At 41.8% G+C, this 72089-nt stretch overlaps 3 protein-coding genes across 5 annotated transcripts; 1 reads left to right on the forward strand and 2 right to left on the reverse strand.

Moving 5' to 3' along the window:
• Positions 1-27629: 27629 nt before the first annotated feature.
• Positions 27630-29578, reverse strand: LOC110692601. Its single transcript, XM_021869631.1, has 3 exons — positions 29029-29578; positions 28318-28938; positions 27630-28243 (listed from the first exon to the last, which is right to left on the reverse strand). Exons 1-3 carry the CDS (start codon positions 29576-29578, stop codon positions 27630-27632), a joined length of 1785 nt encoding a protein of 594 aa, XP_021725323.1.
• A 3-nt stretch (positions 29579-29581) lies between these two features.
• On the reverse strand, positions 29582-31121 carry LOC110692602. The gene is made up of 2 exons (XM_021869632.1): positions 31074-31121; positions 29582-30319 (listed from the first exon to the last, which is right to left on the reverse strand). Exons 1-2 carry the CDS (start codon positions 31119-31121, stop codon positions 29582-29584), a joined length of 786 nt encoding a protein of 261 aa, XP_021725324.1.
• A 399-nt stretch (positions 31122-31520) lies between these two features.
• Positions 31521-39159, forward strand: LOC110692622. Of its 3 annotated transcripts, XM_021869651.1 has the most exons (7): positions 31521-31739; positions 32576-32640; positions 32756-33549; positions 34974-35164; positions 35810-36033; positions 37857-38184; positions 38309-39159. In XM_021869651.1, exons 3-7 carry the CDS (start codon positions 32790-32792, stop codon positions 38738-38740), a joined length of 1935 nt encoding a protein of 644 aa, XP_021725343.1. In that variant the 5' UTR covers positions 31521-31739; positions 32576-32640; positions 32756-32789; the 3' UTR covers positions 38741-39159. The 3 variants fall into 3 exon arrangements, with proteins under 3 accessions (XP_021725343.1, XP_021725341.1, XP_021725342.1); XM_021869649.1 differs by having other exon boundaries at positions 32576-33549; XM_021869650.1 differs by lacking the exon at positions 32576-32640 and having other exon boundaries at positions 31522-31739.
• The last annotated feature ends 32930 nt before the right edge of the window (positions 39160-72089 follow it).

Consider the following 72089-nt stretch of genomic DNA (forward strand, 5'->3'; position numbering starts at 1 on the left):
GCGAATTTGTATAGATTATAGAAAATTAAATAAGGCTACCTTGAAGGATCATTTCCCCTACCCTTTATTGATCAAATGCTTGAAAGGTTTGTAAAGCATTCCTTTTTCTGTTACTAGGATGGATATTCTGGTTTCTTTCAAATTCCCATCCGTCCCTGTGACCATGAAAAGACTACTTTCACATGTCCATATGGCACCTTTGCATATTGCAGGATGCAATTTGGACTATGTAATGCCCCTGCCACTTTTCAAAGATGTATCATGGCAATTTTCTCAGGACTCATAGAAAATTCTATGGAAGTATTTATGGATGATTTCTCTGTCTATAGAACAACCTTTGATGTATGTCTTGAAAATCTGAAAAAGGTGCTCCAAAGATGTAAAGAAGTTAATCTGATTCTAAACTGGGAAAAATGCCATTTTATGGTACAACAAGGTAATGTTTTAGGCCATGTTGTATCCAATAAGGGTATTAAAGTAGTCAGAGCTAAAATAGAGGTCATTGAGCGCCTGCCACCACCAAACTCTGTAAAAGGAGTTCGAAGTTTCCTTGGACATGCAGGTTTCTATCGTCGTTTTATCAAGGATTTTTCGAAAATTGCTCGACCTCTAACTGAGCTCTTTGCTAAGGATGTACCTTTTGTCTTTTCTGATGCTTGTCTTGAGGCTTTTAACAGGTTAAAGGAAGCCTTGATATCTGCTCCTGTCATGCAACCCCCAGATTGGAGTCTTCCGTTCGAAATCATGTGCGATGCTAGTGATTATGCGGTACGGGCCGTGTTGGGGCAAAGGAAGGAGAAGAAGCTTCATGCAATATACTATGCTAGCAAAACTTTGAGTTCTGCTCAAATGAACTACCCCACGACAGAAAAAGAGATCCTAGCTGTTATATATGCAATTGACAAGTTTCACTCTTATTTGGTAGGTTCTAAGGTCATTATTCATACAGATCATGCAGCACTGAGGTACTTGATGACCAAAACCCATGCCAAGCCTAGGTTAATTCGATGGATTCTTCAGCTACAGGACTATGACATCGAGATCAAGGACACAAAAGGGACAGAGAATGTTGTTGCAGACCATCTTTCCCGTCTTCTCCTTGACCCTGAGGATGGAGATGATATTCCTTTTGATGATTCTTTTCCTGCAGAACACTTACTAGCTTTATTACAGACTGAATCACCTTAGTTTGCTGACTTGGCTAATTTCCTATCTACAGGTACAATGCCTCATGGCTACTCTTCTCAACAAAGGAAGAAATTCCTTTCTGAGGTAAAGAGATATTTTTGGGACGATCCATTCCTATACAAGCAATGCGCGGATGCCATGATCCGACGATGTGTTCCATAAACTGAGGTAAGCAACATTATTTCACATTGCTATGACTTACCCTGTGGTGGACATGCAGGCCCCTCGAAGCCAATTGCAAAGATCTTGCAATGCGGATTTTATTGGCCTACTATGTTCAAGGATGCTTATGCCTATGTCAAGGCTTGTGATAGGTGTCAACGGACGGGCACAATTTCTAAGAAGAACGAGTTGCCACTTAACAACATACTCGAGGTCGAGTTATTTGATGTGTGGGGGATAGATTTCATGGGTCCGTTTCCCTCTTCCTATGGCAACCGTTATATCTTTCTAGCCGTTGATTATGTCTCAAAGTGGGTGGAAGCAATTGCTACCCCAACCAATGATGCCCGTGTGGTAAGTAAGTTTTTCAAGAAAGATATTTTCCCTCGTTTTGGTTTACCACGTGTGTTGATTAGTGACAAGGGAACACACTTTCTGGAGCATCGATTTGAGGCGATGTTGAAGAAATATGGAGTGCAACGTAAGCTTGGAATTGGCTACCACCCACAGACTAGTGGCCAAGTTGAAGTGTCAAATCGAGAGATCAAGTCCATTATAGAGAAAACAGTTGCCAGAACAAGGAAAGATTGGTCTGCGAAGTTAGATGATGCATTATGGGCGTACCAAACGGCTTTCAAAACGCCAATTGGAACAACCCCATATAGACTTGTCTAAGGGAAAGCATGCCACCTGCCCGTTGAGCTAGAACATCGAGCATTTTGGGCCATCAAAAGCTTAAATTTCGATGCCAAAGCAGCGGGAGAAAATAGACTGTTACAACTCAATGAACTAGATGAGCTTCGTCTCGAAGCTTATGAAAGTTCAAAGCTATATAAAGAGAAAACAAAAAGGTGGCATGACAGAAACCTTGTGAGGAGAGAGTTCAAGGAAGGAGATCAAGTCCTTCTTTAGAATTCTAGGTTGAGATTATTTCCAGGAAAGCTTCGGTCTAGGTGGTCAGGTCCATTCAAGATCAAGAAGGTGTATCCCTATGGCACTGTCGAGTTAGAAAATGCAAGAGGAGAGCCCTTCAAGGTCAACGGGCAAAGAGAAAAGCATTACCGAGTTGGTGATCCCATCGACGAAGGAGTGGACATCACACTCTCTTCCCCATCACCGAGCCAATGAGTATCATCATGGTCAAGCTAAAGACCTTATAAACAAGCGCTTTCGGGAGGCAACCCGCTGTTTTGTACTTTCTTTTCTTTTTCTTAATAGTCTTATTTCCTTTGTGTTTTTATGTCGTTTTTGTGTTGGTTTTGTTGTTTTTACAGAGAACGTCGATGCTTCGGAGAGCAAGGTATCAAGGAAATTCATCAAAAGTGGAAAACTAAGCGTTATGCTTGCTGCCCGGTATGACCGGGCAAATCTAGACCGATAGGGCGCGAGCAGCAACGTTTGAGGAAGCAAGTGAAGATTGGGAAATTCTCGCTGCCCGGTCAGACCGGGCAAATCCAACCCGATCGGGCGCGAGAGCAACCTGGAGGAAAAGCTGCGTTTTTTTTTTTTTGCCATGTATTTTCGCCCTTTATGCCCGATCAGACCGAGCAGTTGTCGCCCAATCGGGCACATGGGGTTAATCTACTGCATTGGTAAAAAAAAAAAAAAAAGGAACAATACGCTGCCCGATCAGACCGGGCGTTACCAGCCTGATCGGGCACGAATAGCAGGAGGTACGCAGCACAAGGAACAACAACAGGCCAGCTTTAGCTTCCTCCGCCCGATCTCACCGGGCTGAACCCGCCCGATCGGGCGCGATGAAGTTTCCTGCGAATTTCAGTTTTTAAAAAACCGATTTTCCCTTTTCCTTCCTCATTTTCTCATTCATCCTCATACATCTTCCACTCTTTCTCTCTCTAAAAACCCCCAAATTCTCTAACCCTAACTCTTTCAATCTCCATAAATCCATCAAATCTCCATCAAAACCTAAAATTTTTTCATCCTCCACCCTCCTTATTCAATTCTTAACATCCACAACCATTTTTCTTATCCCAATTTCCCTTCTTACAAACTTAGAGATAGAAACCTTCAACCAACATCAATGGCTTCAATTTCCACAAGGAAGAGGAATAGAGAGGCACATTAACAACCACAATTGGACTTGGAGAGCATCCCGACATACCCGAACATCCGGTTCGTTCCCGAATTCCTGAACCAAAAGGAAAGGTTGCTTGAGCTTCAATATCGTAAAGGTAATTCCCACTCGGTTCATAGACCGAGCCCTTCTTGCTAGGCTAGGAATTGATATTGAATGTCGAAACTTATTTTCTAGACTTGGCATGACTCAACTATTTAATATGATACATTATACATTTGAGGACATTACTCTTGAATTCCTAAATTCATTTGATGTTGTGAAAGGTAGAGACGGTTTGGTTACGCATGTTGTGTATAGATTAATGAATAAATCTCACCTTCTCACCTTGGATGGCTTTGGTAGGAAATTTGGCCTCCCCTCTACGGGTCTAACTGTACAACCCGACAGTTTCACATCAGGGGAATTATGGTTAGCTATGACAGGGGAAAACATTGACTCAATGCAACATGCCCGAGCCAACAAAATACACCAACCAGCTCTTAGGTTATGGACTAGGTCTTCAGGATGGACCATTTTTTGTAGGATAGAGCCGAACAACATTAGGGCAGATAAGGTGGCTATTCTAGGTAGTTACCTTAGGCTAGGGGACGAGGGACAGGGATTTAAGATGAACAGTGCCCACCTTTTTGCCCTTCACCTTAGAAAACAGGGGGAAACTTTCACCACCCTCAAACCCAATGGCGATTGGACTAACATTCCGATTGTCTTAGGAGGCCTAGTCACCCATCTAGCGGTTAAGGAGGGCTTTATAGAAGCCCAAAACCGCCCAATACCAGGACCTATCACCCTAGACCAGCAATACCTCACCACCACAGGCTGGTTGTCGGTGGAATACGGTAGCTACAGTTAGCTTTTAGATAGGAGTACTAGGCGGTCCATATCCTTGCCTGCCCCTGAGCTTACCAGGATTCAGCCTTTTCAGCCCTCCTACCTACTCCACGCCCCTAGCGATGGCCCTCCTCCCGCTGCACCCACTAGGACATACCATAGGAGAGAGCCATCCAGCCAGCCTTCTACCTCCACCGATGCACCACCTCCCCCTACTGGCCATGAGGCTATCATGGCCGGAATACAGGACCTTTTACTAGGTCAGGAGCAGATTAGGCTAGAGCAGCAGTCCTTAGCCGGCCGAGTCCAGACTTTAGAGATCGACATACGTCAGTCTATACGTCCTGTGTATGATTTTTTCTGCAGGCAAGGTCATATCCCGAGGGATGCTACCCATCCCTCATGGTATACCTACCCTAATACTACTAACATTGTAGGTAGCAGTGGAGCAGCCGGAGGAGGTGGAGATGATGATAGTGGAGATGATGGTGATGACGATGGAGATGATGATAATGGAACTAAGATCGAGTTCGAGTGAGGACTCCGACATCTCCTACTTCCCACTTGCTGCAATGAGGACATTGCCAAGTGCAGCTTTGGGAAAGTTTGTACATAGTAGCCCTGGTATGTTCTCTGAGTTTTTCTTATTGCTTTTGGTGTGTTTTATTTGCTTTCATAGGTTAGTTTAATTGCTTTGATTTATTATATTCAATTTTCTAAAAAAAAAAATTTCGAAAAATTGAAAAATTTGAAAACAAATACGAGAGAATCATGATAATTAATAGCCATTGAACTACTTCCCAATGCCCCTATCCTAAATTATAAAAAGGTTTTGATTTAATGTTGATTAACGACTTGCATTGTAGTCCGAAAGATCATGATTTGACCTCGAATTTGTTCATCCCTAGTAGGAGTCAAGGTTATTTAACCATGTATGATTCAGGAGCTTGATTGTGTTAACCGTGAGGCTTGAGCCTTATATATTCATTCTTGTGTGTGTTTAGTTCCTGGTGTAGCATTGATCTTAGTTTTGACTTTAGACTCTTAGTAGTGTGTCGTAATGCATTGCACGTGCACATTGAAATGACGAAGGCCATGTTCATTAGGTAACCTCCAGACAAAATTAGATCATCAGTTCCCTTCTTGCTTACCCATGTTGTAGCTTAACTATATTTTTTCATAAACTCCACAAAAATTACCCCTTGGCCCCAATTTGATTACTTTTCCCAAGTCTAGCTTGGGGGAGCTATTTTATGCGGTATTTTTGCGTGATTCTGTTTCAAGTTGCAATTGATGCGAAAATATTGAAAAGAAAAGGAAGAAGAAGAGAAAAAGTGAGAAAAGGAGGTTTGATTGAATTACTTGAAAAAAGAAACATTTCTTGAAAAAAAATAAGAGAGAGAAATAAAGAAAAGAAATAAAATATTTGGAAAAAGTTTCAAATGAAAAATTTGTTGGATTAAAATAAAAAAAAATGAAGCAAACAAGTAAAAGAAGGTTGAAGAGTTGAGAATGTAGGTGGATGAGATGATGGTTGTGTTTTCATTGTAATTGGGTTTGTGTTTCATTGATCGAAGTTGATAAATCGAGGTGTGACTCATCGCATTTGATAGTTCCCCCCCCCCGGTTAGACCATTATAGCTCTCATTCCCCAAATTATTTTTCCTACCCATTCTTATTCCCGGCCTACGTTACAAGCTTCACAAAGTCCTTCCGATCTTCGTGCATAGCATTGCGTTCATTTGAATTGAGTCTTTTGTCAAAATCCTGGAGTATATGTTGCATTTCGAGTCGACATTGACTAGGTTGAGCGTTATTATAACCCTCTAAACACGCGAGTGTTGTGAGATGGGGGGATTGCATTGTTGGTGGGGATGGTGAGAGAACGAGCTCATTTTTAGCTCGCCACATAAAAAGTGTGTTGAGTGACCACCAATGTGAGATACTCTAGTCTCTGATTCTTAAATTATAAATGGTTGGTCTCATTTGACGATTAATTAGGTGGATCGACGGTTTGAGTGATTTGATTGGTTGATTAGGATGCATGCTCGTTTGATTTCAATTTTGAATCCTTGTTTGATTTTGCATTACGGGGTGAAGCATGTTGTTTAGTTGTCGATTGTTATTGATTGATGTTGATTGTCTTGCTCGAGGACAAGCAAGAGTTTAGCTTGGGGGAATTTGATATACACGTTTTATACATATATTTTCCCAACTTTTCACAACGTTTTTGCATGGTTTTAGGCTCTTTTGAGCCATTTACCGCTAACATTCTCTTCTCTAGTGTGTTCGGTGGACTTTTATGAGTTTTACAGGAATTTGGAGTTTTCCGGACAATTCGGACATGTTTAGAGCGATTTGGAGATGCTAGTGGACGAGAACGTATAAGCAAGCTAAACAACGAACCAAGACCGAGAAGAAAGAGCAAGAAAAGCAAAGTTTATAGCTGTGCCCGATCGGGCTCCACATGCCCGGTCAGATCGGGCGCAGCAGTGAACTTAGGTTGATGGAAGCTAAGAAGAAAGAAGTTGATTTATGGCATCTATGCCAAGCGCCCGATCGGGCAGCCCATGCCCGGTCAGACTGGGCGCGTGGTAGAAGAAGCTTGGCATTGCTAAGAAGCTCAAGAAAAGGCAGCAGGATGATTTTGGTCTCGCGCCCGATCGGGCATAACCTGCCCGGTTGGACCGGGCGAAGAAGAACTCCAGCTGAAGCAATTTGTGCGACTTTAATCCCAAGTGCCCGATCGGGCAGGCACAGCCCGGGAAGACCGGGCACAGTTATGGCGCTGCTCCGATTTAATTTTTTATCTTTTTTAGGTCTTAAGGGGTATAAATACCTCTTTTAATTATCTTTAGAAACGTTTTTCAGTTTTCCATTATTCCTCTTTCTCTCTCTCGAATTCTAGTTTATTATTTTGAAGCAATTTTAATTCCTTGCACAAGATTTGAGCCTTGTTCTTCAACAATTTAATTCCCTTCAATTGAAGAATCCTTGGTATCCACTTCTACTTCATTTTCTTTCAATTATATTTGCTTTTCAATTATGCTTTCCATATTTATGATTGTTATTGTTTCTTTCAATATGTGTGAGTAGATTTTCTATTCCAAGATCTAGAGTAGCCCAATTATGATTGATGCATGAATTAAATCTTTAAATTCTCTAATGACTTTTGCAATTGTTATGCTAAATTGATTGTGATTATGCCAATACTAGGTTAGACGTAATCTTAGTATTGTGATTATTCCATTGTTTCTATCACAACGAGAGTTGGGTTTAAACGGATTTGAGTAGGTCAATTTAGGGTTTGATATTCAACACGAGAGTAGTTGGGTTTGATAATTGGGAAGTGAGAGTAATGTGTTTAATGTCTCTAATATGCATGATACCATGAGAATAGGCTTGATTGTATGTTAGGGAAGCCATTGATACTCGAGAGAGGTCCTTGGTATTTATTAGGGTTTACTTTTCCCCGTTCAATTGTAATCGTATGTTAGGGGTAGAAATATAATTGCATCAAGCGTAATTGTGGTGATACAAGATCTTGGATGTCTTAATTACTTGATTTCTTCATATTCTTTAGTTTATTTTCGAATTTTCCATACATTAGTTCCTTAGTTATTCGATTATTATTGATTTCTGCTTAGTAAGAATTTGAGTCTATTTAATTATTTTTGAACCTTAGTCTCTTGGGATTCGACCCTTGCTTGCCTGTCGACATAGTAGTGGTTAGTTAGGTTATATTTTGTTAGGTACGCGACACGCCTATCAGATGTCTCGCTTTGGCGTAGCCCATCACATACGCGCATTAGTTCGGTAAGTGTTGTTCTTGTAACGACAAATTTTTTTAGCTCAATATTTTAAGGGACCTAGGGTTTCTATGTCGGTTGATTTAAGTGAACTTAACTAATCACCGCAACATTTGAAATCCTAGACAGGCATCTAACATTCAAATATATATAATCACAATATATATAAAGCATAAAATAGATGCATTTGACAACTAGCATGACCCCTTGAAATCTTCAATTTCCATGGGTCTTCATCTTGACTCTTCTTCATCGAAACGCCGTCTTGAGACATCTTGGCCAAAATAAAATAACTATCTACTACGACTAAGATTAATCTAAAGTACAAAAATACTTAACGGTTCACAGACCGTATTTAGATTTACAAACATACATAACGGAACGCAGTCCGTATTTTCTATCCTAGTCGGGCCCTACTAGTTGCCTTTTTCAATAATCTATTTTGAAAACAATCTTTCATTCACCCATTCACTATTTGTGAATGGCCCATGCATTTTACGAAATACACAATTAAACACGCAAAACTAGTAACTAACTTAGGTGGTTAATCCGATTAACGCGCCTAATTAAAACTAGTCAAAGCTGTTTAATCCATTATTTCTAAAAGCAAATTGCTCAAGTAATCAACTAAGCACCCACTAAATTCCGCATCCATACTTAATCAATCCAATTAATTAAGTCGGCATAACCCATATTTTGTCAAAATATAAAATTTTGCAAAAGCCAGAAAAATGGAGGTCTAACCTCGTTAAAATAATTACATAAATATTTTAAAACGGAAATTTTTTTGCAAAATTACATAGCTCAAAAATTAAGCAAACTAGCCTACACAATTGCTTGGTGGGTGCGCACCATGGCTGCTAGGCAGCCCATGCCTTGTGCTATGGTGCGTGGTGCTAGCATGCTGCGCCCAGCACAGCAAGCCACGTTGCTAGCACCAGCAGCCTCGCATGCTGGCTAGCAAGATGGCACCTACCAGCAAGTGGTGCGCTGGGCTGGTGCTTGCTGCCATGCTGCCCAGCAGCATCCCCTCGCAAGCAAGCTCCCAGCTACTGCCCCACGCACATCAGCCCCAAGCCTCCCCGCCACATAGCATTGCACAGCAGCACCATGGCTTACCCCTTGTGCGCACCATAGGCAGCCTAAATGCGGGCTGCTGGGTAGCCCGGCTGACCTTGGTGACGCTTGGGGTTTTTGCCACGATTTGCGTGCATTTTCTCGGGATTTTGATCTCGATTTATGTGTGACATAAAATTAATTCCAAATTTATTTTAGAATTAATTTAGGGCAAAAATGAAAATAAAATAAGTCTAGCTTAATTAAATTCAATATTAACGGTGCACAAGCCTAAATCATCCAAAATTTTATTTTGAAATAATTTAGGTCTTCCTTTATGCTTAAAATTGAAATAGCTATCTCCATAATTAATTTAGCCAATTTGCAAATTAATAATGGATTTGACAAATGGGAGTTGGAAAAATAAATTAACCATCTAATGATAAAAAATTTCCAACTTTCATACTTGTGTAAAATACCAAGATTAAATCTTCCAATATGAAGATTAATCAAAGTTTTACTCACAAGTATTTGAACTTCATGGATTTTAATCAACCAAAACGAAAAATCCAAACTTTGTTCAATATAGAATTTAGGGTTAGAGTTCCAATCATTTAAACTTTTAAAGATTAGATCTTTGACATACTTGAGAACTTAAAATTACACATTCACATCAAACATTCACACATTAATGCAATTTATTTGCATAATTGTGAAAAATCAAGTTTGTGTGACAAATAGCATATCAACTCAAGCACTAATTAAAACTCCATAATTATGCTTAAGGATATTTAAAATAGCAGTAGATTAGGGATGCAATAATGCATTTAATCTAACCTTGTAATGCTTGCATTAATCAAGGCTTAAAAGGATTTAAAATTTTCGTTGAAAAACGAAAAAGCCCCAAAAACTTGGGTTTCTGGTTCGAATTTGGCATCTGGACAACCCTATAACAGAGTTGAATCTGTTTCAGAATGTTGATTCCACCCAAAAATCACTATTTTTGAGCCAAAATCTAGGTTCGACAGCCAAATCGAGAAAAATACGAGTTTTAAAATTAATTAAAACGAGCTTCTAATATAATTAGAAAAGTAAAACCAGAAATTAAATCCACTTTAAAACACCTTAATTAATGAATAATTGCAAAAATTAAAAGGAGCGTGTCTCCGATACCGCTGTAGGGTTTCGTAGTGACCCACACTACGCGGAATGAAACCCGCCAAGACCCGCCCCCGTAATAAATGCAATTAACAAGCAAAACATAATTAAAAGGATAATAAAAGGAAAAAAGATTAAACCTTTGACGCGTGCTTCGCTCAACTATGAGCTCTTACTTGAACCCTGAAAATACGAGGTCTCCAACGAGATCGTACCCTTGAACCCGACCCGATCGTCCTAAGCCTCGAAGGTTAGTCGAGGCCCGGACAAAATATAAGCTTGGAGTTTTACGAATTTCAAGGTATGCTCAACAATTGAGTTTCCTTTACTTTTCAACTCAAGTGTTCTTCTCAAAATCCCAATCAAATTGGTATTTATAGAGAATGAGAACTTGAATCCCATTTCATGATCAATGTGGGATCATGTGCAAAAGCATTAATTTATTTAATTATAAATTAAATAATTAATTAATTGCAATCACAATGCAACAAGTGTCAAGGGAAGAAAGAGAGTTAGGTGAGGACCATGAACCTTGGGGGGGACCATTGCCTTACTCCCCAAGGCATGCTCCAAGCCTTTGGTCCCCACTCACCTCAAACCGCCTCAAGCAATGGCTGTGCTGGCAGCTTGCTTTGCTGGCCAGCTAGCACAGTCAGCCCAGCATGCACAACTAACACTGCCAGCTAGCCTAACCAGCCAGCATCCCCGCATCACCCCAGCCAGCATATGCGTGCTGTGCTGGGCGATGCTTGTGCTGCTTCTGCGTGCTATCGCTGGGCGTTGCTAGGTGCTGACGTTGGCCTAGCAATCACCCTCCCACGCACTCGCACTCCCACGCCCTTGCACTCCTAGCATGCGTGCTTCTAGCAAGCCACGCATGCTGGGCATCGCCTCGCAGCCACACGCACAAGCATGCGAAGCTTGGTGTTGTGATGCTGAGATGGCTTGCACGCACACGCACTGAGCGAGGCTAGTGCTGATGCTGTGATGCCCTACACGCACACACACATACGCACTGGCCTAGCCATGCGATAGTGCGTATGCTTATGCTAGAGCTTGCGATGTTACGAGGCACACACACACACGCACATACGCAAGTGCTCAGCACTGTGATGGGCTGTGCTTGGTGCGTGTGGCCTGCGATGGTGCCTAGGAACCCAAGCACGCATGCTGCGGTGTTGTGCCATGCGAAGGAACGCACATACGCACAAGGTGCTGCGATGGGCAGCCTAGTGCGCCTAGCACTCATGGCTCACCTAGCACACCATGGTGCGCCTAGCACACACATGGTGCACCTAGGCTTGCGATGGGCTAGCCTAGCCTAGCACTTCACATGGCTAAGCCAATGTGGTGCTACGGCTATGCTCGTACTTGTTGATTGTGATTTTGCGACGCTCGGTCTCGACGCCCTAGGCTCGATATCCGACGTCTGTGCTCGTAAAACTCCGACGACTCATTAAATCCTTCGGATTAATTCGTCGTCTCGGATCGGTTGTTCGATTAGGTTTGACCCGAAGGGTTCAGTTAAGATTAAGCTGTAATATTAAGTATACCTTAATATTACTGATTGGAAGCGACCTCCACCTAGGCATTCCGATCACTTGACCTTACTGAAGAATTAGCTCTGTAATAATTATGAACCCTCTATCAGAATAATACACTTGTTGGAAGGACACCATTCCTTTCAGAGCTTTCTTGGACATACGGGTTTTTACCGCCGGTTCATACAGGATTTTTCAAAAATCGCAAAGCTGCTCACTCAATTGTTGGTAAGGATGCCCCTTTTGTGTTTACTAATGATTGTTTGCTAGCATTTGATAGGTTGAAGGAGGCCTTGATTTCGGCCCCTATCATTCAACCCCCTAATTGGGAGCTTCTTTTTAAGTTCATGTGTGATGCTTTGGATTTTGCCGTTGGGTCCGTTCTTGGACAAAGGAAGGACAAGAAGCTCCATGCTATCTATTATATTATAAAAACATCGGATGAGGCACAAAGAAATTACACAACCACGGAAAAGGAGTTTCTAGCCATTGTTCATGCAATTGAGAAGTTTAGGTTCTAATTGTTGGGCTCTAAGGTCATAGTCTTCACCGACCATTCGGCCTTGAAGTACCTCTTTTCCAAGAAGGAACCAAAGCCAAGATTGATACAGTGGGTCTTGCTCTTGCAAGATTACGATATTGAGATTAGAGACAAAAAGGGTGTCGAAAATGTTGTGGCTGATCATCTTTCACGGTTGCCTATCTTCGTAGGTGATCTTGATAACTTGCCAATTGATGATTCATTTCCGAATGATCAACTATTTGCTATCCTTCAAGCACCGGCACCATGGTTTGCGGACATTGCAAACTATTTGTCTTGCTCTATTCTTCCTCCTGACCTCACCTATCAACAAAAAAGGAAGTTTATTCATGACGTTCGCCAATACTTTTGGGACGACCCCTTTCTCTTTAAACAAGATGTTGATGGCCTTGTTAGAAGGTGTGTCCCGGATGATGAGATTGAAGGTGTTATCACAATGTATCACTCCTCACATTGCGGAGGGCATATGAGTGCTAACAAAACTTTGGTAAAAACCTTACAATGAGGTTTCTATTGGCCTATAATGTTCAAGGATGTGTGGGGTGTAGTGAAAGCTTGTGACCAGTGTCAAAGAACCGGTAATATTTCAAGAAGAAGTGAAATGCCCTTGAACAACATTCTTGAGTTTGATATTGTTGATGTATGGGACATAGGTTTTATGGGGCCTTTCCCGACCTCTTTTGGGATAAATCCATTCTTATGGTCGTCGATTACATGTCAAAGTGGGTAGAAGCGGTTGCATCTCCTACTAACGATGCTAAGGTGGTGGTCAAGCTCATCAAAAAGATAATTTTCCCAAGGTTCGGGGTGCCATGTGTCGTCATTAGTGATGGAGGTTTGCATTTTGCAAAGCGGTCCTTCCAAGCTCTCCTTGAGAAGTACGGTGTGAGGCACAAGGTGTCATTGGCTTACCACCGACAAACAAGTGGTCAAGCCGAGATTTCAAACCGGGAGATAAAGATGATCTTAGAAAAGACGGTGGATAGGTCTAGAAAAGATTGGTCTACGAAACTAGATGATGCTCTATGGGCCTACCACACCGCATTCAAGACTCCAATTGGCACCACACCTTACAAGCTTGTATATGGGAAATCATGCCATTTGCCGGTAGAACTTGAGTATCGTGCTCATTGGGCTATTAAAACGTTGAACTTTGACCTTCAAAGTGCCGGTGAAAAGAGGTTGCTTGACCTCCATGCTTTGGAAGAGCTAAGATTGGATGCATATGAGAGTGTACGGATCTACAAGGAAAAGACCAAGGCTTGGCATGACAAGCATATCAACACAAGGGAGTTCAAGGAAGGTGACAAGGTCTTACTATTCAATTCCCGGTTGAAGTTATTTCTGGGTAAGTTAAAATCAAGATGGAGTGGACCTTTTACCGTCAAGAAGGTGTTCCCATATGGTGCAATTGAAATCTCCATTGACAAGGGTGAACCGTTCAAAGTGAATGGCCAAAGGCTAAAGGCATACTTTGACGGTTTTGTGAATGAAGAGGCCAAGGTTGTTCACCTTGATAAGTTTGATGTTCCTCACTAACGTTGATCCCGCAATGTCGTCAAGCTAGTGACGTTAAAGAAGCGCTTCCGGGAGGCAAACCGAGTTCCTCACTCTCTCTCATAATCTATTATTTCAATTGTTTTATTTTTACTATTACTAACCTCTTTTTTAAAATATCTTTTGTAGGTATTTGTTGAAAAGTGGAGTAATACAAAAAAAAATAAAAAAAAAATAAAAAAAAAACTTAGAACCGTTCATCATCAGGTCTGCACGTCCGTGCAGAACATCGCACGTCCATGCAGATGAGAGTAGAAGCAGCCAGAAGTTCAAGGAACGAAATTTGAGATTTAGCACGTCCGTGCAAAAATCAGCACGTCCGTGCACGCGAGGATAGAACCAAACTACTATTCTGCCTGAAGCTGCACGTCTGTGCCAACCCTTGCACGTCCGTGCAGCCTCAATTTAAACAGCAGTCAGCACGACATAACAACATAAAAAAAATAAAAAATAAAAAATTCTCTTACTCAAGCACTCTCACTCACGATTCTTTATCCTCTCGCTCTCTAAACTCCTTCTTCTCCTCCACTCAAATCCCTCAAAGACTCAATTCCTCACTTAAATTCAACATTTTTCATCAAAATCTTCACTACTTTTCAACAAATTCACAAGCTACTACTCCATTCTCCATCTTTAAACCCAAAAATCACCCAAATTTCCCAAACCCTAACCAAAAAATCAAATTGGGGGTTTTCTTGTGGGTTGATAATCAAAGCAATTGGTTGAAGGAGAAGACTCAAGCAAGCATAAGGAAGGTTAGAAAGGTTCATTTGCGGGTTTTACACCCACATTAGACTTGGTATAATTGTTCCTTCTATTCACTACTTCCATACTTAAACTCTTGATAATTTGTGTTTAATTTTGCTTGAAAAGTTGTTTGAATTGGTAGTGTGTGAATGATTGTTGATAAATGTTAAGCATTGTTGAATTTCATAGTGTTTCATGAATTTTGTGAGAATTGGATGTTTGTAAGTGAGTAGGATTTGGAGGAATTGATTTTGTGAATGAAGAGCATGCTAGCTTAGATGCGTTGTTGGGATGAATTGTTGACACGAATGCATGAGTTTTGCAAAGCTTGGTGTTGAATTGTTGTGACTTGAAATAGTGAAGCAAATCTTGGTTGTTTTTGTGATTTGCTTGAATTTGATCCTAGGTGGTGGACTTAGAGCCCCAACGTGATTCGTGTGGTGTTTGTTGGTGTTGTTTGAGCTTTGAAATGTTATCTAGGTGGACCTAAAGCTTTTTTGTGTTTGGTGTGGTGATTTGAATTGTTGTGGCGTGTTTAATTGCTTTGCACAAGACCCAACCATGTCAAGAAGAAACCGCCCAAGAAACACCTCCTCCGCTAGACTTAGGAACCCATCGCCTCCTCCTCCCATTGCTCCACCACAAGTGGATACAATGGGAACAATCTTCAATGACCCGGCCTTTTTGGTCAACTTCCTTAGGAATAGTAGGAGGCAAATTAAGCCCACTAAGTTTTACAATGACGAGGTAGTTGATGCCTTTGGGGTAGGAGACAATGTTAGGATGTTGTTTGAGGGTGCCGACCTAGGTTCTTGGTTACAATTGCATGCCCAAACCAATAGGAGACTAACCCTTGAATTCCTCTCTACCCTCTATGTGCATCGGGACACCACAAGGACCCCCCGCTACATAACTTTCCAACTCATGAACGCCTAACATAAAATGACTATAGCAAGAGTAAACCAAGCTTTTGGGTGGCCCATCACCGGGACTATCGGACCTAAGGATAGACACCCCCGTGGTTATATTACGGGAGATTTTTGGAGAAGAATCTCGGGGACTTTTGAGTACAACCCTAAATCCAATAAGGCCACCGCCATTATCCACCCCGCATTTAGACTCTCTCAACACACTATAGAAAACATGACGTTTGCTAGGGAGGATATCTTGGGGGTGGTGTCCACAAGGGATCTCTACTTCCTTTGGCACTTGAGTGAAGGGAGCACTAGCTTAGATGTTGGGGCTTGGCTTGTAGACCACCTTGAGGATGTTGCCATGAAATCCGGAAACATCACCATAGGTAGCATGACTACTATTATTGTTGTTGTTCTTAACCTTGATTTTTTAGATGAAGAGATTGTTCTAGGCCGACACAATTGGACATGTAGTCATTGAGGGCCATGAAGTAGCTCATGGATGTAGAGGGGAACCACCCCTACTTGTGGTTGGTGAGTAAGCGGCCCTATGTCAATCTCCCTGACCCGGAGGCCACCGCCATCTATGACCAAAGTAACTGGATTTTTGAGAGGGACTTTCCTTGGGCTCCCGGTGAAGAGGGAGAAGAGCAAGAGCAAGAGCAAGAAGAACAACATCAACAATTTCGGCAACAATAATTTGATCAACAACACGAGTTCCAACAAGGGTACCAAGAGGGGTACCAAGGTCAAGGGATGGGTGAAAACAACCCATACATCGCATTTGAGCAGAAAATCGCCAATATGAATGCGAACTTCGGCCGCATGACCACCGAATTTGAGACCATGAGGAAGTCAAACGAGGACATAAGGACCTCATACGACAATATGAGGTCAAATTTCGAGGGTCTCAAATCGGAATTGGGCGATTTCTGCAATGTATACCGACATCTCTACCCCGGTGGCTCAAGCTCCCAAGGGGGCCCTAACCAATGAAATAGTTTCTTCCTCCCCTTCTCTTTGTGCTTGCAACAACATTAACATTGGGGATAATGTTTATGATAACTTGGGGGGGAGTGTTTTCTCATGTGTCATTGGTTCATGTTGTGTTCTCGTGTTTGCATGTTGAATTTGTATGTTGATTGTTCCCTTTCCCTAAACATCCAAATCCCTTGAATCCAAATTTGCTCCCTTTAAAATCTAATACCCTAAATCCAAATCTCTTATCTTGTGAATACCTCTCTTATCTCCTTATTTAGATGTATAGTTATTTTTATTTTTATGCTTAGCTTAGCTAAATGCTGTAAATATTCTTACTGTTTATAAAAAAAAATTAAAAAAAATAAAATAAAAAAATAATGAAAAATGAAAAAATTTCCCAAGGATGAGACTCAAACGATGATGCTTATATGACTTGCTTGTTTGACTTTTGAGTGATGAGTAAAAGTTCTTTTAGAAGGGTGTGTGCAAGAGTTGGGGTCATTTAGAGGTCTATTAATCTTGATTGCATTAGTGTATATGAAATGAAAGCCAATGAATGCTCAATTGCACGTCTAGCATAGGATATTGTCAAATTTGCCCAAAGTAGGATATGTTTGAATCGAATTGTGGTCCCTTGTGCCCTTAATGTGCCTCCTCTCCTCCCCGAAATGAAACTCTATTAGGGAATTATCTCTATTTGTATCATGTGCAATAAGTGGCATAATAAGCCACACATTTCGAATAAAGAAAGACCAGCTCACAGTTAAAAAAGGCGAGGGCAATGAATGTTGAAAAAAAAGAAATAAAAAAGAAGAAAAAAAAACATAGAAAAGAAGGGAGGACAAAAACTTCCCTAAAATTTTGATTTTCTCTTCTTTAGAGGTCAACTTGTGGATGCCTCCCACGCATTGTCTACTATGTTGTTTCTTATGAAATTCTCGAGTTAGAGTGTAGTTAAGGGGCTTTGGGTATGCATTTTGGGAGGTGGGCTAGCATTTTGAGATTTTATAACCAAAAGAGGGCTTGTTACAACTTTGGAATATCTAGATGTGCTCTAATGAACTAGTAAAAGGTCTAAAGAAGTATCCTAGTGCAACCTTGCTTAGTTCTCTTTACCCCCAACTCATGTGTACATTTGTATGATTGGTAATTCTTGAAAATCGCTCACTTGTCTTGCTTGTGATTTATATCCCGATGAGTTGACTTGGGTGATTAAAACATTAGAATTTGTGTAGTTTGATAGTTGTGTTGCGGTTTGTGTGAGTTGTGGGTTAAGCTCAATGGAAACCCTCACGAGATAAAAACTTGTCCTCTAGGGCGACTTAGAGGTTTAAATTGCTTCTCACTTGCGCTAAAAGTGATTGTGGTTGTCACCATGCGGATTTGTGTATTTGTGCTACCTCCTTGTTGCCTCTCCTTGATTTGATGTTAGCAAGTTGTTTTCCTTCTTTTGTTTAACATGTTTGTTTTGCTCAAGGACGAGCAAAAGCTTAGCTTGGGGGGATTTGATAACTTGCTATTTGTTATGATTTTAGGGTGTTTTAACCTAGTTTACTTGATAAATTTGTGTTTTGGTTCACTTTTACTCTATTATTATGCAATTTTTGTGTATCCTATGCTTCACGGGTCATTAGTGTTTTTGTTAAGATTTTAGGTCCAAAGACGACCAAATGAAGCCTATGGATATTAAACCGAGGCTAGAAGCAAGAAGATGATGGAAAGAAGCCAAGGAATGGAGTAAAACCAAAGAAAATGTGAAGAAAAGGGCTTAGAAGAACCTGCACGCCCGTGCCAGACCTAGCACGTCCGTGCAGGAGTGCTCCAACAAGTCAAGACCTTCTGCCTGAGCATGCACGTTCGTGCAGATTTATGCACGTTTGTGCAAGTTACCCAGCACGTCCGTGCAGATGTCTGCACGACCGTGCAGGAGTGCTCCAGCAAGTCAGAACCTTCTTCCAAGGCCTGCACGGATGTCTACCTTATGTCGAATAAATCTGAATCTGTTGAGAAATTCAAAGAATTTCATATTGAAGTGGAAAATCAACTTGGCAAGAAAATAAAAGCACTTCGATCGGATTGAGGTGACGAGTATTTTAGCCATGAATTCGATGATCACTTGAAAGAAAATGGTATTCTTTCAGAGTTGACACCTCCCGGAACTCCACAATGGAACGGAGTATCCGAATGGAGGAATCGAACCTTGTTAGACATGGTTCGATCAATGATGGGTCTTAGTGAACTTCCTATCTCTTTCTGGGGACACGCACTTCTAACTGCGGCACTAACACTGAACCGTGCTCCGTCAAAAGCTGTCGAAAAGACTCCATACGAATTATGGACGAAGAAACCTCCGAGGTTGTCATTTCTTAAGATTTGGGGTTGCGAAGCATATGTCAAGAGATTAATTTCTGACAAACTTCACCCAAAATCAGACAAGTATTTCTTTGTGGGCTACCCAAAAGAAATCAAGGGGTATTACTTAGATTCTACAAAAAATACGAGAACAAAGCGCTTGTTGCTCGTGATGGTGTCTTTTTGGAGAAGGAACACCTTTCTAAAATGACAAGTGGGAGGAAAATCGAACTCGACGAAGTTCGAGAGGTAGAGCAACAAAGTCAACATGACAAAACTGACAATTAAAGTGCTTTAGAAGCAGTTGTTGACATTGGTTAGAGTCAAACCGACAATGCAAATGCTCAACCTATTACCTTGCGTAGGTCGCAACGGCCAAGATCTTAACCAGACAGATACCTTGGTATTGTCTTAACCAAAGATCAAGACATCCTAGTTATGGATGGAGATGAGCCAGCAACATACAAACAAGCTATGACGAGCCCCGACTCTGCTAAATGGCAAGAGGCCATGAAATCCGAGATGGACTCCATGTCTTAAAATTAAGCCTAGGACTTGGTTAATTTGCCCGAAGGTTACACACCTATCGGTTGCAAATGGATTTTCAAATTGAAAACAGAAAAAGATGGAAATGTATCTATTACAAAGCTAGACTAGTGGCAAAAGGTTACAGGCAAATTCACGAAGTTGATTATGATGAAACCTTTTCACCAGTTGTAATGCTTAAGTCCGTCCGGATCATTGTAGCGATTGCTGCATATTACGATTATGAAATATGGCAAATGGATGTCAAAACCGCCTTCCTTAATGGGATTTTGGAAGAAACTGTGTATATGACACAGCTGGAAGCTTTTGTTCATCCAAGCAATGTCGGGAAGGTATGCAAGCTTAAGAAGTCCAATTATGGACTAAAGCAGGCAAGTAGAAGTTGGAATCTGCGATTCGATGAAGCCATTAGTAATTTTGGTTTTATCAAGAATCCAGATGATTCTTGTGTCTACAAGAAGGTCAGTGGGAGTGACATCGCATTCCTATTCTTATATGTCGATGACATATTACTCATTGGAAACAACACTAAATTGTTAGAGTCCGTAAAGGGCTGGTTGGGAAAGTGTTTTTCAATGAAGGACTTGGGAGAGGCACAGTACATATTGGGCATCAAGATCTATAGGGATAGATATAAGAGGATGATTGGATTGAGCCAAAGTGCTTATATAGATAAGGTACTAGCACGATTCAACATGGAAGGAGCTTAGAGAGGGCACCGGCCTATGTCCCATGGCATAACTCTCAGTAAGAAACAGTGTCCACAGACACCTGATGAGCGAGAGAGAATGAGTCATATTCCATATGCTTCGCTTATTGGATCGATCATGTATGTCATGATATGTACTAGGCCGGATGTATCGTATGCCTTGAGTGCTACGAGTCGATACCAATCAGACCCAGGAGAGGCGCATTGGACTGCGGCCAAGAATATCCTAAAGTACCTGAAAAGGAACAAGGATAAATTCCTGGTCTATGGTGGCTGTAATGAGTTGGTTGTTGAAGGTTATACTGACGTGAGCTTCCAGACTGACAGAGACGACTCCAAGTCGCAGTTGAGGTACATATTCTGCCTTAATGGAGGAGCGTTTAGTTGGAAGAGTGCTAAGTAGAGCACCACTGCATATTCTACAACTGAAGTCGAATACTTGGCAGCTTCGGAAGCAGTTAAGGAGGCAGTTTGGATTCGTAAGTTCATTGGTGAAGTTGGTGTTGTACCCTCAATTAAGGGTCTAATAGACCTCTATTATGACAACAATGGAGCTATTTCTCAAGCCAGGGAGCCAAGGGAACACCAGAAGGTCAAACATGTCAAGCGGCGATTTCACATGATAAGGGAATGGAAATCCGAGGTTGAAATCAGAATTTGTAAGATTGGAACGGACGACAATGTAGCCGATCCTCAGACTAAACCTTTGTCTCAAGTGAAGCACAACAAGCACGTTGAGGTAATGGGAATCAAGCACATTGGAGATTGGCTTTGATTTCCCAGTGTAGATGTTTTAATTAAACTCGATGTCTTAATGTAAAACACTATGTTGAAACATTCAATTTTGGAGTAATTAAATTTTCTGCAAATTTATGATTACTCCATATTTATTTAATTGTGGTTTAGAATTAAATAATGAGTCCATTCGATTTTTGAGAATATTCAAAACAGGGTATCAAGACCATGTCTTGGATAAAGAAACACCTGTTAAGTGAACATTCAATATTTTTATCGAAAATTATCCCTAATCGAGGTCATTTAAACGATGGACGATTAATGACCACTTGAGATTAGTGTGTAGTATGATTTATAGCACCGTTTCTTGTGCTACAAGGACATGATAGTCATAAATCATTTGCATAGGTGCTAGTTTGGAACTATACCGGATATACCTATGAGAATACTTTAAGAGATATCAAATCGTCATAAGTATATTTCTCATTATAGCTATCTGAACCTTTATCCTCGACCATGAGTATTGCAAGTTCTCTTGTTTGAGTAATAGTCGTTTTGATGTTGTCAAACGTCTTACGTAAATGGGGATTATAACGGCAACACTCAGGCGACTAGGTCCTCTTAGTAAGAGAAGCTTACAGTATAAGACTGGGAATGTCCCCCTATTAACAATAGGGGACGTGAAAATGCATGGTCGTGCTCAGATGGATTTTAGAAATCATCTGTTTATTGACAGTCAAACTCGAGAATCGAGAAATACTTCTGGACGTAATAAGGATGACGAAAAATCTTACCTTATAGTTCATGAAGAGACATTAAGTGACATAAGAAAAGGGCTATACACTAATTGCACACTTGTCCGGAAGGACAAGTGGGAGATTGAAAGGAATGGTGTCCTTCCAACAAGTGTATTACTCCGATAGAGGGTTTAGAATTATTAGAAAGTTGATTCTTCAATAAGGTTAAGTGATCGGAATGCCTAGGTGGAGGCCACGTCCGATCAGTAATATTAATGTACAATTAATGTTACAGCTTAATCTTGACTGAACCCTTCGGGTCGAACCCAATCGAACAACCGATCCGAGACGATGAATCAATCCGAAGGACTTGATGAGTCGTTAGAGTTTTACGAACAAAGACGTCGGATATTGAGCTTACAGCGTCGGGACCGAGCGTCGCAAATCGAGTCAAATTTATAATTCAACGAGACGTGAAATCAATCAAGTTACAAGTTCTAGTTAGGCTGTAGCCTCGCATTGGCCTAGCCATGCGAGGGCTAAGTTATCTCGAGCTAGCATGTGCATTGCAATGCTAATCGAAAGCCTAGCATGCTAGGCGTGCTAGGCCCATGCATGCTAGCTAGCCACCCCAAGCATCGCAGCCTTGCGTGTGTGCTAGCATGCCATGCGCCCAGCCATTGCAAGGCTAGGCCTTGCTAGCATGCTAGGCGCTGGAAGCAGCAACATGGCACAGCACCACGCACCAAGCAGCAGCGAGGCATTGCGTGTTGGATGGCCTTGTGCTTGTTGGGTGCGCATGCATGCTGGCTGTATTCGTGTGCCTCGCATAGCAGCGGCCAACACCACGCACCAAGCAGCAGCGAAGCAGTGCGTGCTGGCTGGCTGTGCATGCATGCGGGCTGTGTGCGTGTGTGCTAGCTGGCTGGCCAGGCTGCCCAGCCTTGGTGCTAGGCGCCAGCTGGCAGCCTTGGCAGCCAAAGCAGGCTGCCAGCCAGCCACTTAGATGGGGAGAGCCGGTTTGCTTGTGGGGACCAAGGGTGTGAGCTTTGCCTTGGGGAGCAAGGCTATGGTCCCCCCCTTGGAAATGGTACTCACCTAATCTTTCATCCTCCTTGTTCCACTTGTAACTTATTGATTGAATTGCAATTTTATTTTTGTTTTAATTAAAATAAAATGGGAAAATTGCAAATCTACCACATTGATTGAGAATAGGAATTCAAGGTTCATTTCTCTATAAATACCAAGGTTTTGGGATTTAGGAAGAACACTTGAGTGGAACTAAAAAGGCATCTCCTTAGAAAAGTGAGAAAACCTTAAGTTCGTAAAACTCTAGTTTTTATTGGTCGGGTCCCGACTAACCTTCAGGACTTGGACCGTTTGGGTCGGGTTCGTGGGTACGAGCCGTCGTAGACCTTCGCATTTGCGGGGTTCGAGATTTGAAGTAAGAGCTCGGGATTCGAGCGAAGCACGCGCCAAGGGTAAGAATGTATTTTCTTTCTCTCTCTTAATTGATGTTTAATTTGTGATTGCATGCTTAGTCGCTTTAATTAATGTGCGGGTATTGGGTGGGTTTCTTCTTCCGCGTAGAGCCGGACTCTAGAAACCCAACATTTGTAACAACGAGAGTAGGTTGTATTCATGATTCAAATAATTCCTCTAGCTTGAGAGAGTAATTAGGTGCCTTAGATGACTTCCCCTAATTTATCCCCTTAATTTACCTTGATTGTTGCATGCTAATTGTGATTTGTGATGAAGTTGAGTGGTATAACCCGAGCTTTAGATTCCTCTAATATTGCTAATCTTCTCTTAGTTTTAATTGAATTGAACTAGTAGAAGTTACACAAGACCAAACCAATTTCGACTTCATTTAGCTTATTTAAACGGTAGTATCTCGGTGGTTGATTCAACGCCTCTCTTGGGTTCGACCCTTTCTTACCCTTGCTATTAGTTAGTGAGACCAAGATATGATTTATATTTTGGTAGGCTCGACGACGGCATATCAATGGCCAATTTACAACGTTTTTCATTACATAAATTTGCAAATAATCACCAAGATTAAGGAGAGAGGAAAAAAAATTCTCATTCAAAGTTCAAAAGAGGCAAGAATTATATCCATTACAAGGGATTCTCTTCTCCTTTTATATGGAGAGAAATAAAACCTATCAATTTAAGCTTAAAATAAGATAAAGTTGTCCAAACAAGCAAGAATGCAAAGAAAGTAACCCGGAATGTCTTGAAAGTTTGGGGGAACATACCAAAAGTGCAGGAAAACCACCATGATTCCATGAAGCTTAAATTCTCCAAACAAGCTGATTTAAGGAAGTTCGGGCGAACCTTAAAGAGGTTCAGACAAACTTCAAATGGGCATAACTTCTTCATTTCTTGTTCAAATTGGACTTATGATTTATCGTTGGAAAGCTCTTGGATTCTACTTTCATCTCCAACTTGAATCAGTTGAACATTTTTTTTGAAACAAAAAGGATATAATTGTTTGAAGTTACGTGTTGTTAAACGTCGTTCGCATTTTACTAGGTGACGTTCACATTTTTTACATGAATTTCCTAAATTGCCCTCCGTATATAAATACTCGATAAAGTAAGTAAGGGCTTTACGAGACATTTCCCATCTCACAAAATCACTCTTTGACACTTTCTCTCTCTAAAACCTTCCAAAAATTCTGAAATTTTGAAAAAAAAAATATCAGAAATTTTTTTTTTTAAAAAAAACCAAAATAGTTGAAGGCTACTCAAACACAAGCAAATCTTACAATCAAACGTTGAATCTGACAATGGCAGACCGACGGAGAATTAGGCTGATGTTTGGTGGTCGTGGTGGCGGCGTTAGCGGCGGCGAGCCGGTGAGTTTTTTTTTTGTTTTAAATTTTTGAATTTTGAAAAAAAAATAATTCTGGACAAGGGGACTTCCGCCCAGAAATTCCGGAAGTTCAGGGGAACTTCCGGAAATATCAGGCGGAAGTGGAGTTTCCGCATGAAATTTCCGGAAGTTCCCCTGGACTTCCGGAATTTCTGGGCGAAAGTCCCCTTGTCCAGAATTTTTATTTTTTTTATTTTTCTGTTATTCCCCTTTTTTTTATTTTTTCTGTTTTACCCTTTTTTTTTTGGTTTTTGTGTTTTTCTGTTTTTCCACCTTTTTTTTGTTTTCTGTTTTTCCTTTGTTTTTTAATTTATGTTTTTCTTATTTTTTTTTTGTCCTCGATTTTGTTGATTTGGTGCATGTTTTAATTTGAAAATATTTGTGTCCTTCATTTTTTTTTTTTTGAAGTAATTTGTGTCCTTCATTTGTGGCATTAAAATATTTTTTTTCTTGATTTAGTTTTGCAATAGTTATTGATATGTAATTTTTGTTGATTTAGTTTTACAATAATTATAGTTTTACAATAATATAGTTTAGCATTAAAGTAAGTTTGTTGTTGCTATGTATTGTTATTGTTATGTAAATTTGGTTTGGTTTGTATTGGTTTTTGCTGCTGTTGTTGTTATGTATTATGGTTGTTTACTTAAATTGTTGTTATTGTTATTGTAATTGTTTTTCTTATTGGGTTGTCGTTGTTGCGTTTAAATTTTGGCAGTTTTGTGGTTAATTATAGTTTTGATTTGGTCTGTTATTGTGTTGAAAAAATTATTTGTAGTGTGTTAGTGTGTTGTTATTGTTAGTAGTGTATTAGTATTGTAAGAATAATATTATTGTTATTATTTGTAATGTTGTTATTATTGTTTATTTGATTTGATTTATTATAGTTTTGATTTGATTTTTTTACTATGAATTATTATTGAAATATGATTCTGTACTTATTTTTTTAATGCAGATTGAGGGTTCTGGTCCTCGTCATGCAAGATCAAGACGTTTGAATGCGTCTGTTAGGAGGGAGTTACGTGGTGCAGGACCTTCACATGCACCGTTTCAGCATGAGCAGCAGTATGGGATTGCTGGTGCTTGGTCGGGGGAGCACCAGTCACAGGGGAGCGCCCCCATGTATTCGTCTACTGGAGTGCCTTCATCAGATGAGGATGAGGATGAAGATCGAGGAAGTCAATTTGCTAGAGATGCACAGTACGACCCTCAGGATTACCGTACTGTGTATAGGGGTGACCATGGGAGATATGTTAGCAGTAGTGAACCAGGTCAAGCTTCTACCAGCTCTTCAGAGTCATGGGTGGTGCAGGAGCCGATGCCAGGTGGGCCTGAGGATGGTACCGTTGTTCCGAGTTTTGGGGGTCACGTGTCTGCCTACATATGGGGTGGGCAGGAGCGAAACGTGCTGTGGTGTTTGAGCAGGACACAGTTGTGTTCTGAATTGGGTAACTGGCGCGCTCGTCTTCCGCCGGAGCACCTGGAACCAATTGATGGCACTAGTCTATCTCATTTACCCGGGATCATGTTTCGGCGATTTGACTGGCCCTTAATTTCTGCTTTTGTTGAGAGATGGCAGCCAGACACGAACACGTTTCACATGCCTTTTGGGGAGATCACGATCATGCTGCATGATGTGTATCATATTCTAGGGCTTCGTGTCGACGGTTCCATGGTTTCCACTACTCCTAGCACGGATGTTTTACGGGACGCGTGCTCGGTTACCTTGGATATGACTGAGGAAGAGCTGAATGAGAAGTGCGGTACCAAAACCGTATGGCAGGGTAGTGGGGTCCTAACTGAGAGGATAGTGGAGTCGACCTTGGAGGCGCAGAGGCCCTTCAGTTTCCATTACAGGGCGTACCTGTGGTAAGTACTCGGCGGTTATTTGTTTTTGGACAAGAGTGGAAACCGTACTCATCCTTCCTTCCTCAACAAGCTGTTTGTTGAGGATGTTCAGATTAGTGAGTACTCCTGGGGTTCTGCTATGCTAGCATACATGTACCGGCAATTGGGTACAGCATCACGAAGAGATGCTGATTCTATCGCTGGCTGCCTTACGCTTCTGCAGGCGTGCATCTACGAGTACATTCCGTGTTTCCGGCCTCAGCAATGGACCTTGACCAGAGAGCTTGCTATTCCTCGTGCGTCCGCCTAGGATGTTGGATCGGGGTGCCCTAACAAGAGCATGGAGCGCCTTCTCGCTTTTCGGGCTAGGTTGGATCATTTGACTGATCCAGCACGACGCGTGCCTGCTACTCTTTTCATTGGCTGCATCCAGTATCGTAGCATCATTGAGCCATACATGCCTGATCGAGTGGTTCGGCAACTTGGATACGTCCAGGGCATTCCACCAGCCATTATCAGGCCTGAGAAGGCTAAGAGACCGACGAACTTGAAGATGTATCGGGTTGACTTTCCGCCGGAGATGACATCTGTGATGTGGACTCGGTTTGTCCCTGGTATGTCTTTTAGTGTCGTGGTAGGTGCCCTCAGCAGACTTGGTGGTGGTGCTCCTACAGTCGGTCCTGGTTACATGCAGTGGTTGTACCGATTTTCTCATCCACTTGTTTCTCCAGTTGCGTCATCACATGAGAGTCGCACACTGCCAGGGAGAACTAACACGGATTACGTAAGTAGTTGTATTTTTTGGTATAATACATGCTATTTTAATATGTTGTTTATAATATGTTGTTTTTAAAATCCGATTTTTTTAATATGTTGTTTTCAATATGTTGTTTTTTTTAAAAAAAACTTGTGATTTATTTAATATGTTGTTTTTTAATTGAAGTGGATGGGTCGGTCTATGGAGGTCATCAACAGGACCCTGGAGGAGTATCCGAGCCTATCGCGTGATACAAGAGCAATGGCTGAGGCGCTACGAGCTGATTGGAGGGCGATGATGGGGTTGTGAACTTCCTTTTTTTTTTTTCCCTTGTACGCATTTCGTTTATGTACTATTTATTCGTCACGTACTTTAAGTATTGAACAACTGTTTTGGTGGTTTTGTTAATATTTTGTTTAATTAAGTTCAATTCGTTGCAAATTACATAACGACAATTGTTTAACATAAATGAAAGTACAACAACATGTTCACTATCTAATTAAGGCATCCCACATGTTCCTTCTAGCTTCGTAACGCTGATCCCAACCGTCAACACTTGGGTCGTGGTGCTCGGTCCACCAACCTGCAACCGGGGGAAGTGGCGAATCAGGTGCAAGTTCAATACAAATAAAATGTGAGGCCCCAACTGTAGCGATGACAAACTCTCGCTCCGGTGCTGTGACCCCCCTTCTTGCCCGCAACGGCAATATCGTGAGGCATGGGTAGTAGCAAGTTGGTGTTTGGCCTACACCAAGAATAATAACCGCTGCATTGAACCAAGTCGCAATAGGAAATAAATCTTGTATTGCAACCATCCAATGACGGGAATCAACCGCCCCACCGTCCCATCGAATACGCTGCACATTGATCTCAAGTCTTCCAAGCCCATAAATCCTCTCATATAGGGCTCGATAACCGAGGACCTCATTCGCTATTGTCTCTCGAGCGTCATACCATCGGCCTTGATCACCGAAGAAGAACTCGGCCACACAACGAAACCCACAGTTCCCATCGCCAATGACATCCTTCCATCCTGTGATGTAAGGCAACATCGGCCCTAGAAGCATGTGTCGATAACGGCTTTGGCTAATGTCGTTTACATCTCCTGCACAAATGTAGGTTTCAGTTAATAGTTTAGTGAACGCTGATTTATGTGAAAAACACAACACTCAATCGTACCTGTTTGTCGTGCGTCGCGTTCAGTGTGTTGGCGGTTTACATGTTCAAAATAAGAACGATCACGTCTTGTATCATTGTTTCTTGGTCGACCACGAACCCGGTGGTTTACAGCAGGCTCTCTGAGATCGGAATGATCCGGATGCAGCTCCTCTTCAATGATGCGAGACACGTTTCGAAGAACAGCAGGATCACTATCAAACACCTCCTCCATCAGAGAACGAAAATGTGCGGCATCCTCAGTCGAGTCATTGCCAGGCACCGTCCCACCATCTCCAGAACCAATAACCAAGGTCCTCCAAAACAGGTGAATTTGCCTTATGTACAATCCTGTCCCAGCAGCTAGCGAATCATGTATCTGGCATGCACAGGGCAACCCGTGGGTCACACGCATTGCACATCGACATCGTTCGTGCACTTGATAACTCAGCTCCCTCATCCTCCTTGTCTCCTCATCGAGAACCTTCAAACAATGCTGAGACACCTTCCCGTTTATACGTGACAGTGGCAACTGTCGGTACTTTTGACCTATCTTCGACCTAGAAGCCTCCAAACCATTACGGATTGCGATGATTTGATTACCAATGTGGCTATGAACTTGAGCCCATACGGTATCTAAAGAACCTGCACATTACAAAGAAAAACCGTTATGATTTGTAACTCAAATTCCTAAAATAAAGTACATACATGAAGTTCAATAATCTTACACCAAACCTGTCGAGGAATCAAACCACATCTTCACGGCCGAATGTTGGCTCTCAACTCTGCAAGTGCTGGTGTTGCCATACTGTAGAACTTGGTTTGTCCAAAATGTCACAAACTTCGTTTTATGACAAAGCCATGTGTTCTCTACATATTGTATCACTGCTGGAAAACTTGCCCACTTATCTTTCATGTTTTCTACAGCGGCCTCATAATCTTCCTCGGTTGCAGCGTCCATGATACGTTTCCATTTTCCGTTTTTGAAAGACGCACCAATTTTCTTGCTTTTGAACATAGCAGTGACCCGAGCCTCCACATCTTTGTTAATGTGCCATCGACAAAGTAAGTGCGAGGTTCCTGGAAACACTTCCCTCAATGCAGCACATAGCCCAAGCTCACGGTCTGTCAAGAAAACCGACGGCTCCTTACTATACCCAATCACGTCTCTCAACCTCTGCAAAACCCATCGATAGCTTGTCGTGCTCTCGTTGCGCCTGAACACGTAAGCGACGAGAAAATTCTGATTTATTGGTGTCAAGCTAACTATCTCAAAGAACGGCATCCCTTATCGGTTAGTCTTGTAAGTGGAATCCATACCGATCACATAGGGGTACGTCCGTAGGATGTCTACCATGACTGGATGCGCCATAAAGGCGTGCTGTAAAACGCCTTCATCATCGGACATGACCCAGTAAACATACTGACTCTGTCTCGCCAAATGTAGAAATTGCTGAACAACTCCTCTCCCATCAGACATCTCCTCTCTGAAGTCATTCCGGCAGTTGTAGATGTGTCTGATGTTTGGATGATCATCAGGAAATTGCTCCGCAATAGTCGCCATGATGTTACACGGTGCAACCTTAGACTTCGTCATGTCACGCACAACCTGCTTCGCATTCGGGCTCAACCCACTAATTTTACGATGACCCTCTGGATACGCAATCATTGGATGGTTGTGGGTCCCAGTTATATCATCTTTCGCCCGGATAAACCAAGTATTGGTGACGAACTCGTAACATATCTTGATGTAGAAAGGACAACCAATGCCCTTAGTTTTGGTGTCCTTTCGAATTGCGTTCTCAATATCTCTCGGCTTACTCCTGCGTCCCCGGTCACATCTTAAATATCGAACTGGTCGACCATCCCTCTGTTTGTTGAAAGACGATTTCACCAAAATAAATCCCAGATTTATTGCAACAGCATTCGCCCATGTAACTGCATCGTCAAACGTTAGAAAAACCGTGTCTGTCGCAAAATGTGCACTGTAATTCACAACGTCACCGTCGTCTTCAACCTCCGAATCCTATCAAAATAACAATACAAACAAATAAAACACGCAAGGATTACTATTTTAAATTTAACAATAATAATAACAATAATAATACAAATAATCATAATAATAAAAATAACAATAATAACAATAATAATATTAATAGTATTAAAAGTAATAATAATAATAATAATAATAATAATAATAACAATAACAATAATAATACTAATGATAATAATAATAACAATAATAATACTAATGATAATAATAATAATAATAACAATAACAATAATAATATTAATAATAATAACAACAATAACTACGTAACATTAACAAATAATAACTAATATAATAATAATAATAACAACAATAGTAATAATAATAGTAGTAATAATATTAATAATAATCATAATCATAACAGAAATTTACAAAATTAACAAAACTAATAATAATAATAATAATAATAATAATAATAATAAATACAAAAAATATAATAATAATAATAATAATAACAATTACAATTACAATTACGTAAAAAAAAAAAACAAAAAAACAAAAAAAAAGGACATCAGCTTGTTTTTTCCGGAAATCTGGGGGAGATCCGCCCAAAATTTCCGGATGTCCCTAATTACAACCGGAAATTTCATCCGGATGTGTACATCTGCCTGAAATTTCCGGATGTTATTGGGGACATCCGGAAATTTTGGGCGGATCTCCCCCAGATTTCCGGAAAAAACAAGCGGATGTCCTATTTACAAAACAAAAAAAAATATTCCGAAATACTTACAGATTCTTCCGTCGAACCCTCCGGCGTGTGAACGTTGTCGTCGTCCATCGTAAAACATCACTCCGTACACTTTCCTTTTCTGGCCCGGGATTTTTAAATTCCTCGGGATTACCGTACAATGGTGGAACCGGGATTTTTTAATGCTCGGGATTTTTTTAACACAAGTGGTGGGCTTGGTAATGTTTTTAATGTTGTCGGTAACTAAATTTACCCATGATGGACCCTTAAATAGATAAAATACCCACAAAGACAAAAATGTCATTTCAATTAAAAATGTGAACGTCACCCAGTAATTTGCGAATGACGAATAGCAGTTCAGAATAAGACTAAAAGAAACGAAAGCAAAATAATAAAGATAGTAAAGGTGTGTGCTTATAAAAGTTAATAAAAACAAAAGCACTCACAGCAGGATATACTATGAACCTAAAAAACAGAATTTAAAAGCACAGAACACCACCTTTTACCAAGAGTTGCAAAAAACACAGCCTTAAAGGTTAAGGACTTAAAGGTGCTGACAACTGAAACTTTATAAAACTTTTGAACAATAGAAAAATTTCTTGTACAACACATCATGCAGCTGGAGCCATAAAAAGTTCATGTCTTTTCTCTTCTTCTTCTTCTTCTTCTTCTTTCTCCAAAGCTCCAAAACCCTTTTCAATTTCCCAGGTAAAAACTCTTCTTTCATTTTTTTTTATAATTAATTTTCTTAGGAAACGTTGATTTAAATAAACAAAAATGTTGGTATTTAGGATTCAAATTTATGGGTTTGAGTTCCAACCATGGTATATTTCCTGACATTCTTCTGAAAGTATTCTGTTTAGTTTTGTTGGTTTTATTGTTTCAGATTTTGGTTTTGCTCGTTTTCTTATTTATTTTTTTGTACTTTTTTTTTGTGTTTGGGTTGTTAATATGTATAGTTGTTGATTTGTTTATTTATTAATGTTGAAAAAATCATATAGTAGATAATTTTTGTCAGTGTTCCTGTTTTACTGTCCCTTCAGTGTATTAAAATTACAATATACATGAAGCAAGTTAGTTATTTATTATATAATTGGTTTCCTCTGAAGTAGTTTGAAAATGATATTTGGGTATTTTTTGTTCGATTAATCATTAATGTAATGTGTTGTATGCTTAGCATTTTACCTCCCTCGTTTTCTTTTGTAACTGATTTTTAAGGGAGATAGAAAACAAAATCTAGGAGAAAAAAAAAAGAAAAGGAAAAGAGTAATCTGCTAATGGTTTGTATTTACTATGGGGAATCTCCCTTCTATTTCTTTTCGTTCCAAAAGAGCAGTAATGCTACTTTATTTTTAATTAAGAAGATTTCATAGTTTTGGTACTCTTGTAATCTTGGTGTTTTACAAATTTTCAAGACGTTGACAAAAGTAGTGGCATGTGAAATATGGAAGGAGATACTGCTCTAATGGTGCTATTTGGTTTGGTATTTGGTATTGAGATTCTTTAGATAACAGCATTCGTTCAAAATTGTTTTTCCCTTGCAGCTTCATTATGAATTATTCTCTGTGAAATTACTGTTGCTGTGACGGATAGAGGGATAGGAAGTATTGTAAGTCTTAGTACACCATGTTGCCTTGGGTTGACGTAGGATGATATTTAAAGAAGTGGAAAACATGTGAAGCATTTTCTCTATTTATGATTCCTTCCTCGTTATTTGGATGTAGAAATGATAAAGAATCAACTTGAAGCATTTGCATAATGGGTTGTGGTTCATCAAGGTTTGATAACGAAGAAAGAGTACGGATTTGTAAGGAAAGGAGGAGGACTCTGAAACAACTGTTAGGATACAGGAAAGAATTTGCCAGTGCCATTTTAGCATACTTGAAGGCATTGAAAGACACTGGCATAACCCTCCGACAATACACTGAGTTAGAGTCACTGGAGTTTGAGAGTCAAGTGAGATCTTCTCCACCTCTCACTCTTCCACCCGCCCCTCCACGCCCTCCTCCAATTGATAGTCCCGATTCAAAGAAGCTTGAAGATAATCAAAATGGCAAGAAAGCACAAGAAGAGATCACTGAGGTTGGTGAGGGTAGTGATTGCCCCCCTCCACTGTCTCTCCGCCTGTGGGATCCCTGTGACTTACTTGAGAGTTCTTTGGGACAAGATAAAGTAGAGAGTGTGTTGGTTGAAGATATGGATGAAGAAAATTGGGCTGAGGCAAAAACACAGTTCGATGAAGATGATCAGGTGCATGTTACATCTGATAAAACTTCTGATGCTCTTAGAGCAAATTCGCCAAATGTTGATGATAATTCGTCCTTGGTGACTGGAAAGATGAATCATATGGTAGATAGACCCATGGTGGTGTGGAGGAAGAGAAAGACATTATCGGGCATAGTTAAGGAGCTTGATGATTACTTCTTGAAAGCATCTGCAGGTGGGAAGGAGATAGCAGTTTTAGTAGACATGAGCACAAGTAATATTTCCTTGCATCACGACTTGAAAGGAAAAAAGGGTAAGTCTTTATCCTCTACTATATTGCTACATATGACAACATTGTTTGAGTTTTCTTCTACATGTCAATAAGCTTATCGTTTCTGATTAGCATTTCAACCAATTCGCTTCTAATATTATGCATCTACATATTTGTTCGTTTGTAAAATCATAATAGACAATTCATGGCCTGAATTACTGCCTCCCCAGCTTGTTGTTATTTGTTTGAAAGTATGCTATATTTTCCCTTTTAACTGTAATCGGTTGCTTCTTCAACCTCTTGTTCTTTTCGGAAGTTTGGACATATAATCAGCCACTATATCATATGCTTTCTCCAGAGTAACTGCCAGTTGTAAGACTTGTAACAAATTTGATTCTGAAAGGGACATATGTTTCAAAGGATAAATTTTGGTGAATAGTTTGACTACTAAAACCTGTATATACATGGGAACATGGCAATATTATAGTTGGTACCTTACGTCAGATGACCTTTGGAACTGCGTATTTTATCTAAACATTAATTTATCTGTTCTATGACATAAGTGAATTACAAGGTTGTCTTGAAATACTTGCCATAACTTGAAATTTTTAAAAAATACAAGTTACTCAGAATGTAATTCAGTTGCGTGACATCTTATGAGTGCCTTTATTTGTAATAGTAGCTTGAAAGAATGATTGTGTTTGACTTTGATTAAGGACCACCTCTTGAACTATATAATAAGATGGGTGTTATTTCTATTAGCACTTTCACAGGAAAAGTAGGCGTATGGTCAAATGCTTCCTAATCATGGTTTAGGAAGTGAACCCAAAGGATTCTTCTCTGAACTAGAAGTGTGCGACATGTGCGTCAAAAATGCAGTGTCCAGTTGGTTTTAGCCAACAGCCGATTCTGGGTGGAGCAATAGCTGGATAACTTTGATTAAGTAATTTCGGAATTAGCTAGTTATTTGGAAAGATTAGTACTTGATATTCATGATACAGCAACCTAGGATCAGATTTTGATGCCTTAATTCGCTGTCTAGTAATTAGTGAAGGCATTGACCTCAGAATGTTGCTGAGCTTAAAAGAAAAGATGACTTGATGTAATTTTCTGTTGCAATTTATAGGACATGCATGTTGGTGGGCAGAGCATAATTGGATTTTTTTTTTTTTTAACAAACTCCGACGATAAAACCAGCTTCAATGCAATCTGATAAACTTGCTTAACCGACAAACTTTCCTTTGTCAGCTGGATGCTTTTTCCCATTCAGAAAACTATTTTTAATGTAGGTTCAATGTCAATTATGTAGCAAATTGAATTAAAATCATAAACTCTTTTTCTTGGAATTTTGTAACACTATCATTGATAGCATTTAGTTTTATCTCTAGTAAGCTATCATGAGTTATCAAGTCAACTTGCAGCTGAATAAACAGTTAATAATACTTGTGTTTTTCTATCTGCTTCAGGGAAGGAGAACAACTCTGCTCGATTGAGTTCTTTGCCATTGAACTTGTCAGCTAGATCACTACAAGTGGCAAAGGATGATTTGGAGCCCAGCACCCCTACTGAAGTAACTGAACCCTGCAAGCCTGGAGCGCACTGCATCACGCTTGAGAAAATTTATGCTGAAGAGCAGACACTCTACGCGGCAGTAAGGGTAAATTCTAAACATATTACATACATAAATTTTAGTGATCATAGGTGACTGGATGATTCAACTAATGCTTGATGTTTTTTGGGAATCTTGAAGTGTGGGATAAATTTGAAAAATTAAAAAAACCATCAATTTGCAAAGATCAAAAGATCCAAAGGCAAACATGGACAGCGAAACTGTCTGTTCAGGTTATGCTAAATTTTGGTAACAAAAACTAATGATTCCACGTATGATTTAGCTTTCAAGATAAAAGAGAATAAAATTTAGTTGATTTTTCTTTTATTGTACATTTGTTTAATTGAGTCTAGCATATTGTGACTCTGAGAACTTGATCTGCTAGTCCTAGATGAAGATACCAGAGCCAAAACTCCCAAGTTTGCACCGTTCACTTTAGTCGATTATGTGCTGTTGTCAAATTCCTAAAACTTTTTCAGCTCTATGGAATGACAAAGATTAAATATAAACTTCCCTGAAATGGACTTTATCTTAGGCAGATTACTCAAAATGATTGTACAGATAAAAGCATTTTAATGTTAAACCATGGTTACCAGCTTATTTTTATCAAAAGTTTGAAAAAAATGGGGAAAAATTAAAATATAGCCATTATTTCATTCAGGTGTTTAAATGATTTTGCTGTAATGTATGCAGGAAGAGGAGATGGTAAAAGTGGAGCATAAGAGAAAATCTTTATCATTACGAAAGCTAGAAGATGATAATGGTGAATTGGATAAGATAGAGAAAACGCGGTCTGCTGTCGAAAATTTGCAATCTGATATTGTCCGTTTGCAAGAGTCAGTAAAAAGGACATCTGCATCAATATTAACAATCATAGACAAGGAGTTGCATCCTCAGCTTATTGCGTTACTTACCGGGTAATCTTTATATAGTTGATCTCTGATATAAATTACTCCCTTTGTCCTAATTATAGTATGCCTTTAAAGTTTTTATTGGCACATAGTATTAGGTGATAAGTTGTAGTGTAGTTATGAATTATTATTTTGATGAAAACGTAGGTATTATGGAAGATAGTGGGGTATTTTTGTAATTGGACTAGATAGAGTGTGGGTCCATAGCTTTAAGTAGTGGAAAGAAAGAAGTAGAAGTATTTCAAAAAAGTACTGTGCCATTGCCAAAAATAGAGAGGAGAAAACTACATTGGACAAACAAAAAAAGACGAGGGGAACGCTAAATTGGAACAAAAAGGGGTATCTCTTATAAACCATAAGTGCATGCTACTTTTGTCTCAAGGGACCGGAAATATTTATAAGCTCCCATGTTTTCTATTGTATCTTACATGTATCTGCTTTATACAAGCAAATAATTTCCCTATATGAGACATCAAGTAGCCATGCATAGCTGCTCCTAAATAGCAATCATGCAGATAACATTTCACAATACTAACATCACTTTGCGACATGAAACATTATTTCACTATCACCTCTACAATCCCTGCCTTTCAGACAATATGTTGAGGTTCAATGCTAGGTAGCTTTCTGAGAGAAGAGGCGCATAGATGGATCATTTTCCTTAGGTCAAGAATTTCACATGTCCTGACTTGCTTTAAGTTCATTCTGATAAGCTCTGCTTAAGTGATCCATCTTAATAAAGTAGTTCTCTTTCTCACTAACTCTCTTAATCTTCTACAATGTATAACCTTTAAGTCACATGCGAAAGCTGGTGAGAGAGCTCTGATAACTTCAGTGTACCTTTCTTTTCTTCATTTGCTCAGAATTTTGATTTGTATTTGAAGATTGAATTAAACTAAAGATTAGTGGATCTTGACTGAATTTCAAATGGTGTTTGCTTGATCTAATACTTTTAAAATCTTTATCTTTGTAAAATACTCTTCAGTTTTCTTAAGTAGCTTCTATTTATATATATTGGGCTGAAGATTATATGTTTGACTCTATATTCAATGATATAAATGGTTAATTTCATATTTAGAGTGAGATTGGGTTGTTTGTAAATTCCATATTTGGTGTAATTCATATCATCTTCATTCAAATGTGCATGTATATCTCCGCATTCAAAATTTGTTACCTCTGGCATAGGGTTTTTTCCTATTTTTTGTTTTGCAAATGGTGATGCCACTGTCCACTGATAGGATTCCTCTCTAGACTCTAGCTGATTAGTTCTATCAATTCAGGTTTGGATACCTAGTACTCATGGCACATTTTACACCAAAAAAATAAACACTAGTGTCTAAAGGAGAGGAAATTTTATACATCGAGGATTTGTAGTAACAAATCGACCTATTTAAGAGTACCAAGGATCTTTACTGCTGCTAAATGAAAAACCCATGAAACTCTGAAATCATTTGTCTTGCTCTAGCGAATAGAATATGGTATTACATATCCCTATTTGGTACGTTTTAATCACTTCCGTTGGCTATTAGGAAGCTGGCCTTTGTTGGTCACCACCTTAAAACACGAATAATTTCTTCTCTTGAACTTGCCATCCTAGAAGGGCTGCAGCCATCTTGATTAGAAACTCAAGGATTTAAAAGAGAGATGTGGAGAGCCTCCCTGAGTTTATTTGGCTGAATTTTGGAAAAAAAAAAGTGTTGTTCTGATACGATACTATTAATTGTGGACCATTTGTCGATTCTTGATGAATGCTAAAGCATAGAAATACTTCGTATAACAAGTAGTTTTCCTTTGCCCTCAAAAGAAAACTAATTTATGACATTTTGCAGGCTCATTCAAATGTGGAAAACAATGAATGAATGCCATCAAGTTCAGTTTCAAATCTCCCAGCAGGTGCTACTTCTAATTAGTCACAACACAGAACCAATCACTGAAAATCATCGTGAAGCAGCTATGCAGCTAGAGGGTGGGGTCAGCTTTTGGTACAATAGTTTTTGTAGACTCACAAAGTCCCAAAGAGATTACATAGAATCCCTGTGCAAGTGGATTCAGCTTACTGACTGTGCTATAGACGGTGAAAATCAGAACTGCTGTCCTTCTGAGGTCCGCGCACTCTGCCAGAATTGGCTGCTTGCCCTTGATAGACTACCTGCTCAGGTACTGAGCTGTTAATTAGTGTCATTTACATATTAGATTTGGGTTCAGTTTTATACAACACAAACTGCAGGTGGTTTGTCCGAGTTTGTTAATGTTATTCAAATTACACATTCATAAATGACAGGTTGTTTCAGAGGCCATTAAAAGCTTTCTTAAGGTTATACGATCAATAAGATTGCAGCAACAGGAAGAATTCAACCTGAAGAAAAAAGTTGACAAGTTGGAGAGGAAATGGCTGAAGGAACTAGAGTCACTAAGTGAGATTGAAAAAAAGCTTCAAGTAAGCAATAGGTTTGCAGATATGGAATCTGGTTTAAGCTTAAAGCATCCATTATCTGTCAAACGTGCAAAAATTGGGGACTTACAAAAGATGCATGAAAATGAGAAGGCTAGGTATTTGAGTTCAATCCAGATTAGCAGGGCCATGACCTTAAGTAAACTGCAAAAAAGCCTCCCGCATGTCTTTGAAAAACTGACAGAATTTTCAAATGCCTGCAAGCAGTTTTTCGAGACTGTTCTTAACCATGCTGACCAAGTTTACAACGCTGATGGCTAAAATTTTGCAGGACTGATTGCCCAAGGTCTGGTAAAATTTGTGTGCTACTGTGATTGGCAATTCGGCTTTGTGTTCCTCTGATACATCTGCAAACTTTTCACTAAACACTGCTATGATAAATTCATTTTGCTGATCTTCATAATTAAAATTTCCACTTGCAGCTGTGACCAATTGTAGAATGTCCATAAATGGACTTGGATATGTTTGTTTTGGAACCCGATATATGAATTAATAACTTAATATACTTCCTCTGTTTAATAATGTTGTTAACATTTACTATGTGAACAAGAAGGAAAAGGGAAAAGTGTAAAAAGGTGTGTGGGTGAAATTAAGAAAAATGTGGAGGAAGTATGATACACTATGTACTTGATAGTTGATTGAATCAAACTTAGGCGATGTAAAGTTCCCTTATTTTATGACCTTATTACTTTCAAATCAGATTGGAACAAATAGAAAATTAAGTTCTGAATATACTTAATCATTTTATGTACGATTTTTTAACGCTAAATATCTTTAATTTCGTTATGAAAAAATTATGAAAAATAACATATTAATAAAATATACATTATTAAGAATCTAACAAGACTCCACTTTTGATATAATTTTCCTTTATAGATTATTAACGTTACATAATGTCAAAGTTTAGTCGGATAAGAAAATTAAGTTCAATTCAAATCAGATCTGAAAAGCAAAAATAAGGTGAGCTAAACAAGACCTTGATTGGAGTCATTTTAGGAATCTATTAGTTTTGATTACGATTTATGGATCTTTGCATTGTTGTTTTATGTTTATGTTATGGATATAAGTGTATGTAATTTAAATTGAGAGAGTGAATACAGGCTATCTTTCGTTTTATGAGTGCAATAAAAAAATTAAGGGAAAATTGATTTTATTTTCTTCTAACCTTTGTCCAATTTATTGTTAGTAATTCAACCTGTTGATTTTTAACAAGTGGGATAAAGGTTAAGAGATAGAAAATGAAGATCAACATTTTAAGCTATAAACATGTGAATATGTGATTATGAAAAGTAAGGGCAATAGCAATAAAACAAATCTCTAATATGTTTGCTTACTTGCCACATTGGCAATAGATAAACTTCTCACCCAACAAATCGATAAACCTATCCAAAGATATATATGTATGAGACCTATTGTCATACTGCCTCTGTTTCGTAATTGTTTGGGGTAAGAAACCCTATGCCACGTGGCCCAATAGCAAGCTGACACGTGTCAGCCCCCAGAAAGGCCCAATGGGACCCAATCGGATGCTGACACGTAGCACTGTAACCCTGCTAGGGTAATAGATTTTCATCTGCTGTAAATAGAAGAAATTCCTCATTTATTGGTCATTCAGAAATACTCATAAATACAAATACAAAAAACCGAGCAATATTAATTGCAGAATCTCTCTAAATCAGAGAGAAAACCCATTTACTTTCCGCACTTTTATACATCCGGAGACGTTCTAACTTGATCGTCGGAGGCGGAACTCCACCCAACCGGAGTTTCGTGGTTTTGCAGGTACAGACGGTCGGCGTGCATTCCCAGAATTGTAACTCTCCCGAGGGACTCCAAAAACCCCCGAAACATTTGGCGCCGTCTGTGGGGAGAGTACTTCTGAGATGACATCCGATTTTATACCGCCTACGACCGAGCCTGAGGTCCATATGGACCAGGATAGTGGTGATGACTATGAAGTCCACACCTATGTGGCCCCAGACGGGTCATTTCGAACAAGGCGCACCCGTTCCAAAGAAACAAGGGAACGGGCTGAAGACAAAGCTGGTCCCAGCAACCCAGCCGGCAAGCCTGCTGGGCAACCCCAGGCGGCGGAGGGCACAGCCCCCGTCACCAAAGACGAGCTCATGAAATTCATGACAAGTTTTAAGGGGGAAATCAAAGACATAATCAAGAAGTCAACTAGCTCAAACAAGGGTCAGTCGGCAAAGAAGCCTTCTCCCTCCGAGAAGAAGCACATCAAAGACCGGGTGCCTACTCCTCACCCTAAACCAAAGGGGACAGATGGGCATCTGATCGACCTCTTCAAACTTCGTTTCCCTGAATCAGGGCAAAGGAAGGCCATTCGGCAAGTTCAGCCGGATGGGTAAAAAAAGACTTACTCTGATGCTCGGATGTTCATCCAGGAGAAGAGAAGTCAACAAATGTCTGAGTCAGCCTCAACGTCGACTTACCTAGACAGTTTCTGTAATACTTCAATGAAGTATTCGGAGACAAATCGAGAGAGTCAGTCACGCGGCATGTCCGCACGCACTGGCCCTCAGATCATCCAGTCGGCTCCGTATGTGCCCTAACAGCCATACATGCCGTGTGGATCACCATACATGCAGCCGACACTCTTCGGGAGTCCGGCGGCACAGCAGGTCCTACCTATGGACTGCCAGCTTCGGCTGCTAAACCTTGGGGAACAGTCGTCGACGTTCTCTAGGGAGATAACCGAGGCGGCTCAGCCAGCCAAGGTTAAGAATGTGTTGGTCGGTACCTACGATGGTACCACCAACCCGGAAGACCACCTAATGGCTTACACCAACCTCATGTACCTATAGGGGTTGGAAGACGCCGCCTGGTGTCGATGCTTCCCGACAACATTGAAGGGCATAGCCCAACGGTGGTTTGGCAATCTCCCAGCGAGCCGGGTGCATCAACAATTTTAAGACTCTTGCATACCTGTTTGCGTCCAACTTCTCCATGAACATCCCTGCCAAAAAGACAAGTCTCGACCTAGGGGCTATTCAGCAGGGAGACAAGGAGGGACTACGGTCCTACGTCAGGCGGTTTAATCTAATGAGAATTCTGATTCAGGGGCTGTCTGACGAAGTTGCATACACAGAATTCTTCAAGGGTCTGAAGGACGGGTCGACCTTTAAGTTCGACTTGGTCCGCAAGAGGGTTGCTACCCTCCAAGAGGTGTTGATGGATGCCGAAGCCTATATACAGGCGAAGGAGCTCTGTGCCATCAAGCACTCGTCGAAACCTAGAAGGTCCGACAAGAAAGAGAGCTGGTCTGCTCGGCCGGCCAAAAAAGAGGAGAGCAAGAAAAGAAAAGAAGTCTGGGCGGCGGATCGCTCTGGTCAGCCGTCCCAGAAGAAACAGAGAAAGTTGGAGCCGTACGTCCCCAAGTACGAGTTCAACAAGGACTGGTCCTCCATCCTCATGGAGATCAAAGACCGGTTAACAATTGAAAAATCGGTAGCAATGAAGAGTTCCATCAAGAACCGGGACAAGAACAAGTACTGTCAGTTCCATGAGGATGTCGGCCATGACACCAATGGTTGTTATAGCCTCAGGCGGATATTGGACCGTCTGGCTGATAAGGGGGCTTTGAAGTCCTACATGGTGAAGTCCAAGGGTAACCCCAAAACCAACAATGGACAACCGTCCAAGAAGCCGGCTGTGAGCTCTGACACTAATGAAGAGCACATCTTCACCATAGCAGGCGGCTTCGCGAGCGGTGGTCCTACCATCCGGGGTACCAAGGACAACATCCGGAAGCTATCCAACCCAGTGGATGAGGGTCAGGCGTCGAAAGACACCTTCCCCGAGGTCTTCATCTCTGAGACGGATCGGGGTATGGTCAGGCGGCCTCATGATGACCCAATTGTCATCGAATGCAAGGTTGCCAACCAACGAGTGGGTCGGATCCTCATCGATACCAGGAGCTCGTCTGACATGATCAGCTATCAGTGCTTGGAAAAGCTCAAGTACAAGCCTAGCAGTATGCACAAGGCTTCTCAACCCCTAGTCGGCTTTGGGGGAGGAGTAGTGCATCCGGTGGGGAGGATTGACCTACCCATCCGGCTAGAAGAGAAGGGGGAAGGACATCACATGGTTGTCAAGTTCTTGGTGGTCGAGGAATTGACCGCCTACAATCTTATTCTGGGCCGTCTAACCTTCAACGAGTCCAAGGCAGTCATTATCCCATCCCTCATGCTGATCAAGTTTGAGAGGGATGATGGGTCAGTGGGTTCCGTGAACGGGGATCAGAAGACGGCTAGGGAGTGCTACCTCTCAGACGTCAAGCCTATTGTGGCCGCAGCTGGCCAAGACGAGGAGCCCATTGACCTTGATGACTTCAAGGAAGCCGCCCCTGCTCCCAAAGCAAGCGGCAAAAAGAGAAAGGCGGACCACTTGGTGGCCGTCAAAAAAGAGAAGCAATAGCAATCACTGATCGGGGAACGATCAGAGGATCTCCGTCCCCAGCCGACTGATGATACTATTGATATTATTCTAGACGACAGCCATCCGGAAAGAACCGTAAAAGTGGGGACGGTTGCTTTTGCAAAGTTGGGTGCAGACTTGCAACAACTGCTGAAGGAAATGAAAGACATCTTTGCCTTTGAAGTGGAAGAGATGCCAGGCGTCAGCCCGGATATTACTGTCCACAAACTTGCCGTAGATAAAAAAAAAGAAGCCGATTAGGCAAAATAAAAGGAACCACGACGAGGAAAGATCTCATGCGGCAGCCGCCAAGGTCAAGATGCTACTGGATGCCGGGTTCATTCAGCAATGCTACTACCCGGATTGGGTAGCCAATGTCGTCCTTGTCAAAAAGCGGATGGGACCTGGCGGATGTGTGTCGATTACACAGATTTGAACAAGGCATGTCCGAAGGATAGCTATCCACTTCCAAAGATCGATAGTCTAGTTGACTCTACAGTCGGTCATGCCTTGATGAGCTTCATGGATGCCTACTCAGGCTTCCATCAGATACCCTTGTGGAAAAAAGATCAAGAAAAGACGGCATACGTCACTGATCAAGGGTTGTTCTGTTATACGGTGACGCCGTTTGGGTTGAAGAATGCGCCTGCTACCTTCCAATGCATGATTAATGCAGTCTTCATTAATCAAATTGGGAGGAATGTAGAGGCGTACATTGATGACATGATAGTCAAATCCAAGCTGCAGGCGGATCACCTTGTTGTTCTCCGAGAAACCTTCACCACCCTCAGGCGGAATAAGGTCATGCTTAATACCAAAAAGTGTGTCTTTGGTGTTGAGTCTGGGAAGTTTCTTGGATTCTTGATTGATCAGAGGGGAATAGAGGCCAATCCGTAAAAAGTGCAGGCGGTTATTGACATGAAGTCACCCGGCACTGTTAGAGAAGTCCAAAAACTCACCGGTTGTCTGGCGGCATTGGGGAGATTCCTCAGCCGGTCAGGTGACAAGTGCCTCTACTTCTTCTAGGCAATCATCAAGAAGAAGACTAGATTTGAATGGGGGGAGAATGCTGAGACAGCATTCTAGAAATTGAAGGAGCACCTTCACTCTTTGCCACGGCTGGTCAGCCCTCTAGCAGAAGAGGTTCTCTACATGTATTTGGCCGTCTCAGATCATGCCCTCAGTGCCATTCTCCAAGCTGAGAGAGACGACATTCAGCTCCCGGTCTATTTCGTTAGCCATGTTCTCTGGAATGCTGAGCTGCGATACCCCTTGGTTGAAAAATTTGGCCTCGCTCTGTTCATGGCAGTCAAGAAGTTAAAGCCATACTTCTTGGCACATCCGGTGGTGGTCTACACAGACCAACCACTCAAGCGGCCAATGACAACCTTGGAGTCATCCGGCAGAATGCTCAAGTGGGCTATTGAATTGCAAAGTCTAGAAACTTCTTTCGAAACTAGAAAGGCACTGAAGGGTCAAGCGTTCGCCGACTTCATTGTTGAAATGACAAGACCGGCTCAGCCGGATAATGTTGATCAGGTTTGGAAGTTATATGTAGACGAGAACTCTACTATGAACGGCTGTGGTGCAGGCGTAATTTGCAAGTCTCCAGAAGGGGACAAATATGAATATGCACTACGGTTCAAGTTCCAAGCCTCAAATAATGAGGCGGAGTACGAGGCCCTGCTATCCGGTATACGCATGTGTAAGGCGGCAGGGGCAAGGAAAGTTGACGCCTGCTCAGATTATCAAATGATCGTTAGCCAGTACCATGGTGACGATGAGGCCACCCATCCGGTGATGATAAAGTATCTGTAGGCGGTCAAAGATGACGCCGGGACACTTGACGAATTCCATCTAAGTCAGGTGCTTAGGTCAGAAAACAATCAGGCGGATGCATTGTCCAAACTAGCATCATCCGCCACTTGTGATACGCCTAGGTTAGTCTTTTGGTAAGTCATGGAAAAAAGAAGTACTGAGCATGATCCCATTGGAGTTGTTGACCGAAGCTCTACCTGGATGGACCCCATCCGGGATTACTTGGTAGACGACACTTTGCCGGATGCCCCTTCAGAAGCGGCAACATTGAAAAAGCGAGCTTTAAGCTTCGAGATCAACAAGGGGGAGCTCTTCAGAAAGGGTTACCTCCAGCCGTTGCTGAAGTGTGTTACCCCTGAAAGGGGCAAAGAGGTTCTAGAGGATCTGCACTAGGGCTTTTGTGCATCACATATAGGCGGCAAAACTCTAGCAAAAAGGGTCAGACGGCAGGGCTACTTTTAGCCTACTCTTGAGGCAGACGCCATGGAAATGGTGAAAAAGTGTGATAAGTGCCAAAGATTTGGCAGGCTCATTAACCGTTCGGCTACAGACCTGACGGCTATCCACAGCCCGGTTCCATTTGTTAAATGGGGCATGGACATCTTAGGTCCATATACGCTTACCACAGGCGGGCGGAGGTACATCCTTGTGGCTGTAGATTACTTAACCAAATGGGTTGAGGCAGAGGCGGTCAAGGGCATTAAGACAAAGGATGTCATCTCCTTCATCTGGAGAAACATCATCACCCGATTTAGGGTTACTATGTCTATGGTCTTTGACAATGGCCCTCAGTTTGAAATGCCTACCCTCAAGAGCTGGTTGGGAGATCAAGGGATCTCATATTGTTTTGCATCCGTTGGCCTCCCCCAAGAAAACGGCCAAGTTGAAGCCTTCAACAAGCTCATCTCAGACGGCATTAAGAAGAAAATTGAAAGGGCTGACGGTCTATGGGTGGATGAGTTGCCTCTGTCGGGTTTTGTAGTGACCCTCACTATGCGGAAAGTAACCCGCCAAGACCTGCCCCCATAATAAATGCAATTAACAAGCAAAACATAATTAAAACATAATTAAGGATAAAAGATTATACCTTTGACGCGTGCTTCGCTCCACTATGAGCTCTTACTTGAACCCCGAAAATACGAGGTCTCCAACGGGATCGTACCCTCGAACCCGACCCGAGCGTCCTAAGTCTCGAAGGTTAGTCGAGACCCGGACAAATAAAACTATGAGTTTTACGAATTAGGTTTACTCAAATCAAGAGTTGCCTTTTAATTCCACTCAAGGTTGTGTTTTTCCCAATACTCATGCCTTTGGTATTTATAGGGAAATGCACCCTTGAATTCCAATCTTCCACCAATGTGGGGGAGTTGGTAAAATCAATAATTTATTTAATTCCAAATTAAATAAATAATCAACTTAATCACATTGCGATAAGTTGCATAATCATATGCAAAGGAGTGATGGCCAAGGTTAGGTGGGGGGACCATATCCTTGCTCCCCAAGGCTTTGCTTGGTCCCCACACCCACACACAAACCGCCTCAATGGGGCTGTGCTGGCTGCCAGCTAGCACCAGCCATCAGCCTCGCATCCCAGCCAGGCAGTGCGAGCTTGGTGCTAGGTGATGCTTGGCGCTGGTGTGTGCTAGTGCTAGGCGCTGGTGCGTGTTGGTGCTAGGCACTGTTAGCACGTTGTGCTGGTGCTGGCCCTAGCACTCCCACGCACTGCCTCGCACACACACTCGCATACTACGCGCAGCCATGCCAGCCAGCCCCTCGCGCACGCAAGGCCTAGCATGCGTGCTGCTATTGAGCCACGCATGCTAGGCTTGGTGCTTCTTGCTAGCTTGATGTTCTTGGTGCTTCCATGCGAAGGCACGCACACAAGCACACAGCTACGCGAAGGCTCGGTGCTGCATTGCGAGGCTGCTGGGCGATGGTGCACACGCACACGCACACACGCATGCGCCTAGCACTGCGATGTTGCTGTGCGTGGTGCTAGGGTGCTGCGATAGTGCCCACGCACATGCACACACACATGGGTGCTGTGCTTAGTGCGATAGGGCTGCGGTGGCGCCTAGGCATGATGCTAGGGCTGCGATAGCGCCTAGGCACTCATGCCTCGCCTAGCACGCCATGGTGCGCCTAGCACACACATGGTGCGCCTAGGCTTGCGATGAGCTAGCCTAGCCTAGCTACGACCACGCTCATACTTGTCGCTTGTGATTTAGGGACGCTTGATCTCGACGCCCTAGGCTCGATATTCGACGTCTGTATTCGTAAAACTCTGTCGACTCATAAAACCCTTCGGATTAATTCGTCGTCTCGGATCGGTTGTTCGATTCGGTTCGACCCGAAGGGTTCAGTTAAGATTAAGCTGTAATATTAATTGTACCTTAATATTACTGATCGGAAGCGGCCTCCACCTAGGCATTCCGATCACTTGACCTTACTGAAGAATTAGCTCTGTAATAATTCCGAACCCTCTATCAGAATAATAAACTTGTTGGAAGGACACATTCCTTTCAATCTCCCACTTGTCCTTCTGGACATGTGTGCATATAGTGTATAGCCCATTTCCTATGTCGCTTAATGTCTCTTCGTGAACTATAAGGTAAGATTCATTGTCATCCTTATTACGTTCAGAAGTGTTTCTCAATCTCCGAGTTCGACTGTCAATAAACAGATGATTTCTAAAATCCATCTGAGCACGACCATGCATTTTCACAGTCTCGCTCGTCGAGCGGCCTTGTAAACAACAAAGACATATTCCCTATTTGTTAATAGGGGGACATTCCCAGTCTTGCATTGTAAGTTTCTCTTACTAAGAGGACCTAATCTCCCGAGTGTTCCCGTTATGATCCCCAGTTACGGCAGACATTAGGCAACATCAAAGAGACTAGTTCTCAAATAAGAAAACTTCACAATACTCATGGTCGAGGAAACGAGTTCCGATAGCTATAATAAGAAATGTACTTATGACAATCTTTGAATCTCCTAAAGTACTCTCATAGGTCGATCCAGTGCAGTTCCAAACTTGCACCTGTGCAAATGTTTTATGACCATCATGTCCTTGCAGCACAAGAAACAGTGTCGTAAATCATACTACACACTAATCTCTGGTGGTCATCAATCATCCATCATTTAGATGACCTCAATTAGGGATAATTTTCGCTTTAAATATTCAATGTTCACTTAACAAGTGTTTCTTTATCCAAGACATGGTCTTGATACCCTGTTTTGAATATTTCCATAAATTGAATGGACTCATTAATTAATTTTAAACCACAATTAAATAGTAATGGAGTGAATGATAATTTTGCACAGAATTAATTACTCCATCAATGAATGGTTTCAATACAGTATCTTACATTAAAACAACTAGTTTAATTAAAACACATGTACAGGGAATTTCAAAGCCAGTCTCCGATGTGCTTGATTCCCATTACCTTAATGTGCTTGTTGTGTTTCACTTGAGGCAAAGGTTTAGTCAAAGGATCGGCCACATTATCATCCGTGCCGATCTTGCAAATTCTGATTTCACCTCCGGATTTCCATTCCATTATCATGTGAAATCGCCTTTGGACATGTTTGACCTTCTGGTGTTCTCATGGCTCCCTAGCCTGAGCGATAGCTCCATTGTTGTCACAGTAGAGATCTATCAGACCCTTGATCGAGGGTACAACACTAAGTTCACTGATGAACTTTCGAATCTAAATAGCCTCCTTAGCAGCTTCTGAAGCAGTCAAGTATTCGGCTTCAGTTGTAGAGTCTGCAGTTGTGCTCTGCTTGGCACTCTTCCAGCTAAATGCTCCGGACTGTGACTTGAAGTCGTCTCTGTCAGTTTAGAAGCTAGCGTCGGTGTAACCTTCAACAACCAGATCTTTATGGCCACCATAAACCAGGAATTTATCCTTGTTCCTTTTCAGATACTTCAGGATATTCTTGGCCGCAGTCCAATGCACCTCTCCTGGGTTTGATTGGTATCGGCTCGTAGCACTCAAGGCATACGAGACATCTAGCCTGGTACATATCATGGCATACATGATCGACCCAAATAGCGAAGCATATGGAATCAGATCCATTCTCTCTCGCTCAACAGGTGTCTGTGGACACTGTTTCTTGCTGAGAGTTATGCCATGGGACATGGGTAGATGCCCTCTCTTGGCATTCTCCATGTTGAATCGTGCCAGTACTTTATCAATGTAAGTACTCTGGCTCAATCCAATCATCCTCTTAGATCTATTCCTGTAGATCTTGATGCCCAATATGTATTGTGCCTCTCCTAAGTCCTTCATTGAAAAGCACTTTCCCAACCAGCCCTTTACGGACTCTAGTAATTTTGTGCTATTTACAATGAGCAATATTTCATCGACATATAGGACTAGGAATGCGATGTCACTCCCACTGACCATCTTGTATACACAAGATTCATCTGGAATCTTGATAAAACCAAACTTGCTGATGGCTTAATCAAATCGCAGATTCCAACTCTTGCTGGTTTGCTTTAGTCCATAAATGGACTTCTTAAGCTTGCAAACCTTTCCAGCGTTGCTCGGATCGACAAAACCTTCTGGTTGTGTCATGTACACAGTTTCTTCCAAAATCCCATTTAGGAAGGCATTTTTGACATCCATCTGCCATATTTCATAATCGTAATATGCAACAATCGCTAGAATAATCCGGACAGACTTTAGCATTGCAACTGGTGAAAAGGTTTCATCATAGTCAATCCCATGGACTTGCTTATAACCTTTTGCCACCAGTCTAGCCTTGTATATCGATACATTTCCATCCTTGTCTGTCTTCAATTTGAAGATCCATTTGCAACCAATGGGTGTGTAACCCTCAAGCAAATTCACCAAGTCCCAGACTTGATTTTCAGACATGGAGTCCATCTCGGATTTCATGGCCTCTTGCCATTTAGCAGAGTCGGGGCTCTTCATAGCTTGCTTGTATGTCGCTGGCTTATCTCCATCCATAACTAGGATGTCTTGATCATTGGTTAAGACAATATCAAGGTATCTGTCTGGTTGAGATCTTTGTCGTTGCGACCTACGAAGGGTAATAGGTTGAGCATTTACATTGTCTGTTTGATTCTGACCAATCTTCCCAGCTGCTTCCAAAGCAATTAGATTGTCAATTTTATCAAGTTGACATTGTTGCTCGTCCTCTCGAACTTTGTCGAGTTCGATTTTCCTCCCACTTGTCATTTTGGAAAGGTGTTCTTTCTCCAAAAGACACCATCACGAGCAACAAACACTTTGTTCTCGGATTTATTGTAGAAGTAATACCCTTTGGTTTCTTTTGGATATCCCACAAAGAAACACTTATCCGATTTGGGGTGAAGTTTGTTCGAAATTAATCGCTTAACATATGCTTCGCATCCCCAAATCTTGAGAAAAGACAACCTAGGAGGTTTCTTAGTCCATAATTCATATGGAGTCTTTTCAACAGCTTTTGACAGAGCGCGGTTCAGTGTTAGTGCCGCGGTTTGTAGCGCATGTCCCCAGAAAGAGATAGGAAGTTCACTAAGACCCATCATTGATCGAACCATGTCTAACAAGGTTCGATTTCTCCGTTCGGATACTCCATTCCATTGAGGAGTTCCAGGAGGTGTCAACTCTGAAAGAATACCATTTTCTTTCAAGTGATCGTCGAATTCATGGCTCAAATATTCGCCACCTCGATCCGATCGAAGGGCCTTAATTTTCTTGCCAAGTTGATTTTCAACTTCTTTCTGAAATTCTTTGAATTTCTCAAAAGATTCAGATTTATTCGACATTAAGTAGATATAACCATATCTACTAAAATCGTCGGTGAAGGTGATGAAATATCGGTATTCTTGTCTTGCGGGTGTACTCATTGGTCCGCATACATGCGTGTGTATTAGACCTAATAAGTCACTTGCCCTTTCTCCCAACTTGGAGAATGGTTTTTTATCATCTTGCCTAATAGACATCCTTCACAATTTTCAAACGATTCCAAGTCGAATGAGTCAAGAACACCTTATTGTAGAAGTTTCTTGATGCGTTTGACGTTAATATGGCCAAGACGACAATGCCACAAGTAGGTTTGATTCGACTCGATAGTCTTAGCCCTTTTGGCGGTATCATCAATGTTATAGACTTGTTTGTCAAGAGAAAGCACATAAAGACCATTTTCTGAATATGCTTTACCATATAAAACATTATCGAAATAAAATGAACAACTATTGTTCTTAATTCAAAATTCAAAACCTTTGGCTTCCAACGCCGATATTGAAATAATGTTTTTGGTAACTCTAGGAACATGATAACAATTGTCAAGTTCTAAATAAGCCCAGAGGGCAATGACAAACTGAGAGTTCCAACAGAGACGACATACATTCTTGCTCCGTTGTCGACCGGAAGCTCGACCTCTCCCTTCTCTAGCCTCCTATTTATCCTTAGTCCCTGAGCATTGGAACAAAGGTGTGAGCCACATACGATATCTAATACCCATGATGTTTTTCTAGCGAAGTTTAAGTCTATAACAAAAATACCTGATGAAGAAGCAATGGTGTCGTTCTTCTTATCTTCCTTGAATTTGAGGCAGTCCCGTTTCCAATGTCCCTTCTTCTTGCAGTAGAAACATTCGGAATCGGACTTAGAAGAGGCTACCTTCTTGTCCTTGCTGCCCTTGGCAGTGTTTGACTTAGGCGGAAAATTTCTCTTTTTCCCTTTAAAGCTCCTCTTCTTGCCCGGACGTTTGAATGGCTTGCCCTTTGATGGGCGTTAGAACGGTCGCACATTCCACACTCAATCAAATAAATTTATAAATCCTAAAACTAACCCCTAAACGAGTCTAGTGGTAAGTTCGGAGTCGAACCACAAGGAACGGTAATGCTAGATTGTTCTTAATCTAATGCCTAAGCTATGCCGAAGTCGATTTACGGATAAAGGACACTACAACTACACTAAAACACATATAAAGAACAAGGTATGATAAAGTCTACTAGGGGAAAAGATCCACTTAGAACAATTAATAAGCTAATGAGAATCCATTTGATAATCAATCATGCAAATAAAGAATTATAATGAGAATTAACTACACTCAAAAGTAATCTCTCAAATTCCTAGCCTAGATCCCTCATTGACTAGGTGCATAGAAGAAAATTACCCAAAATGCAATCAAATATATCAATTCTAATTCACAATCCCTTGTCAAACTAAAACCAATAGGCAATTAAGTGTGCTATCATGGGAGATCAATCCAATCTAAAACAAACAACATGCCAACATCAATTCAATCCATTTAATCACACAATTATCATCAAATTTATCTCAAATAACTCAAATAATCATTACAAAGCCTCACTCAACACCTAGTAGAAGGGAAACTACTCAAGCATAATGAAAGCAACTAAATAAAGCAATAAGAGAAGAGAAAGTAAGAAATGCTCATTGATATAAGGTGGAGATCTTCAAATTCCTCATTTGATTATCCAAAATCCATGAAAACCATTGTGCTCCTCACTTTCTCTCTCTAAAATTTGAGAGTTTCTCTCTCTAAAACCTAAAACTAACCTAAAATCTATTATAAACTGAAAAAAAAATCTGTTTCTTTAATGAGCAAAAAAATCTATTTATACCCCTTACAAAATTGCTTAGGAAGCTCCGCAAAAAGTCAGCTGAAACGGGAAAAGGTCCGACCGAACTCTGTGTAGGTTCGGTCGGACTCAGGGTAGGTTCGGCCGAACTCAGGGTAGGTTCGGTCGAACCTCCCTGATCCTTATTTGGTCGAACTTTCCTGGTTCGATCCCTCCTGTAAACATGCTGAAAACTTGGTTGAAACTGCCTTGGAGGTTTGGTCGAACTTTTCAAAAGTTTGACCACACCTTGGTTTGACCGAACCTCTTAGAGGTTCGGCCACACCTCCTCTTGAACTTCCTCTTCTTGCTTCCTCTCCTTCCCTTTTGCTCCTCTTGTCTTTGTCCATGCCTCCATACTTGGCCAAGGGGCCTCCTACCGTGCTTAGGACCGCCATGGAACCTGCAAAAGATAGCAAAGATCACGAGAGCATGGGGATGATAAAATTATGCATAAAGATTATCAAAACAAGCGCAAATAAGCATACTTTTCATCCATAAAAAAAAGGAAGCCATAAGAGGAGAAAAGAGGTAGAAAAACCTAAGAAAAACAGGAGAAAAGAGACCAATACACTACCCCTAAGGGTAACATAAATGTCACTCATCACCCTTCCTCACCATGAGCATGTCATGCTTACCAACATCCTTGAGGGTTTGCTCGGCTTGCTTCAACATACCATGAAGCTCGATGAGGGTTTTCTCTATGCTATGCATAGTATAGTTCATCTTGAACTGATCATAGCCTTTCTGAAGCGAGTGGAGAATGATGTCAATTGCCATCTCGGTTGAATACCCAGCATCGAGCCTTTCCATGTTCTCAAATAATCCAATCATTTTGAGGACATGCGGGCTGACTAGCTCTCCTTTTTTGAGCTTGCTCTCAAGGATCTGCCTGTGGGTTTCGAACTTTTCAGTTCGGGCCTGCTCTTGAAACATATTCTGAAGCTCAAAAATGATCTCAAAAGTTGTCTCCTTTTCAAAGAAAGTCTTTTGAAGGTCCGGAGACATAGTGGCCAACACGATGCATTTGACATCCCGATTGGCACTTTGCCATTGGTTAAGGGCAACTTGAGTGACCTCCTCATTGGGAGCGTCAGACATTTCCTCATCAAGGATGTATTCCTTTTTCTCTTCCATTAGTACAATGCGCAGATTTCTTTCCCAATCAAGAAAGTTTGGCCCGCTCAACTTCTCCTTGTCGAGAATTGAGCGTAAAGAGAATTGGTTGTTGTTTGAGTTACTTGCAGACATTGTTTCTACAATTGAAAGAATTTGAAACGAAAAACCATTCATATAACCAATAAGTTGAAATTTAAAAGCGTTCATGCATATATTCAATCTTATTGAGCATTTTATCCACGCATTATTAATTTGTCCCTTATGGGCGAGAATAAAATGATTCCGAGATCCCAAAGATCAAGAAATGGTTAAGCATGCTTTGGCTTGTCTTAATCATTAAATATCTTAAGGTAAGCAACCCAATTGCTAATAGCTCCAAGCTACACTCGGTTTGATAAAATGTCGCATCTAATGCATCCTTGACATTTTATCTCTTTTGCCACGACATCTAAGGACTCCTTACTGATATCGTTGAGCTTAACCAAGACAACTTGTATACCTAGTATACCTTACGTTCCTAGGGAAGTAGTGATGCCTCGCTTTGGCGTAATCCATCACTTACGCGCATTAGTTCGGTAATTGTTGTTCTTGGAACGGCAAATTTTAACTCTATATTATTAAGGGACCTAGGGTTTCTATGTTGGTTTGATTTAAGTGAACTTAACTAATCGTCGTAACATATAGAAATCCTAGACATGTATCTAACATTCATATATAACAATAATATATATAAAGCATAAAATAGATGCATTTGGCAACTAGCATGACCCTTGAAATCTTCAATTTCCATGGGTCTTCATCTTGGCTCGTCTTCATCGAAACGCCGTCTTGAGACATCTTGGCCAAAATAAAATAACTAGCTAGTACAACTAAGATTAATCTAATAGTACAAAAATACTTAACGGTTTGCAGACCGTATTTAGATTTACAAAAATACATAATGGAACGCGGTCCGTAATTTCTATCCTAGTCGGGCCCCACTAGTTGCCATTTTCAATAACCTGTTTTGAAAACAATCTTCCATTCATCCATTCAATATTTGTGAATGGCCCATGCAAATTACGAAATACATAATTAAACACACAAAACTAGTAACTAACTTAGGTGGTTAATCCAATTAACGCGCCTAGTTAAAACTAGTCAAAGTTGTTTAATTCATTATTTCTAAAAGCAAATTGCTCACGAAATTAACTAAGCTCCCACTAAATTCCGCATCCATAATTAATTAATCCGATTAATTAAGTTGGCATAACCCATAATTTGTTTAAATCAAAATTTTTGCAAAAGCTGGAAAAACCGAGGTCTAACCTCGTTAAAATAATCACATAAATAATTTTAAACGGCAAAAATTTTCGCAAAATTACATAGCTCAAAATCAAGCAAACTAGCTTACACAATGGATTGGTGGGTGCGCACCATGACTGCTAGGCAGTCCACGCCTTGTGCTATGGTGCGTGGTGCTAGTAGCTGCGCCCAGCACAGCAAGCCACGCTGTCAGCACCAGAAGCCTGCCAGGCATGTTACTCATGCTGGCTAGCAAGCTGGCGCCTGCCAGCAAGTGGTGCGCTGGGCTGGTGCTTGCTGCCATGCTGCCCAGCAGCATCCCTCGCAAGCCAGCCCCCAGCCACTGCCCCACGCACATCAGCCCCAAGCCTCCCCGCCACACAACAGCCACTCAAGGCACACCCCTGTGCGCACCATAGGCAGCCACATGTGGGCTGCTAGGCAACCCGACTAGCCTCGGTGGCGCTTAGGTGTTTTTGCCTTGATTTACGTGCCATTTCTCGGGATTTTAATCCTGATTTACGTGTGACATAAAATTAATCTAAATTTATTTTAGAATTAATTTAAGGGCAAAAATGAAAATAAAATAAGTCCAACTTTATTAAATTCAATTTTAACGGTGCACAAGCCTAAATCATCCAAAAATTCATTTTTGAAATAATTTAGGTCTTCCTTTATGCTTAAAATTGAAATAGCTATGTCCATAATTAATTTAGCCAATATGCAAATTAATAATGGTTTTGACAAATGGGAGTTGGAAAAATAAATTAACCATCTAATGATAAAAATTTTCTAACTTTCATACTTGTGTAAAATAACAAGATTACATCTTCCAATATGAAGATTAATCAAAATTTTACTCACAAGTATTCGAACTTCATGGATTTTAATCAACTAAAATGAAAAAATCCAAACTTTGTTCAATATGGAATTTAGGGTTAGAGTTCCAATTATTTAAACCTTTAAAGATTAGAATTTTAACATACTTGGGAACTTAAAATTACACATTCACATCAAACATTCACACATTATTGCAATTAATTTGCAAAATTGTGAAAAATCAAGTTTATGTGAAAAAGGCATATCAACTCAAGCACTAATTAAAACTCCATAATTATTCTTAAGGATATTTGAAATAGCAGTAGATTAGGGATTTAAAAGATTTAAAATTTAATCAAGGCTTAAAAAGATTTAAAATTTTCGTTGAAAAACGAAAAAACCCCAACAACTTGGGTTTCTGGTTCGAATTTGGCTTCTGGACAGCCGTCAAATAGGGTTGAATCTATTTCAGAATGTCAATTCCACCCAAAAATCACTATTTTTGAGCCAAAATCTGGGTTCGACAGCCAAATCGATAAAAGTACGAGTTTTAAAATTAATTAAAACGAGCTTCTAATCTAATTAGAAAAGCAAAACCAGAAATTAAATCTTACTTTAAAGCACCTTAATTAATCAATAATTGCAAAAATTAAAAGGAGCGTGACTCCGATACCGCTGTTGGGTTTCGTAGTGACCCTCACTACGCGGAAAGAAACCCGCCAAGACCCGCCCCCATAATAAATGCAATTAACAAGCATGCAAAACATAATTAAAACATAATTAAGGATAAAAGATTATACCTTTGACGCGTGCTTCGCTCTACTATGAAATCTTACTTGAACCCCGAAAATACGAGGTCTCCAACGGGATCGTGCCCTCGAACCCGACCCGAGCGTCCTAAGTCTCGAAGGTTAGTCGTGAACCAGAAAAATAAAACTATGAGTTTTACGAATCAAGGTTTACTCAAATCAAGAGTTGCCTTTTAATTCCACTCAAGGTTGTGTTTTTCCCAATACCCATGCCTTTGGTATTTATAGGGAAATGCACCCTTGATTTCCAATCTTCCACTAATGTGGGAGAGTTGGTAAAATCAATAATTTATTTAATTCCAAATAAATAAATAATCAACTTAATCACATTGCGACAAGTGGCATAATCATATGCAAAGGAGTGATGGCCAAGGTTAGGTAGGGGGGACAATAGCCTTGCTCCCCAAGGCTTTGCTTGGTCCCTACACCCACACACAAACCACCTCAATGGGGCTGTGCTGGCTGCCAGCTAGCGTGCCAGCTAGCACCAGCCAGCAACCTCGCATCCCAGCCAGGCAGTGCGTGCTTAGTGCTGGGCGATGCTTGGCGCTGGTGCGTGCTGGTGCTAGGCACTGCTAGCACGTTATGCTAGCGCTGGCCCTAGCACTCCCACGCACTGCCTCGCACACACACTCGCATACTACGCGCAACCATGCCAACAAGCCCCTCGCGCACGCAAGGCCTAGTATGCGTGCTACTAGCGAGCCACGCATGCTGGGCTTGGTGCTTCTTGCTAGCTTGCTGTGCTTGGTGTTCCCATGCGAAGGCACGCACAAAAGCACACAGCTACGCGAAGGCTCGGTGCTGCATTGCGAGGCTGCTGGGGGATGGTGCACACGTACACGCACACACGCATGCGCCTAGCACTGTGATGGTGTTGTGTGTGGTGCTAGGGGGTGCTGCAATAGTGCCCACGCACATGCACACATACATGGGTGCTATGCTTAGTGCGATAGGGCTGCGATGGTGCCTAGGCATCATGCTAGGGCTGCGATGGCGCCTAGGCACTCTTGCCTCGCCTAGCACACCATGGTGCGCCTGGCACACACATGGTGTTCCTGGGCTTGCGATGAGCTAGCCTAGCCTGGCTACGGCTATGCTCGTACTCGTCGCTTGCGAGTTCGCGACGCTCGGTCTCGACGCCCTAGGCTCGATATCCGACGTCTGTATTCGTAAAACTCCGTCGACTCATTAAATCCTTCGGATTAATTCGTCGTCTTGGATCAGTTGTTCGATTGGGTTCGACCCGAAGGGTTCAGTTAAGATTAAGCTGTAATATTAATTATACCTTAATATTACTGATCGGAAGCGGCCTCCACCAAGGCATTCCGATCACTTGACCTTACTCAAGAATTAGCTCTGTAATAATTCTGAACCCTCTATCTGAATAATACACTTGTTGGAAGGACACCATTCCTTTCAGCCTCATGTCCTATGGGCCATAAGAACAACTAAAAAAGCGGCAATCGGTGAAACCCCGTTTCTCATGACATACGGCACTGAAGCCGTCCTGCCAATTGAACTTTATGAGCCAACATTCCGAGTCATGCTCTATGACGAAAAGACCAATTTGGAGGCCATGTATCTAGCATTGGATTCACTCCCAAAGCGCACGGGCAATGCCGCCTTACGTCATGAGATATACCGTCTGAGGATGACGAGGGCCTACAACAAAAGAGTACACAAACGGCCCCTCAAAGTGGGGGACTTTGTGCTACGCAAAATGGAGGCAACCAGTAGGGAAAATGAGTAAGGGAAGCTAACCCCTAATTGGGAGGGTCTCTACCGGATTTTTGAAGAAGTAGAAACACCAGACGGCAGTCAGCTAGCCAGAACCTAGAATGTAGATAACTTGAAAAAGTACTACTTCTAAGGACTGTAAATATTTTGTAAATAGAATATATTAATGAAAGAGTACTTTATTTCAATTATCTTGTATGAAGACCCATCTATGCAATGCACAACCGGGCAACTACCAAGTCCCGTCTGTGCAATGCACAACCGAGCAACCGTATGCTCTAATTGAGTAGAAGGCTAAGTATCGAACTTGGTTATTCAAAAGGCCAATCGCCAACATGTTTTAAATCGTGTGCTCCAACATGAGGGGGCATCCGACGACGCCCATTTGGGTGAATTTGTCGAAGAGAACATCTCCCTTCCGGGTGGTACATTGTTCAACAAGTCATAAACTCAAACGGCTTTAACCGGTTAGGTTAAAGATAACTCATGACCGTTCGAATGACCTATCGAAATCAAGATACACCCGGTTATTGCCCAAGGCAATACAGACGGTGAATTAAATCTTGGTCTGTAGCCGGCTTTTGCCAAAAAGCACTTCAGCCATCTACAATTTCCATAAGCAAGGTCAAAACCTGGTCGCTTAACCCCCAATCGGTGAAAATGCATACGTCCGGCCACAGGCATACTGCATGTATCAATTCAAATTGCAACAAAGATATTTCATTCAAAGGCAAATTGCAAAAATTGCAAAAAATTGAAGCAAATAGTAACAAAGAAAACCGACACAATCGGTATACACACACACACACACACACACACACATATATATATACACATATATATATACATACATATATATATACATACATACATATATATATATATACATACATATATATATATATGTATGTATGTATATATATATGTATGTATGTGTATATATATATATTTCAAATTCAAATGTCAGTCGGACCCTTGTCCGGGGAAAAAGATACAAAAGTATGCGGCACGCAGGCCGGATGAAAGTAGGAATAAAAAATGATAAGCTACTGCTGCTGTTGTTGTAGCTGTTCTAACGGCTGGTCCTGACCGGCAGGAGGGGCTTCCTGAGTTTGCTGGTTTTGGGCTTCTCTATCCCCACCCGGCGTAGTCTCTTCCTCGTGCTCCTCCTCCTCGATGCCGGCCCACTCTTGAAAGGGAGCCAGCTTCTCAGTCCTGAGAACTTGAGCGTCAAATACCTCGTTAGCGTATTTGTACCTCAAGTCGAAGAAAGCGTAGTCGGTGTCCGGGTGGATCATGGACCATGCCATCTTCATGCGCGCTTTGCAGTCGCGTTCGTTCTCAGTAACCAGCCGGTCCTGCTCAGCCGACAGCTGGTCTTTGTGCTCCTTCTAGGTCTTGGCCAGCTCATCCTTCAGCCGGGTGACCTCAGCCTTCAGCCCGGTGTTCTCCTTGTCAGCCTCTCCCAACGCTTTGACGTTAGCCTTGAGTTGGTTAACTTGGAGTTCACAGTCGGCAGCCTTTTTGTCGGTTGTATCAGCAGCAGCCGTGAGCTCCCGGATCAGCTCCTCCTGTTTCATCTCTCGGGCTTTAGTTTGGATTTCAAGCATAAGGGAGTTACATTGACAAGCATCTATTAATTCGGCTGCCCGTCTTTGGGCATCCCTTACCTCTTCTTGCTTCTTCCGCAAGGGGGATTTCATCCCATCAACCCTCAACATCACCTGCAAAGTCAGCCGGAAAAAAAGTTAGCTTCTCAGCTATATTACAATCGGCAATTATCAAAATTGCACAAAAGTACCCCAACCGGTGTATTACCTTAGCCAGCAGTGAGTTGATGCGGTCAATGTTGACCTGGTTGATGCCCGGTACCGCCTCCTTCTCGGACCGGGTGAGGGTCCTCAACATTCTCTTGGCATAATTTTGCATATTCGGCCAACGAGAAGAGGCATCTGCATCATGAGATATATTCGTTAAGTGCTGGGCATAAGCAGCGCCTATATTCAGCCGGCTGCCTGAAATATCCCCTGACTGAGAAGCTTGGGACTTGACTCAAACAAGCCCAAGCGGCTAGAAGGGATCAAAGGTGAGATTTGTACCTTGGTTTTCAGGCTGAGGGGTGACACCACCCCCAGCCGCATTAGAGTTGGATGCAACAGCAAGCACTCGGCTAGAGGGAACCTCAGGCTCCCTAGCTTCGGCCTCAGCCGGTCTTGAGCCTAAGCCTAGATCACGCAGACTTTTGCCTGCGGACGTAGGCCTCTAAAGAGCCGGCTTTCTTCCAGCAGAGGCAGAGGCAGGGGCAGGTGGGACCCTCCGCCTTTGGAAAGATGGTTGGGCGGGCTCCTCTCCCGGTCTCTTCAGCATGTTCCTTAGAGACCGAGGGACGTTTTGGCTCCCCGTCTGCAAAAGAAAATAAAGTAATCGGGTTAGTATCAAGATGGGTTGCAAGGCATATAGAGGGTAAAAAGATCAGTCGGCGCTTACCCCCATCGCCTTTGGCCGCCAGTTGGGCCTTCTTTTTCTCAAGCTGCTCCTTCCGGATTTCGGCGGCTGACTTAGCCGGAGTTTTTTCGGGAGGAGTCATCTCGAGTCCTTTCTCTGCTAATATAAAAAAAAAAATTGTTAGAGATCATTCAAACACCATACAGGCGGCATAAGACGCCGGTTAAGCAATAAAACTACGTTTTCTCCAAAAGGTGCTAAGACCACAGGCGGAAAGGAACGCCTCGTCTTTGAACCAGTCCGGATAAGGGACCCAGAACTTGGGGACAATAACTTGTGTCCCATCATCCAGTGGCAGGGTTGTCTTCTTAAAAAGGTCCGGCTCCATTATCTGATCCCAAGACGTCTCCGGTATCTTGGGGAGGGCGCATTTCTTTCCCAATAGAGTCGGGTTCTTATTGTAATGGCTTAGCCGGTGGTTCACAGCCAGAGAAGGGGAAGAGACCATATAGAATTTGCTCTTCTAGCTGGTCCATTTAGATGGCTTCTACAAAGTCATCATGTACTCCGGATGCGTGGTCAATGTGTACCACGCATTCCAGCCACCTGGGGCACGGCTAAGATAGTGCATGTGCGCAAACGCCTCCCAGCTAGGCGTCACGTCCTGCATTTCACAGGCGGCTATGTACCCCAAAATGTTCACCCAAGAGTAAGGCGTGAGCTGCCAGACGCCAAGGTCGTAACCTCTTAGAATGGCTTTGATTGTGTTGTGGAGGGGGAACCAGAGGCCGGCTTTGAAAGCCGCCTTATAAAAACCGAAGTAATTATCAGCGTGATCCAAGTCGTCATCCTAGACGACGGATGCATCTACCGGCGGCACAACGATCTCCCATCCGGCCCTTACCGGGCGCTTCTTAAACAATGCCGGGAGGGTTGCATTCAAAGTAACCACGTCCCAGGCGCTCATGTGCACCTCTGTAGGATTATTTGCTGAAGGCAAGTTATATGCCTCCTCATCCTCTTGAGGGGCATCCAACTCCATTGTCGACTCTATGGAGTCGGATTGTTGGACAATTTCTTCACCGTTTGAGCTTCCGAAATCTTCAAGAATCTCATCTCCGGGCGTGCTAGGTACGCCCGGTTGGTCAAAAGGAGCATCAACAACCGAAGTTCCGGCTGAATCATCGGACTGGTACTCGGGGTCAACAGCCGTTTTCCTTGTCCGAGCCATTCTGTCCTGCACATGAACAGAGACGGTCGGATTCGTAGAATAGTAAGGGTGGTCCAAACAACCTCAGACGGCATCCCCATTCCTAGACTCAGCCGTATCGGGTGAACGGTTGACAACTGCCCTAGGTCGTGCCGTGTGTGTGTTGGGTGAGTCCATTACTCTAACAACCTATACAGCCGGTAAAAACTTAAAAAGTTGCAAGGGGCAGAGACGGTACCTTGAAGTAGCAAAAAAGCTTGCTAACAGGCGGGTCTTTGAGTTGTTGCTTGCAGATACCCCAGACGGTACCTCTTTGAAGAGCAACCGAAATTTGTAGAAGACTTAACCGTTTTCAAAAAATGTGGCTTGAAGATACCACAAGCGGAAGAGTTCGGCTGTGTATGTTTTGAAAGCTGAAAAACAAAACAAATGGTCAGACGTTTTTAAGAAAATGGCTCAAAGATGCCCTAGGCGGTATAAGACCGGCTGAGGATCTATTAAATGCAGCTTTTAAAGATTGCTCAAAGAGGCCCCAGGCGCTATAAGACCGGCTGTGGGTCTATTGTACGCAATTTATGAAGAAAGTTGCTTAAAGATACCCCATACGGTATAAGACCGGCTGTGTGTCTATTGAAAGCAGTTATAAAGAAAATTGTTCAAAAGTGCCCCAGACGGCATAAGTCCGGCTGTTGGTCTGATGAATGCAGTTATTGAAGAAAATTGCTCAAAGATGCCCCAGACGGCATAATACCGGCTGTGGGTCTATTAAATGTAATTTTTGAAGAAGATTGCTTAAAAATGTCCCAGGCGGTATAACGCCGGCTGTGGGTCTATTGAATGCAATTTATGAAAGAAATTGCTTAAAGGTGCCCCAGACGGTATAAGACTGGCTGTGATTCTACTGAAATCAAGAAGAGAAAATTGACTAAGTTAGACGTTACCTTAGTGAGTTGATCAAAGAAGCACTCAACCGGTATCCGGACGTGTATGAGTCAAAGTAGCTGGGTGAACGCGAGAGCAACCGGTGTCAGAGCTTTTTTCTCTCAAGGAAATTTTTTGTGAAAGATTTGCAAAGTATGGAATGAGAGGGGAAGTCTCCCATTAATATGAGGGGGGTAGAAGGCGAATCGTCGCCTCCTCCTATTCAAATTCGAAATTCGAATTCAAAAGAAAAAAATGGAGGGAAGGAGACGAACCGTCACCTTCCCAGAATGTGACATGTGTCACAGGTGCCACGTGGCAAGCCACGTCACACCTGTGAGGGGCAAATGTTTGGGGTAAAAAACCCTATGCCACGTGGCCTAATAGCAAGCTGACACGTGTCAGCCCCAGAAAGGCCCAATGGGACCCAATCGGATGCTGACACGTAGCACTGTAACCCTGCTAGGGGAACAGAACTTCATCTGCTATAAATAGAGGAAATTCCTCATTTATTGGTCATTCAGAAATACTCATAAATACAAACACAAAAAACCGAGCAATATTAATTGCAGAATCTCTCTGAATTAGAGAGAAAACCCACTTACTTTCCGTACTTTTATACATCCGGAGACGTTCTAACTTGATCGTCGGAGGCGGAACTCCACCCAAGCGGAGTTTCGTGGTTTTGCAGGTACAGACGGTCGGCGCGCATTCCCATAATTGTAACTCTCCCGAGGGACTCCAAAAACCCCCCAAAACAGTAATAATCACAACACTTTTTTTTACGTCCGGGTTCAAAATAATTGCAACACATGAAATGGAGGGAGAATATGATATGTTTTTTTATTGTTTGCAATTGATAGAATTGCCTCATCATTCAGTAAAAAAAAAAAAAAATTGCCTCATCATTTGGTTGTGTATAAAGTACGGGCCAACTTTTAACATGTCAAATTTGAAAGCATTTGGAAATACAATAAGAACTGGTTACTAAATATATAGGGTCAAATGAGAATTTTTTGAGCTAAATGTACAAATATTTTTTCACTCAAATTCGATGTGCATAAATTTTGAACAAAATATACAAAATTTTACTTCTAACTATGCATAATATTTATTCCACTTTTTCGTTCACCTAAGAGAGTCTACTTCTCGATCTCTCTTCCTCATCTTTTGTTTACCTTAAGATGCTACATGTGTTCAATCGAAAGAAAAGTGATATTAATTGTGCATGATTTTTCTACTAGTTATGCAAAAATTTACTTCAAAATATGCGTAACATTTACTCCTTTTTATTCATTCACCTAAGAGTCTCTTCTATTCTCTCCCTCATCCTCTGTTCTTGCAAGTATTAAGCTAAATGTGCATCCTTCTCAACTAGATACGCGAAATTTAGCAACAAAGAATACTAGTTAACTACAATTGTGAATTACGTAGCATCTAGAAAAACAATACAACCACTTAAAAAAGAATATTGGAGTAATATGTTTTACTCTGTACCTCCTTGTTTTGGCGTCATTGACGACATTGTTCGAGAACTTTTTCCAGATTAGAATAAGAACAAGAGCAAGAAATTAAATTTTGCTATTATAAAATTAGGGTTCTTGATAAATCCCAAAAGTCATATACAAAGCTTTGAAAAGAAGTGGGAGATTTGAGGAGTGAGAAATATATAAGCGATGGAGTTGTGTCCATGGAAGATGTTTTGGGTATTTTTACCCTTGACACGTGGTCTAATGGGAAGGTGACACGTGTCACTTCAGGAGAGGTTCTTAGAGAACCAATCCCCTACTGACACGTGACATCTCTAATGATTGGGAAAAATGGCGGCCTTTTTGGCCCAATACCCAAGGAAGCCCACCATTACTAGGTTTCCATAACCTAGGATGGTGGCACACATTTCAAGACCCTATAAATAGGGAGATGTTCCATCATGGGACATATTCAGAAATATTTACAAAAAACAGACTGATCATTAATTTGCAGACATTCTCTCGAAATCCGAGAAGATACTTTACTTTCCGCACTTTTTACAAACTCCATACACGTTCTAACTTGATCGTCGGAGGCTACTCCATCCAACCGGAGTTTCTATTATTTTGCAGGTACATGCGTCCAGAATCCAATCTTGGTGTTGTAACTCTCCCGAGGGACACAGAAAACCCCGAAACATTTGGCGCCGTCTGTGGGGAGAGTACTTAGATGGCTTCGCATGAGTCTGTACCGCCTGCTAATGAGAAATGGCCTTTGGCCGGAGTAGAGGTCTATAAAGACCAAGACAGTGGTGATGACTTTGATGTCGACATCTATGTGGCCACAAACGGGTCACTCAGGACAAGGCACACCCGTCCTTTAGAAATAAAGGAATGGGGTACTGATCAAGCTGGCCCGAGTGTGCCAATTGTAAAGCCGTTTGAACCCCAGGCAGCAGAAGGCACAGCCCCTGTCACTCAAAATGAGCTCATGGAATTCATGACAAGTTTCAAAGGGGAAATCAAGGATCTAATTAACAAGAAGACAGCTGGCTCCATTAGGGGTCAGTCGGCCAAGAAAAAAAAGCCAGTCAAGGACCATGTGCCTACTCCACATACCAAACCAAAAGATGAGAACCGGCCCTTGATTGATCTGTCTAAGATTCGATTCCCTGAAATAGGGAAGAGGAAGGCCATCCGGCAAGTTCAGCCGAATAGATTATAAAAAGCCTTACTCGGATGCCGGGATGTTAATCTTGCAGAATCGTCTAAGTCGGCTTCAACATCGACTTATCCAGACAGTTTCTAGAATACTTCGATGAGGTATTCGGAAACGAACCGAAAGAGTCAGTCACACGGCTTGTCCGCACGTACTGGCCCTCAGATTATCCATCCAGCTCCGTATGTGCCCCAAAAGCCATACATGCCATATGGATCACCATACATGCAGCCAGCCCTCTTTGGGGGTCAGGCGGCACATAATGTCCAGACAATGGACTGGCAGCTCCGGCTGCTAAAACTTGGGGAATTGGTACCTATGACGGTACCACTTACCCGGAAGACCACCTAATGGCGTACACCAACCTCATGTATTTACAGGGGTTGGATGATGCCTCTTAGTGCCGATGCTTCCCGGCGACATTGAAGGGCATAGCCCAACGATGGTTTAGCAATTTTCCAGCCGATTGTATCAACAACTTTAAGACTCTTGCATACTTGTTTGCGTCCAACTTCTCTATGAACATCCCCACCAAAAAGACAAGTCTCGACTTGGGAGCTATTCAGTAGGGAGATAGAGAAGGGCTAAGGTTCCACGTTAGGCGGTTCAATCTGATGAGAATTCAGATTCAAGGGCTGACTGACGAAGTTGCCTACACAGACTTCTTCAAAGGTTTGAAGGACGGGTCGACCTTTAAGTTCGACCTCGTCAGGAAGAGGGTTGCCACCCTCCAAGAGGCTCTAATGGAGGCGGAAGCCTATATACAGGCGAATGAGCTTTGTGCCATCAAGCAATCGTCGGACCCTAAAAAGTCTGACAAAAAAGACAGTCGGTCTACTCAGCTGGCTAAAAAAGAAGAGAGCAAGAAAAGAAAAGAAGTCTGTGTGGCGGACAATTCTGGTCAGCCATCCCAAAAGAAGAAAAAAGAGTTGAAACCGTACGTCCCCAAGTACGAGTTCAACAAGGAAAGTTACTCCATCCTCATGGAGATCAAAGACCGGGTGACTATTAAGAAACCGGCTGCAATGAAAAGTTCCGCCAAAAGTCGGGACAAAAACAAATTTTGTCATTTCCATGAGGATATAGGCCATGACACCAATGACTGCTATAGCCTCAATCAGTTGTTGGACCGTCTGGCTGATAAAGGGGTGCTTAAGTCCTACATTTTTGAAGTCCAAGGTGACCCTAAAATCAAACGGTGGGCAGCCGTCCAAAAAAGCAGAACAACTTGCTTTTAGTTCGGACACTGACGAAGAACAGATCTATACTATAGCAGGCAGTGTTGCTGGAGGGGGTCCAACCATCCGGGGCACCAAAGACTATATCAGGCAGCTGGATGTCAATTCAGTTGATGAAGACCATGTAGGGTTTCGTAGTGACCCGACACTACGCGGAAGGAAACCCACCAAGATCCGCCCCTTAATTAAAACAATTAACAAGCATATTAAACTTAATCAAACAAGATTAAGAACAAGAATTATACCTTTTTCGCGTGCTTCGCTCCCAAAGAGCTGTTACTTCAAAATCCCGAAAACACGAGATCTCCGACGGATCGTACCCTCGACCCGACCCGAGCGTCCTAAGTCTTGAAGGTTAGTCAAGACCCGGACAAAATAACTATGAGTTTTACGAATCAAAGGTTTACTCTTAATTAGAGTTGCCTTTTTAATTCCACTCAAGGTTGTTCATTTCCCAATACCCAAGCTTGGTATTTATAAGGAAATGAACCCTTGATTTTTCATCCTCCACCAATGTGGGAGTGTTGAAATACAATGATTTATTTAATTTCCAAATTAAATAAATAATCAAGTAAATCATATTGCGACAAGTGGCATGATCACATGCAAAAGAGTGGTGGCCAAGGTTAGGTGGGGGACCATATGCCTTGCTCCCCAAGGCCTTGATTTGGTCCCCACATCCATGCACAAAACCGGGTCAAGGAAGGCTAGCTGGCTGCCAGCTAGCGTGCCAACTAGGGCTGCCAGCTAGCACTGCCTTGCTGCCCAGCACCCCAACCAGCCAGTGCGTGCTGGTGCTAGGCTGCTGGTGTTGTGTGTTGGCGCTGGTGCGTGCTAGCGCTAGTGATATGCCTCGCATCTCTCGCAGCATCTCTCGCACCATTGCTAGCATGGCCAGCATGCGTGCTGCTAGCGAGCCACGCATGCTGGCCCCCTTGCTTCGCATCATGCGCACTGGCCTTGCACCACGCATCACGCACTGTCCTCGCATCAGCCTCGCACCACCCGTATGTTGTTGCTGCTATGCCTTCCTCGCACACGCACACGCACACGCACATAGGGCCTACCATGGTGTTGTGCTTGTGCGAGGGGCCTGCGATGGTGCCTAGCACCCAGGCACGCATGCTGCGATGCAGTGCCATGCGAAGGCACGCATGTGCGCATGCATGCTTACTGCGATGATGTGATGGGTTGCGATGGTGCCCAAGGTGCGCCTAGTGCCTGCGATGGCTGCGATGATGCCTAGGCATCATGCTAAGGCTGCGATAGCGCCTAGGCATGATGCTAGGGCTACGATAGTGCGCCTAGTGCACCTAGTGTGCTAAGGCTTGCGCCTAGCCGTGCTAGGTGCATGCTAGCTTAAACTAGCCTAGCATCCACATGGTTAGTCCATCGTGGTGCTACGTCTACACTCGTACTTGTCGCTTGTGATTTTGCGACGCTCGGTCTCAACGCCCTAGGCTCGAAATCCGACGTCTGTATTCGTAAAACTCTGTCGACTCATTAAATCCTTTCGGATTAATTCGTCGTCTCGGATCGGTGATTCGATTGGGTTCAACCCGAAGGGTTCAGTTAAGATTAAGCTGTAATATCAATTGTACCTCGATATTACTGATCGGAAGCGGCCTCCACCTAGGTATTCCGATCACTTGACCTTATTGAAGAATTAGCTCTGTAATAATTTTGAACCCTCTATTGGAAGAATACACTTGTTGGAAGGACACCATTCCTTTCAGTCTCCCACTTTTCCTTCCGGACAAGTGTGCATACAGTGTATAGCCCATTTCCTATGTCACTTAATGTTTCTTCGTGAACTATAAGGTAACATTCTTTGTCATCCTTATTACGTCTAGAAGTTTTCTCGATCTCCGAGTTCAACTGTCAATAAGTAGATGATTTCTAAAATCCATCTGAGCACGGCCATGCATTTTCACAGTCTCGCTCTTCGAGCGGCCTTGTAAACAACAAAACATTTTTCCTATTGTTAGTAGGGGGACAATCCCAGTCTTGTATTGTAAGTTCCTCTTACTAAGAGGACATAGTCTCCTGAGTGTTCCCGTTATGATCCCTAGTTACTGCAGACGTTAGGAAACATCAAAGAGTCTCGTACTCAAACAAGAAAACTTCACAATACTCATGGTCGGAGGAAACAAGTTACGATAGTCATAATGAGAAATGTACTTATGACAATTTTTAAATTTCTTAAAGTACTCTCATAGGTCTTATCTAGTACAGTTCCAAACTGTGCCTGTGCAAATGATTTATGACCGTCACGTCCTCGCAGCACAAGAAACGGTGATGTAAATCATACTACACACTAATCTATGGCGGTCATCAATCGTCCATCTGTTAGATGACCTTGATTAGGGACAATTTTCGATTTAAATATTCAATGTTCACTTAACAGGTGAGTTCTTTATCCAAGACATGGTCTTGATACCCTGTTTTGAATATTTCCATAAATCAAATGGACTCATTATTTAATTCTAAACCACAATTAAATAGTAATGGAGTGAATGATAATTTTGCACAAAAATTAATTACTCCATTAATGAATGGTTTTAATACAGTGTCTTACATTAAATATCCTATTTAATTAAAACACATGTACAGGGAATTTCAAAGTCAGTCTCCAACATGCTTAATTCTCATCGCCTCAATGTGCTTGTTGTGTTTCACTTGAGTAAGCGGTTTAGTCAAAGGATCGGCTACATTATCATCTGTGCCAATCTTACAAATTCTGATTTCACCTTCGGATTTCCATTCCCTTATCATGTGAAATCGCCTTTGCACGTGTTTGACCTTCTGGTGCTCTCTCGGCGCCCTGGCCTGAGCGGTAGCTTCATTGTTATCACAATAAAGGTCTATCGGCCCCTTGATTGAGGGTACAACACCAAGTTCGCAAATGAACTTACGAATCCAAACAGCTTCCTTGGTAGCTTCTGAAGCGGCCAAGTACTCGGCTTCATTTGAAGAGTCTGCAGTGGTGCTCTGCTTGGCACTCTTCCACTTAAAGCTCCTCCATTCAGACAGAATATGTACCCCGACTGTGACTTGAAGTCGTCTCTGTCAGTCTGGAAGCTAGCGTCGGTTTAACCTTCAATAACCAGTTCTTTGTGGCCTCCATACACCAGGAATTTATCCTTGTTCCTTTTCAGGTACTTAAGGATGTTCTTGGCCGCAGTCCAATGCGCCTCTCCTGGGTTCGATTGGTATCGACTCGTTGCACTCAGGGCATACGATACATCTGGCCTTGTACATATCATGGCATACATGATCGATCCGATTAGCGAAGCATATGGGATCTGATTCATTCTTTCTCGCTCAACAGGTGTCTGTGGACACTGCTTCTTGCTGAGAGTTATGCCATGGGACATGGGTAAATGCCCTCTTTTGGCATTCTCCATGTGGAATCGAGCCAGTACCTTATCAATGTAAGTACTCTGGCTTAATCCAATCATCCTCTTAGATCTATCCCTGTAGATCTTGATGCCCAATATGTGTTGTGCCTCTCTTAGGTCCTTCATTGAAAAGAACTTTCCCAACCAGCCCTTTACAGACTCCAACAATTTTGTGCTGTTTCCAATGAGAAGTATGTCATCGACATACAGGACTAGGAATGAAATATCACTCCCACTGACCTTCTTGTATACACAAGATTCATCTGGATTCTTAATAAAACCAAACTTGCTAATGGCTTCATCAAATCGCAGATTCCAACTTCTGCTGGCTTGCTTTAGTCCATAAATGGACTTCTTCAGCTTGCAAACCTTTCCAGCGTTGCCTGGATCAACAAAACCTTCTGGTTGTGTCATATACACAGTTTCTTCCAAAATTCCATTAAGGAAGGCGGTTTTGACATCCATTTGCCATATTTCATAATCGTAATATGCAGCAATCGCTAGGATGATCCGGGCGGATTTTAGCATTGCAACTAGTGAAAAAATTTCATCATAGTCAATCCCGTGGATTTGTCTATAACCTTTTTCCACCAGTCTAGCTTTGTATATTGATACATTTCCATCCTTGTCTGTCTTCACTTTGAAGATCCATTTGCAACCCATTATGGGTGTATAACCCTCGGGAATATTCACCAAGTCCCAGACTTGATTTTCAGACATGGAGTCCATCTCGGATTTCATGGCCTCTTGCCATTTTACAGAGTCGGGGCTCGTCATAGCCTGCTTGTATGTCGTCGGCTCATCACCATCCATGACTAGGATGTCCTGATCATCGGTTAAGACGATACCGAGGTATCTGTCTGGTTGAGATCTTTGCCGTTGCGACCTACGAAAGGTAATCGGTTGAGCATTTTCAGTGTCATTTGATTATGTCCAATCTTCTTAGATGCTTCCAAGGCATCTAGATTGTCAGTTTTGTCAGGTTGACATTGTTGCTCGTCCTCTCGAACTTCGTCGAGTTCGATTTTCCTCCCACTTGTCATTTTGGAAAGGTGTTCCTTCTCCAAAACGACACCATCACAAACAACAAATACTTTGTTTTCGGATTTATTGTAGAAGTAATACCCTTTGGTTTCTTTTGGATATCCCATAAAGAAACACTTATCCGATTCGGGGTGAAGTTTGTCCGAAATTAATCGCTTGACATATGCTTCGCATCCCCAAATCTTGAGAAAAGACAACCTAGGAGGTTTCTTAGTCCATAATTCATATGGAGTCTTTTTAACAGCTTTTGACGTAGCTCTATTCAATGTTAGTGCTGCAGTTTGTAGCGCACAAGGTTCGATTCCTCAGTTCGGACACTCCGTTCCATTGAGGAGTTCCGGGAGGTGTCACCTCCGAAAGAATGCCATTTTCTATCAAGTGATCGTCGAATTCATGGCTCAAATATTCTCCACCTCGATCCGATTGAAGTGCTTTAATTTTCTTGCCAAGTTGATTTTCAACTTCTTTATGAAATTCTTTGAATTTCTCAAAAGATTCAGATTTATTCGACATATCTACTATAATCGTCGGTGAAAGTGATGAAATATCGGTAACCTTGTCTTGTGGGTGTGCTCATTGGTCCACATACATCCGTGTGGATTAGACCTAATAAGTCACTTGCCCTTTCTCCCAACTTGGAGAATGGTTGTTTTATCATCTTGCCTTATAAGCATCCTTCGCAATTTTCAAACGACTCTAAGTCGAATGAGTCAAGAACACCTTCTTGAAGAAGTTTCTTGATGTTCTTGATGTTAATATGTCCAAGACGACAATGCCACAAGTAGGTTTGATTCGAATCGATGGTCTTAGCCCTTTTGGCAGTATTATCGATGTTATAAACCTGTTTGTCTAGTAAAAGCACATAAAGACCATTTTCTGAATGTGTCATACCATATAAAACATTATCAAAATAAATAAAATAAATATTGTTTTTTATTCGAAATTCGAATCCTTTGGCGTCCAACGCCGATATTGAAATAATGTTTTTGGTTACTCTTGGAACATGATAGCAGTTTTCAAGTTCTAGAATA

The sequence above is a fragment of the Chenopodium quinoa genome, unplaced genomic scaffold, assembly GCF_001683475.1.
Source record: "Chenopodium quinoa cultivar QQ74 unplaced genomic scaffold, ASM168347v1, whole genome shotgun sequence".
Taxonomy (NCBI): Eukaryota; Viridiplantae; Streptophyta; class Magnoliopsida; order Caryophyllales; family Amaranthaceae; genus Chenopodium; species Chenopodium quinoa.

What these genes read in the sequence shown, in the direction of transcription:
- LOC110692601 (XM_021869631.1), bottom strand. Translation starts at nt 29,578, where the DNA reads ATGCCGTTCTTTGAGATAGTTAGCTTGACACCAATAAATCAGAATTTT. An exon ending in GTGGTTTGATTCCTCGACAG is followed by an intron (nt 28,939 to 29,028) that starts GTTTGGTGTAAG and finishes TGTAATGTGCAG; the next exon opens with GTTCTTTAGATACCGTATGG. An exon ending in ACGCGACGCACGACAAACAG is followed by an intron (nt 28,244 to 28,317) that starts GTACGATTGAGT and finishes ACATTTGTGCAG; the next exon opens with GAGATGTAAACGACATTAGC.
- LOC110692602 (XM_021869632.1), bottom strand. Translation starts at nt 31,121, where the DNA reads ATGGACGACGACAACGTTCACACGCCGGAGGGTTCGACGGAAGAATCT. An exon ending in AGGGTTCGACGGAAGAATCT is followed by an intron (nt 30,320 to 31,073) that starts GTAAGTATTTCG and finishes TTATTTTGATAG; the next exon opens with GATTCGGAGGTTGAAGACGA.
- LOC110692622 (XM_021869649.1), top strand. Translation starts at nt 32,790, where the DNA reads ATGGGTTGTGGTTCATCAAGGTTTGATAACGAAGAAAGAGTACGGATT. An exon ending in CACTCTACGCGGCAGTAAGG is followed by an intron (nt 35,165 to 35,809) that starts GTAAATTCTAAA and finishes TAATGTATGCAG; the next exon opens with GAAGAGGAGATGGTAAAAGT. An exon ending in TTGATAGACTACCTGCTCAG is followed by an intron (nt 38,185 to 38,308) that starts GTACTGAGCTGT and finishes CATAAATGACAG; the next exon opens with GTTGTTTCAGAGGCCATTAA.